Source organism: Lactuca serriola, chromosome 1, assembly GCF_051521515.1.
Source record: "Lactuca serriola cultivar US96UC23 chromosome 1, Lser_US96UC23_V15, whole genome shotgun sequence".
Classification (NCBI taxonomy): Eukaryota; Viridiplantae; Streptophyta; class Magnoliopsida; order Asterales; family Asteraceae; genus Lactuca; species Lactuca serriola.
The window spans coordinates 133,400,161-133,472,249 of NC_136408.1; the positions used below are offsets into that span (position 1 = coordinate 133,400,161).

Sequence of the window (72,089 nt, forward strand, 5' to 3'; positions counted from 1 at the left end):
GGACTATAAGTGTCCCAAATCCTTTTCAAAGGTTTAAAATGCTTTTTAAATTTAAAAAGGACCAAAGTTGCAAAAATTTTCCAATTTGGGCCAAAATTGTCAAAATTGCGAAAAGAAGGGCTAAAACCGAGAAAAACTGCATTTTCAGGGACTTAAACTGTTTTCTATGAAAAATATGCTGGAAAATATTAATTTCAATAATTTTTGGTGTTAAAATGTCAAGAAAAATAGTTTAAGGACCAAACCGGGAAATATTACATAAAAAGGGTTGAAAATGTAAATTTTACAAATAATGAGGGGCTGAAAACAGAAATATTTCAAGGCTAATTCAATATGTACAATTTGATCAAATAATGACACCGCGACTATCGACGAAATACAACTCATTACAATACCAAAAGTCGTTGTTAAACGAATTGGCTCGGTCTCGAGCCAATGGAAATCTACAACTACTAACTCTTCGATACTACGATTCATACAAATAACGTTTGGTAATACATATACATACGAGTGTGCACAGACGTCTACGCACCATCTTCGGGCCCCAAAAGTGTAAAATCTTGCTTGTTGGGCCTAGCTAGCCCAATGACCTGATCTTAAGGCCCGAAGACACATATTTTCTACGAAGTGTTGAGTTTCACCGACTTGGCACAACGTAGAGTGACTTTCAATGGCTTGTACCACTGGTCCCCAAGGGTCCTTGGTATTGCTAGAAGAGTCTGCATATTTTACGAGGCGGGCCGGGGACCCCTCGCACGCATATTTTCCCCAACCGGTTAATGGAGTCACCGGGGTCTTCGTGACCTCTTTCTCTTCGGATGTGGGACTACACCTTGTCCGGGCGATTGGATAACGCGATTAGTACTGACGACGCCTTCGGGAATCGTTAGTATATCTACAAACTGGGCGTTTGCGTAACGCGGGTTTGTAGTAAATAATCCTGCTCGAGAACCTTCCAACGTCGCCTGGGACTGACACTGCTATCTTCGTAATGGTTTCAACGCAACTTAATGGATTCCAAAGGAACTAGGGGAACATCGGGTTTTCCTAGGGTTTTCAATACATACAGATTTAAAATGCATACATCTTCAATGAACATTTTTTTTTTACAAGTATAGAAACAAACAAGCATACCTATGGATCTTCACAAACGTTTTCAAAAGCTTTTCTTTTCAGAAAATATCGGATTTTCTGGTGGTTTTTCAAGCAATACAAACATTCGATTTCAAACACTACTTATGAACTCACCAACATTTCATATGTTGACGTTTTTCAAAATACTTGTATTCTCAGGGAACCAGTGAATCAAGGGAAATCATATTCAGTGACGGTTGCAGTTTATTTTTGAATGAATGGAACAAATTAATTTTTGGGAATGTAATGTTTTAAACAATGTATGACATGTAAACACTACTGGTTGTACTATGTAATGAATGGTGACGAATGTTGTTATGTTTCATATATATTCAATGTTATGGTATGCAATTGAGTCACGACAGCCCCCGGACGTTTCCGCCGTCTGGTTCGGGGGTGTGACAGGTTGGTATCAGAGCTTTGTTTATAGTGAACTAGCATGTCGAGCCATACATTGATATGCAACTATAAACCAAAAAGAAGGACTAACATAACTCTGAACAAAACAAATAAATAAAATACACTTGCTTGCATTAGGAGTAAGGACCTAACGCTGAATCAAACACCATAATGCTGGTATCTCGGTTAACTCGGGACTGTTCTTAGTGATACCAAGGAGTGAATGTAGCCTGATCAACTACATTCTCTCCAAGGTAAAACTAACACACGTCTTGATGAGATCGGAATAGCCAGGGAACCTAAAACTATACCCTTTATCACCCAAAAAGAGAATGTTTGCTTAGTCTGTACAATAGTCATAGTACCCTAGGAATAATGTAGCATAATTACGTACTCGCGCAGACAGCATGGCTGGTTTTCATCACCCTGGAGACCCCTACTTCCCTAATCAGGGAAACAACGGGTGGCTAGAGGAGGAGGAGGAGCCTGAGGAGGAGCAGCCGGGTATCCAGTTTCATCAGGCCTTAGTAGCTCACGGGATGCTTGTGGATGAGCCGGGAGAGAATCCAGGAGAAGCACACGACGTCGAACCCGACGAATATATAGACACCGACTACGAATTTGGAGAGGTCGACGATGACGACGAGGAGGGTCAGGTCGGGGGCCAGGACCCCATCCCGCCATGCGAGGACGAGGCACAACCAGATCACCCCGCTCCACCAGTGAACCCCCCAAGGGAGAACCGTTCCCTCGAAGCTGAGATCGCCGCACTGCGACAACAGCTGTATGCTATGGAGGCTCGGGCAGTGAGAGCAGAGCACGAGAGGGATGAAGTTATAGGAGACATGGCAGAGATGGCGCAGCTACTGGCGCAACATTTCGGCATATGACCTCGGCACCACCTCCTGACGCAGCTCATCGCAGTTAGGGATAGACCTATCGTAGTAGGATATTAGTAACTATGTTATGTACTCCGGCTCTATGTTTAAGTGACTACACTACTCATGGAGCCGTTATGCTGTCGGATTAGTGTTACTTATGTATGCTCTTGCGAGCAAATTTTCTTGTACTAAACACGGATAATATTAATAAACTTTTGTGTGTTTTGCTATGATATTCTCAGTTGTTATATGTTGAGGCGTTATGATTGTATGCTTGATGATAGTAATGTTTAGGTTCGTACCCTACACCTAGTTAGTAGGATCATAACCTCACCGAAACCACGTACACTCAACATCTTTCCGTTTCATGACAGAAAGATGCCTCGCCCAGCTACTCGCGGAAATCCCGAACCAACCCCGCCCGAAGTTGACTCCACTGCTTTCCAGGCAGCCGTGTCTGCTGCGGTCACGGCAGCTATGGCACAACTTCACCGAGGAAACAATGGAGGAGGCAATGGTCAAGGCTCCGGAAGTTCGAACAACGGGACGAACCAAGGGCTCACTAAAACGTGCACCTACAAGGATTTTGCGAACGCTAAACCCCGAACTTTCAACGGCACTGGGGGAGTGATCGCTCTAAAGCGATGGATCGAGAAGGTAGAGTCGGTGTTCGAGATATGCGAGTGCCCCGAGCAGATGAAGGTGAAGTTCGCGGCCTGCACTTTTGTGGACCAAGCACTCACTTGGTGGAATGGTCACGTAGAAGCTATGACACTCCCTGTTGCCAACTCTATACCCTGGACAGAAATGAAAGAGATGTTGACGGCTGAGTACTGCCCCCGAGGTGAAATACAGAAGATGGAGCAGGAGCTTTGGAATCTCACGGTGCAGAATGGGAACATCGATGCTTACATATCGAGATTCAGCGAACTATCCCTGTTGTGCCCGGGTATGATCACATCAGAGGGAAAGAAGATTGAACGATTCATCTGGGGACTGACATCCCCCATTCAAGGGAATGTGATAGCTGCTAACCCTGAAACGTTTGACAGCGCGAAGAGATTGGCAAAGAGGCTATATGATCATAACCACAAAAAGGGCGAAAAACCAGTGGAGACCGAGAAGAAGAAGGAGGGGGATGGTAAGAAGGGATGGAACCACAAAAGAAAGGGGCGTCAGGGCCCCGAGACCTCAAAAAGGCAACAAACAGTGGCAGTTAACGCTGTTACTGCGCCGGTTCCAGTCACCTCACATGCTCCAGCCTCAGCTGCTTCAAATGCTTCAAGGCCCTATTCCGGTAGCGCTCCCAAGTGCAATAAGTGCAGTTTCCATCACCATGGAGAATGTAAGGAGTTCCATTGCACCAGTTGCAACCGAAGGGGACACACTGCAAGGTTCTGCAGGACTTATCCTTCTCAGAACCAGAGTCAGGGAAACAACCAGAACAACAACAACAACCACCGCAACATCAACAACACCAATGCCGGCGGCAACAACGCAGGGCCTAGCCACACCTGTTTCGGGTGTGGAAGGACGGGGCATTTCCGCCGAGATTGCCCTAACAACAACAACTCAGGAAACAGAGGAGCAGGAAGAATGCTGACTATGGGTCAGAGTGATGCAGTTCAAGATCCCGCAGTTGTGACCGGTACGTTTCTCCTAAACCACACTTATGCATGCATCTTATTTGATACCGGAGCGGAGCGAAGTTTCGTAAGCGAGAAGTTTAAACATTTACTAAAACAACAACCCCAGAAGCTAAATGAAACCTATACGGTGGAAATGGCCAATGGGAAAACCGAATCCACTAGGGAGATCTACATCGGATGTACCCTAACCCTTAACCAGCACGTCTTTCGAATAGACCTAATGCCAGTATCAATTAGGAGTTTCGATGTGATTATCGGCATGGATTGGTTAAGCCCCCACCATGCTGAGATTATGTGCCACGAGAAGGCCGTTCGCCTTCGTCTCCCAAATCACGAAACCCTAGTAATTTACGGAGACAAACCCAGTACGAATCTCCGCCTCATCTCGTGCATCAAAGCGCAAAAACACTTGCGAAAGAACAATTTGGCGTTCTTGGCCCACATAGTGGACAAGACCAAAGAAGAACTAACATCCAAGACATTCCGGTAGCGTGTGAATTTCCGGACGTGTTTCCCGAAGATCTTCCAGGAGTACCCCCAGAGAGACAGGTTGAGTTCCGAATCGACCTCGTTCCAGGAGCAACTCCCCTCGCTAAATCACCATATCGGTTGGCACCTGCTGAAATGCAGGAATTATCCAGCCAACTCAGTGAGCTTCTGGACAAGGGATTTATCCGACCTAGCTACTCGCCATGGGGAGCTCCGGTGCTCTTTGTCAAAAAGAAGGACGGATCTTTCAGAATGTGCATCGATTACAGAGAGTTAAACAAACTCACTGTTAAAAACCGCTACCCACTCCCACGAATCGATGATCTATTCGACCAGCTCCAAGGAGCTAGCTATTTTTCTAAAATAGACTTACGGTCCGGATACCACCAACTCAAAGTCCGAGAAGAGGATATTCCAAAAACCGCTTTTCGAACCCGCTATGGACATTATGAATTCGTTGTAATGCCCTTCGGTCTAACAAATGCACCTGCCGCATTTATGGACCTAATGAATCGAATCTGTCGACCGTTTCTGGACAACTTCGTCATTGTGTTTATCGATGACATCCTCGTCTATTCTCGAAGCAAAGAGGAGCATGGCCGACATCTCCGACAAATTTTAGAGACTCTGCGCACGGAAAAGCTTTACGCCAAACTCTCCAAGTGCGAGTTCTGGCTTCGGAGTGTGAATTTCTTAGGCCACGTAGTTAGCCAAGACGGAATTCATGTGGATCCCTCTAAGGTCAAAGCTGTGGAAGGATGGGCAATTCCGACTACGCCCACAGAAATTCGTCAGTTCTTAGGCCTAGCAGGGTACTATAGGAGATTCATCCAAAACTTCTCTAAGATCGCCAAGCCGCTTACCTTGCTTACGCAAAAGGGCGTGCCATTCAAGTGGACAGACCGACAAGAGATTGCGTTTCGAACCTTGAAGCAAGCTCTTTGCAGCGCTCCTGTACTATCTCTACCTGAAGGAACGGAAGATTTTGTAGTTTACTGTGACGCGTCAAATCAAGGCTTAGGTTGCATTCTCATGCAACGTGGAAGAGTGATAGCATATGCGTCCCGTCAACTAAAGACGCACGAAGTAAATTACACGACCCATGACCTAGAACTGGGAGCCGTGGTCTTCGCCCTAAAAATTTGGAGGCACTACCTGTACGGTACCAAGTGCACCATCTTCACAGACCACAAGAGCCTCCAGCACATCTTGAATCAGAAGGAGCTGAACATGAGACAACGAAGATGGGTGGAATTGTTAAACGACTATGAATGCGAGATCAAGTACCATCCAGGCAAGGCCAACGTGGTAGCTGACGCATTAAGTCGGAAGGAATACACAAATCGCCGCACGAAAACGCACTCGATAACCATTCAGTCTCATCTGGCCACTCAAATTGCATCAGTCCAGGCAGAGGCTATGAAAGCGGAAAATAGAACTAGCGAGGCATTGCGCGGAATGGAGAAGAACCTAGAAGTCAAAGAGGATGGGGTATACTACTTCATGAACCGTATTTGGGTTCCAAAAATCGGAGGATTCAGGGAGACCGTTATGAAGGAAGCCCACAAGACACGATACTCCATTCATCCTGGTTCGGACAAGATGTATTTGGACATTAAGCAGCACTATTGGTGGCCTAACATGAAGGCGGAAATCGCGACTTATGTTAGTAAGTGCCTTACGTGTGCCAAAGTGAAAGTGGAGTACCAGAAACCTTCCGGGTTGTTGCAACAACCGGCAATCCCTGAGTGGAAATGGGAGGGGATTTCTATGGACTTCGTGACCAAGCTACCCAAGACGTCGGACGGATTGGACACCATATGGGTAATAATCGACCGACTGACGAAATCTGCCCACTTCCTGCCAATCAAAGAGTCCTACAAGATGGAGAGGCTGACGCGTTTGTACCTACGAGAGATTGTAAGACTTCATGGAGTGCCAAAATCTATCATCTCGGATAGGGACAGTAGGTTCACGTCACGCTTTTGGCAGTCGCTCCACAAGGCCATGGGAACTCATCTTGATATGAGCACCGCGTATCACCCACAAACGGACGGTCAAAGCGAACGAACCATTCAGACGCTTGAAGACATGCTTCGTGCATGCGTGATAGACTTCGGAAAGTCTTGGGATACCCACCTACCGTTGATCGAGTTTTCATATAACAATAGTTATCATTCGAGCATTAAGGTGGCCCCTTTCGAAGCACTGTACGGGCGTAAATGTAGATCACCGTTATGTTGGGCTGAAGTAGGTGACACCCAGCTAGCAAGAACACATACGTCGGATAGGGCAATGACAGGACCGGAAATCATTCGCGAGACCACAGAAAAGATTGTCCAGATCAAAGCTCGATTACAGGCATCGCGTGACCGGCAAAAGAGCTACGCTGATAAACGGCGAAAGCCCTTAGAATTCCAGGTCGGTGATCGAGTATTGCTGAAAGTCTCACCCTGGAAAGGAGTTATACGTTTCGGAAAACGGGGAAAGCTAAACCCACGTACATTGGACCTTTCGAAATCGTCGCCCGAATAGGTCCGGTAGCCTACAGACTACAACTACCCGCGGAGCTAAACGGTGTACACCCCGTGTTTCACGTCTCTAATCTGAAAAAGTGCCTATCAGATGAAACCCTTGTCATTCCTCTTGACGAAATCGAAATCAATGAGAATCTCCTGTTCGTCGAAGAACCAATTGAAATCATGGACAGGGAGGTGAAGCGTACTAAGCAAAGTCGCATCCCGATCGTGAAGGTACGGTGGAACGCTAAGCGTGGGCCAGAATTCACGTGGGAACGCGAAGATCAAATGAAACAGAAGTACCCTCACCTATTCTAGCATTCTTAAATCTAGCTTTCAAACAGAATTTCGGGACGAAATTCCCTCTAACGGGGGGATGATGTCACAACTGTAAATTTTGAGCCATGTAATCTATACATTCAAGTAATGTGAATCAAAAACTTCAATCAAACACAACATGCTAGTACTACAAATAGTCATCAAACAATTGGAGACCCTAGAAGTTCTTGTTAAGTCTATTTTAGACTAGAACTTCCTTATTGGATCCAAATGGGCCAATAAGCTTCCAATTAGACTATCATGGGCTTAGAACCCTAATTGGGCTCTAATTGGACCCACACTTATTTATTTTAACATTTAGGTCATGTTGGGCCTAGAATGAAATGGATTAAGAGCCTTGATACATGAATAACCTAAAACTAGTTCAAGAAAAACATAAAAATCCTACTACATTCTCTTAAGCATAAAACACACTCTAACTAACTCTAATTTTGGGCTTAGGGGAAAAAGCCCAAATTTTTCTTTTCCCTTTCAAAAACCTCGGCCCAAAGGCCCAAACTCAAGAGGATAAGAAGAGAAGTTGACTTTGGTTGCCACCTCACTATTACCCATAGGACTTCCATGCATTACTTCCCATGCTTCCATGCATATCACTTCAAGATCACATCTCTTCTTCTCTCCTCTCTCACTCTCGGCCATACACACCCACACACCAAAAATCTCTCACAAATTCTCTCTAGATCACTCAAGAACAACTTTCCCTCTCCACTCAAAAATCTCGAGTTCTAGGAAGCATTCAAGAGGAAATCTCCACAATATTCTTCATCTAAGGTAAGATTATGCATAGATCTATGGTTTAAATTCTTTTGTTATCAAAATCCTTTCCTAATCTATACAAAAATCGTGATCTTGCATCCTAGAACCATCTCAAAACTCGAGATCTTCATCAAAGGGAGCTAAGGCCAAAAACACTTCATTTTTTCTTCCATCTTTTCTTCCAAAAACCGAAACTACACCCAAGGTGAGCTTCATACCCCCTATTTTCTGTTTTTATGAGTTTTGTGGGGGGGGAATACAAGTGAAAGTGTAGATCTATATGTGTTTTGTATGCCTTGTATGATTTCCATGCTTATATGTATGCTTTTATGTGTTTTAATGTTGGATCTAGCCATTAAGCCCCTCAAAACCGAGAAATAACTTATGTTTTATGGTTTTAGCTTCAAATATATTTCTACATATAAAGTGATACAAGAAAAATAGCTAAGTGGTTAGCAACAATTTTCTTTAAGCTAAAAACACACATTTTGGGCCAAAAATGTGAAAAATACAAAATCAAGGGCCCAAATTGACATTTCACAGATTCTGATGGACGAAATGTGCCAAAACAGTTTCCATAAAACTATTTCTGGAATTATATTTAATTAGAGGATTAAAAACATAAATTTCAAGCTTATTGGGCTAAAAATGAAAATTTCGGCCCAAGGAGGCCCATTATGCGAATTTTTCTGTTTTGGAGGGCCAAAACTGTGAATTTCTGTAAAACAGTGGACTATAAGTGTCCCAAATCCTTTTCAAAGGTTTAAAATGCTTTTTAAATTTAAAAAGGACCAAAGTTGCAAAAATTTTCCAATTTGGGCCAAAATTGTCAAAATTGCGAAAAGAAGGGCTAAAACCGAGAAAAACTGCATTTTCAGGGACTTAAACTGTTTTCTATGAAAAATATGCTGGAAAATATTAATTTCAATAATTTTTGGTGTTAAAATGTCAAGAAAAATAGTTTAAGGACCAAACCGGGAAATATTACATAAAAAGGGTTGAAAATGTAAATTTTACAAATAATGAGGGGCTGAAAACAGAAATATTTCAAGGCTAATTCAATATGTACAATTTGATCAAATAATGACACCGCGACTATCGACGAAATACAACTCATTACAATACCAAAAGTCGTTGTTAAACGAATTGGCTCGGTCTCGAGCCAATGGAAATCTACAACTACTAACTCTTCGATACTACGATTCATACAAATAACGTTTGGTAATACATATACATACGAGTGTGCACAGACGTCTACGCACCATCTTCGGGCCCCAAAAGTGTAAAATCTTGCTTGTTGGGCCTAGCTAGCCCAATGACCTGATCTTAAGGCCCGAAGACACATATTTTCTACGAAGTGTTGAGTTTCACCGACTTGGCACAACGTAGAGTGACTTTCAATGGCTTGTACCACTGGTCCCCAAGGGTCCTTGGTATTGCTAGAAGAGTCTGCATATTTTACGAGGCGGGCCGGGGACCCCTCGCACGCATATTTTCCCCAACCGGTTAATGGAGTCACCGGGGTCTTCGTGACCTCTTTCTCTTCGGATGTGGGACTACACCTTGTCCGGGCGATTGGATAACGCGATTAGTACTGACGACGCCTTCGGGAATCGTTAGTATATCTACAAACTGGGTGTTTGCGTAACGCGGGTTTGTAGTAAATAATCCTGCTCGAGAACCTTCCAACGTCGCCTGGGACTGACACTGCTATCTTCTTAATGGTTTCAACGCAACTTAATGGATTCCAAAGGAACTAGGGGAACATCGGGTTTTCCTAGGGTTTTCAATACATACAGATTTAAAATGCATACATCTTCAATGAACATTTTTTTTTACAAGTATAGAAACAAACAAGCATACCTATGGATCTTCACAAACGTTTTCAAAAGCTTTTCTTTTCAGAAAATATCGGATTTTCTGGTGGTTTTTCAAGCAATACAAACATTCGATTTCAAACACTACTTATGAACTCACCAACATTTCATATGTTGACGTTTTTCAAAATACTTGTATTCTCAGGGAACCAGTGAATCAAGGGAAATCATATTCAGTGACGGTTGCAGTTTATTTTTGAATGAATGGAACAAATTAATTTTTGGGAATGTAATGTTTTAAACAATGTATGACATGTAAACACTACTGGTTGTACTATGTAATGAATGGTGACGAATGTTGTTATGTTTCATATATATTCAATGTTATGGTATGCAATTGAGTCACGACAGCCCCCGGACGTTTCCGCCGTCTGGTTCGGGGGTGTGACATCAACATTTGAAATGTTGGTGAGTTCATAAGTAATGTTTGAAATATAATGGTTTGTATTGTTTTGAAAACGATATTTTCTGAAAAGAGCATAGTATAAAAAGTGTGAAGATCCGTAAGTATGCTTGTTTGTTTCTATAAATGTAAAAGTACACTTTGTTAAACTCGATATGCATTTCGTAGGTGTATTAATTGAAAACCCTAGGAAACCCCAATGTTTTCGTAATACTTTGAGTCAAGCGTTTTATATTTTGTTATTTCGTTGCGACGTGTGTATTCGTTGAGTCCCGGTGACATTGGATTAATTATGGATTGTGAATTGTCATAAACACACATTAATGAGAATGACTAGTTTACAACTATACAAACGATCCCTTAGGTGTCGTTCTCACTATTCACTAAATCCAATCACCCTGACTTCTCATAGCCCCACAACCGAGGAGGAAAACAGGGTGTGAAGCCCCCGATATTTCCATAAGTTGCTCAAGGCTATCGTGAATGCGAAGGGCCCTTAGCCCGACTCGCATTGGTGAATTCTCGACTTCACTAGCAGTACCAAAGGACCCTTGGGGCCCAACAGCACAAAAGCCATTGAAAGTCCTTTTACACGGAATTAGGTCATATAAGACCCAACTACATGTAAGCGAGTTTCCTTCGGGCCTAAAGATTATGTCATTGGGCTAGCTAGGCCCAACAAGCATGATTTGAAACTTTGTGTATCGACGTCTAGTGTATTCCCACGTGTGTATTGACTTCCCCAAATTTCCGCGTGTGTATTGAATTCCCGAAATTTCCGCGTGTGTATTGAAGTATCATCGTGTTATTAATTTCGGATTCGTTATTGATTCGAGACAGAATCAGTTCGTTTGATAACGATTTTGGTGTTGAAGGTGTATTATATTTCGCCGATAGTCATGGTACTAGTATTTCATCATAGAGATTTATTGTTTAAAAACACTAGAATTTTTCTTTTTGCAGCCCCTTTCTTTTGGATAAATTACAATTCTGACCCTTTGTATAAGAGAATTTACATTTTAGTCCTTAAACCATTTTTCTTGACACTTTAGTATAAAAACTTGTTGAAAAGGTATTTTTCAGCTCAAATTTATTTGAAAAACAGTTTTAGTCCCTCAAAATGAAGTTTTCTCGGCTGAAACCTCTATTTTCGCAATTTTTACACTTTTGGCCCAAAATAGAAATTTTTTGCATCTTTGGTCCCTTTTAAATATGAAAAGTACTTTTAACCCTTGAAATGGACTTGGAGCACTAGTAGTCCCCTGTTTTACAGAAAAATACAGTTTCAGCCCCTCTAATTTGAAAATCTCGCAATTTGGGCTTTATTGGGCCGAAAAGTTCATTTTTGGCCCATTATGCTTAAAATTTCACATTTTAATCCTTCAAAAGAGAATATTTCCAGAAAATACATTGTTGAAATTGTTTTGACTCATTTCAACCATCAGAATTTTTATTTTGTCATTTTGGGCCCTTTAACTTTATATTTTTAACATTTTGAGTCCAAAAATGGGATTTTAGCCCAAAGAGTTCATATTAACCAACTTGGTTATTTTTCTAGAGTTGATTTGTATGAAATAATATGATTTATACTTATTTCATTCAACATAATGTAGATCTCGGTTTTGAGTTCTTTTGGACTAGATCCAACACCATAATCACATAAGAACATGTAAATAAACATAGAAATCACACAAAGCATACATATACTCATAGATCTACACATTTGCTTGTATTCCCCCCCCCCCCCCCCCCCCCACAAAACTTATAAAAACCGAAAAATAGGGGGTATGAAGCTCACCTTGAGTTGTAGTTTCGGTTTTGAAGAGAGAAAAGAAGAAAATTTCGATCCTAGCAAGTCTCCTTGGTAGATCTCGAGTTTAGTGACTTCTAAGGTGCATGATCACAAGTTGGAATAGATTTAGAAGAGATTTTTTGATGAAATGAAGTAGTAGATCATGGATTAGTCATCAACTTACCTTAGATGATGTGTTTGTGGGAAAAACCTCCTTGAAAAGCTCTTGATTCTCGAAATTTTTGAAGAAGGAGGGAGGAGATGTTCTTCAAGATTTAGAGAGAATGGCATAAATTTTTGTGAGTGTGTGTGTGTGTTGTGTTCGGCCGAGAGCAAGAAGAGAGAGAGGAGAGAAGTGAGGCTCTTGAATTGATTTGCATGAAAACATGAGATGGTGCATGGGAATCCTATGGACAAATATGAGGTGGCATAGGAAAGTCAACTCTTCTTCTTGGGCTTGCCTTGGGCCGAGAATGGAGAGAAAAAGATGAGGATTGGGCCTTGTATGCTTAAGCCCATTCCATGGTTATGTTAAGTGATGTTTGGCCCCAATTAATTATAAATGTGATTTTTATGCCCTATTAAGGCTAAATTAGGTTAATTATGGCCCAATATAATTCATTTAAATAATTTATTTCATTCTAGGCCCAATATGGCCCAAAATGTTGAAATAAATGAAAGTGGGTCCAATTAGAGCCCATTTAAAGGTTCTAAGCTCATGATAGTCAAATTGGAAGCTTATTGGTCCATTGAGTCCAATAAGGAAGTCCTAGTCCAAAATGGACCTAAACAAGAACTTCTAGGGTTTCCAATTGCTTGTTGACTATTTGTAGTGCTTTTATGAAGTGTTTGATTGAAAATTTGTTGCCATGAAGTAAGCATCATACATGCTCTTAAGTTTTTGATTCAACATTTTACTTGAATGTTGTGATTACAAGACACCAAATTTCTAGTTGTGACATCATCCCGCCGTTAGAGGGAATTTCGTCCCGAAATTCTGTTTGAAAGCTAGATTGAGAATGCTAGAATAGGTGAGGGTACTTTTACTTCATTTGGTCTTCGCGTTCCCACGTGAATTCTAGCCCACGCTTTGCGATCCACCGTACTTTCACGAGTGGGATACGACTCTACTTAGTACGCTTCACCTCCCTGTCCATGATTTCGACCGGTTCTTCAACGAACAGGAGATTCTCGTTGATTTCGATTTCATCAAGGGGAATGACGAGTGTTTCATCCGACAGGAACTTCTTTAAATTGGAGACATGGAACACAGGGTGTACATTGTTTAGCTCTGCGGGTAGCTGCAGTTTGTATGCCACTGGACCTATTCGGGCGACGACTTCGAAAGGTCCAATGTACCGTGGGTTCAGTTTTCCTCGTTTCCCAAAACGAATAACTCCTTTCCAGGGTGAGACTTTCAACAGGTACTCAATCCCCGACCTGAAATTCTAAGGGCTTTCGCCGTTTATCGGTGTAGCTCTTTTGTCGGTTGCGCGATGCTTGTAATCGAGCTCTGATTTGAATGATCTTTTCTGTGGTTTCACGAATGATCTTCGGCCCTGTTAGAGCCTTGTCCGTTGCGAGTGTTTTTGCTAGCTGGGTATCACCCACCTCAGCCCAACATAACGGTGATCTACACTTACGCCCATATAGTGCTTCGAAAGGAGTGACCTTAATGCCCGAATGGTAACTGTTGTTATACGAAAATTCGACTAAAGGTAAATGGGTATCCCAAGACTTCCCAAAGTCTATCACACATGCGCGAAGCATGTCTTCGAGCGTTTGAATGGTTTGTTCACTTTGACCATCCGTTTGTGGATGATAAGCGGTGCTCATGTCGAGATGAGTTCCTAGTGCTTTTTGAAGTGATTGCCAAAAACGTGAAGTGAACCTACTGTCTCTATCCGAGATAATAGACACTGGTACTCTGTGGAGTCTCACGATTTCTCGAATGTATAAGCGTGTCAATCTCTCCATCTTGTAGGATTCTTTTATTGGTAGGAAATGGGCAGATTTCGTCAGTCGTTCGACTATTACCCATACGGTGTCTAGTCCATCCGACGTTTTAGGTAGTTTGGTCATGAAATCCATAGAAATTCCTTCCCGTTTCCACTCAGAGATTACCGGTTGCTGAAATAACCCTGAGGGCTTCTGGTACTCCACCTTTACCTTGGCACACGTAAGGCACTTACTAACATAGGTGGCGATTCCCGCCTTCATGTTAGGCCACCAATAGTGTTGTTTGATATCCGAATACATCTTGTCTGAGCCAGGATGGATGGAGTATCGCGTCTTGTGAGCTTCCTTCTTGACTACCTCCCTAAATCCTCCGAGTTTAGGGACCCAAATACGGTTCATGAAATAGTATACTCCATTCTCCTTTGCCTCTAGGTTCTTCTCCATTCCGCGCAATGCTTCGCTTGCTCTATTTTCCGTCTTCATGGCCTCTGACTGGGCTACTACAATTTGAGTGGTTAGGTGAGATTGAATGGTTATTGAGAGAGTTTTCGTACGACGATTAGAGTACTCCTTCCGGCTCAATGCGTCAGCTACCACGTTGGCCTTGCTTGGGTGGTACTTGATTTCACACTCGTAATCGTTTAATAATTCAACCCATCTTCGTTGCCTCATGTTCAACTCTTTCTGGTTCAAGATGTGCTAGAGACTCTTGTGGTCCGTGAAGTTGGTGCACTTCGTACCGTAAAGGTAATGCCTCCAAATTTTCAGGGCAAAGACCACGACTCCCAATTGTAGGTCATGGGTCGTATAATTCACTTCGTGCGTCTTTAGTTGGCGGGATGCATAAGCTATCACCCTTCCACGCTGCATGAGAACGCAACCTAAGCCCTGATTTGATGCGTCACAGTAGACCACGAAATCTTCCGTTCCCTCCGGTAGCGATAGTACCGGGGCACTACAGAGAGCTTGTTTCAGGGTTGAGAATGCGACTTCTTGTTTGTCCGTCCATTTGAATGGTACGCCCTTTTGTGTAAGCGAGGTAAGTGGCTTGGCGATCTTAGAGAAGTTTTGAATGAATCTCCTATAGTAGCCTGCTAGACCCAAGAATTGACGGATTTACGTGGGTGTTGTCGGGACTGCCCATCCTTCAACAGCCTTGAATTTAGAGGGATCCACATGAATTCCATCTTGGCTAACAACATGACCTAGGAAGTTCACACTACGGAGCCAGAACTCACACTTGGAGAGTTTTGCATAAAGCTTTTCTGATCGCAGAGTTTATAGGATTTGTCGGAGATGTTGGCCATGCTCTTCTTCGCTTCGAGAATAGACGAGAATGTCGTCGATGAAGACAATGACAAAGTTGTCGAGGAATGGTCGACAGATCCGGTTCATCAGATCCATAAATGCGGCAGGGGCATTTGTTAGACCGAAAGGCATTACGACAAATTCATAATGTCCGTAACGAGTTCGGAAAGCGGTTTTTGGAATATCCTCTTCCCGGACTTTGAGTTGATGGTATCCGGACCGTAGATCTATCTTAGAAAAATAACTAGCTCCTTGGAGCTGGTCAAATAGATCGTCGATTCGTGGGAGTGGGTAGCGATTTTTAACAGTGAGTTTATTTAACTCTCTGTAATCGATGCACATTCTAAAAGATCCGTCCTTCTTTTTGACAAAGAGGACTGGAGCTCCCCATGGCGAGTAACTAGGTCGGATGAATCCCTTGTCCAAGAGTTCACTGAGTTGGCTGGACAATTCCTGCATTTCAGCAGGAGCTAGACGATAGGGATATTTAGCGAGAGGAGTTGCTCCTGGAACGAGGTCAATTCGGAACTCCACTTGTCTCTCTGGGGGTACTCCAGGAAGATCTTCAGGAAACACGTCTGGGAACTCACATGCTATGGGAATGTCTTGAACGTTAACCTCTTCCTTGGTTTTATCCACTATGTGAGCCAGGAACGCCAAATTGTTCTTTCGTAGATGTTTCCGTGCCTGGATGAATGAGATGAGGCGAAGGTTCATGCTAGGTTTGTCTCCGTAAATTACTAGGGTTTCGTGATTGGGAAGGTGAAGGCGAACGGCCTTCTCGTGGCACATAATTTCAGCATGGTGGGGGCTTAACCAGTCCATGCCGATAATCACGTCGAAACTCCTAATGGAAACCGGCAGTAAATCTATTCGAAAGACGTGCTGATCTAAGGTTAGGGTACATCCGGTGTAGATTTCCCCGGTGGATTCGGTTTTCCCATTGGCCATTTCCACCGTAAAGGTTTCATTGAGCTTCTGGGGTTGTTGTTTTAATAAATGCTTAAATCTATTGCTCACGAAACTTCGCTCTGCTCCGGTGTCAAATAGGATGCATGCATAAGTGTGGTTTAGGAGAAAAGTACCGGTAACAACAGCGGGGTCCTGAATCGCCTCTCCCTGACCCATGGTCAGCATCCTTCCTGTTCCTCCATTTCCGGGATTGTGGTTGTTAGGGCAATCTCGGCGGAAATGCCCAGTCCTCCCACACCCATAGCAGGTGTGGCTAGGCCCTGCATTGTTGCCGCCGGTGGTGATGTTGTTGTTGTTGAGATTGTTGTTGTTGTTGTTGTTTCCTTGTTGTTGGTTCTGGGGAGGGTAAGTCCTGCAGTACCTCGCCGTGTGTCCCCTTTGATGGCAACTGGTGCACTGCAACTCCTTGCATTCTACATTGTGATGGAAACCGCACTTGTTGCAATTGGGAAGATTACCGGAATAAGGTCTGGGAGCATTTGAAGCAGCTGAGGCTGGAGCATGTGGTGTGGCTGGAATTGGTGCGGTGGCAGCATTAACTGCCACTGTCTTCTGCTTCTTAGAGGTCTCGGGGCCCTGACGCCCCTTCCTCTTGTTGTTCTTCCCTTTCTTGCCATCACCTTCCTTCTTGCCTTCAGCCTCCGCTGACTTCTCACCCTTTTTGTTGTTATGGTCATACAACTTCTTCGCCAATCTTTTTGCACTATCAAATGTTTCGGGGTTTGCAGCTATCACATTTCCTTGGATTGGTGATGTTAGACCCCAGATGAACAATCAATCTTCTTTCCTTCCGAGGTGATCATACCCGGACATAACAGAGATAGTTCACTAAATCTCAATATGTAGGCATCGATATTCGCATTCTGCACAGTGAGGTTCCACAGCTCTTGCTCCATTTTCTGAATCTCACCTCGTGGGCAGTATTCAGCCATCAGCATTTCTTTCATTTCCGACCACGGCATGGAGTTGGCTACAGGGAGTGTCATGGTTTCCACGTGTCCGTTCCACCAAGTGAGCGCTTGATCGACAAAAGTGCAGGCTGCAAACTTCACCTTCATCTCCTCAGGACAATCGCATATCTCGAATACCGATTCCACCTTCTCGATCCATCGCTTCAGAGTGATCACCCCTCCAGTGTTGTTAAAAGTTCGTGGTTTGGCGTTTGTGCAGTCCTTGTAGGTACATGTTTTGGTGGGTCCTTGATTCATCCCGTTGTTCAAACTCCCGGCCCCTTGCCCGTTGACTCCTCCATTGTTTCCCCTGATGAATTTGTGCCATCGCTGCAGAGACCGCTGCCTGGAATGCGGCTGAGTCAACTTTGGGTGGGGTTGGTCCAGGGTCTCCGCGAGTAGGTCGGTGAGGCATCTTTCTGTCATGAAACGGAAAGATGTTGAGTGTACGTGGCTTCCGTGTGGTTGTGATCCTACTGACTAGGTGTATGGCACGAACTTAAGTACTTCTATCATGTGGCATACAATCATAGATTCGCAACACATAGCAATTTGTAATATCATAACAAAGCATGTAAAAGATTACTAATATTATCCGCATTTGATACATGAAAATTTTGCCCGTAAGAGCATACATGAGTGGCACTAGTTAGACAGCATAACGGCTCTATGAGTAGTGTAGTCACTTAAACATAGAGTTGGGGTACATAGCATAGTTCCTAATGACCTAGTAAGATAAGTCTATCCCTAACCGCGATGAGCTGTGTCCTACGTAGTGGCGGGGTCATATGCCGAAATGTTGTGCCAGCAACTGAGCCATCTCCGTCATGTCTCCAATAACCTCATCCCTCTCATGCTCAGCTCGCACTGCCCGGGCCTCCATAGCGTACAACTATTGTCGCAGTGCGGCGATCTCAGCTTCGGGAGAACGGTTCTCCCTTGGGGGGTTCATTGGTGGAGCGGGGTGGTCTGGTTGCGCCTCGTCCACACACGACATGACGTGATCCTTGTCCCGGTCATGCCCTTCCTCGACGTCATCGTCAGTCTCTCCAAACTCGTAGTCGGTGTCTATGTATTCGTCAGGTCCGACGTCGTGTGCTTCCTCTGGATTCCCTTCTGGTTCATCTTCAAGCATCCTGTGAGCCACTAGGACTTGATGAAACTGGATACCCGGCTGATCTCCCTTTATGACGACTGGGGGAAATTATAAACTATCGTCACTCCCATGACTATGATATATACTAAACAGACGTTCTCTTTTTGGTGATAAAGGGGTATAGTTTTAGGTTCCCTAGCTATCACGATCTCATCAGAACGTGTGTTAGTTATACTTTGGAGAGAATGTAGTTGATCAGGCTACATCCACTCCTTGGTACCACTAAGAACAGTCCTGAATTAACCGAGATACTAGCATTATCTTGTTTGGTTCGGCGTTATGTTTCTTATTCCTAATGCAAGCAAGGGTGTTTTATTGTTGTGTTTTACTTGTTTTGTTCAGAGTTGTGTTAGTCCCTCTTTTGGTTTATAGTTGCATATCAATGTATGGTTAGATATGCTAGTTCACTATAAACAGAGCTCTGATACCAACCTGTCACACCCCCGAACCAGACGGTGGAAACGTCTGAGGGCTATTGTGACTCAATTGAATACCATCACAATGAATATATATGAAACATAACATTATACATCACCAAGCATTGAAACATTACAACTGGTAGCGTTTACATTCAGTACATTGATCCATAATATTACATGCCCAAAAGTAAATTGTTCGATACTAATTAAACAAACAGCAAGACGTTACTGAGTACATTTTTCCTTTTCGATTTACCTGTTACCTGAGAATACAAGTATTTTGAAAAACGTCAACATATGAAATGTTGGTGAGTTCATAAGTAATGTTTGAAATATAATGGTTTGTATTGTTTTGAAAATCACCAGAAAATCCGATATTTTTTGAAAAGAGCATAGTATAAAAAGTGTGAAGATCCGTAAGTATGCTTGTTTGTTTCTATAAATGTAAAAGTACACTTTGTTAAACTCGGTATGCATTTTATAGGTGTATTAATTGAAAATCCTAGGAAAACCCGATGTTTTCCTAATACTTTGAATCAAGCGTTTTATATTTTGTTATTTCGTTGCGACGTGTGTATTCGTTGAGTCCCGGTGACATTGGATTAATTATGGATTGTGAATTGTCATAAACACACATTAATGAGAATGACTAGTTTACAAATATACAAACGATCCCTTAGGCGTCGTTCGCACTATTCACTTAATCCAATCATCCTGACTTCTCATAGCCCCACAACCGAGGAGGAAAAGAGGGTGCGAAGCCCCCGATATTTCCATAAGTCGTTCAAGGCAGTACCAAAGGACCCTTGGGGCCCAACAGCACAAAAGCCATTGAAAGTCCTTTTACACGGAATTAGGTCATATAAGACCCAACTACATGTAAGCGAGTTTCCTTCGGGCCTAAAGATCATGTCATTGGGCTAGCTAGGCCCAACAAGCACAATTTGAAACTTTCAGGCCCAAAGATGGTGTATCGACATCTGGTGTATTCCCACGTGTGTATTGACTTCCTGAAATTTCCGCGTGTGTATTGAATTCCCGAAATTTCTGCGTGTGTATTGAAGTATCGTCGTGTTATTAATTTCGGATTCGTTATTGATTCGAGACCGAATCAGTTCGTTTGATAACGATTTTGGTGTTGAAGGTGTATTATATTTCACCGATAGTCGTGGTACTAGTATTTCATCATAGAGATTTATTGTTTAAAAACACTAGAATTTTTCTTTTTGCAGCCCCTTTCTTTTGGATAAATTACAATTCTGGCCCTTTGTATAAGAGAATTTACATTTTAGTCCTTAAACCATTGTTCTTGACACTTTAGTATAAAAACTTGTTGAAAAGGTATTTTTCAGCTCAAATTTATTTGAAAAACAGTTTTAGTCCCTCAAAATGAAGTTTTCTCGCCTGAAACCTCTATTTTCGCATTTTTTACACTTTTGGCCCAAAATAGAAATTTTTTGCATCTTTGGTCCCTTTTAAATATGAAAAGTATTTTTAACCCTTGAAATGGACTTGGAGCACTAGTAGTCCCCTGTTTTACAGAAAAATACAGTTTCAGCCCCTCTAATTTGAAAATCTCGCAATTTGGGCTTTATTGGGCCGAAAAGTTCATTTTTGGCCCATTATGCTTAAAATTTCACATTTTAATCCTTCAAAAGAGAATATTTCCAGAAAATACATTGTTGAAACTGTTTTGACTCATTTCAACCATCAGAATTTGTATTTTTTTCATTTTGGGCCCTTTAACTTTATATTTTTAATATTTTGAGTCCAAAAATGGGATTTTAGCCCAAAGAGTTCATATTAACCAACTTGGTTATTTTTCTAGAGTTGATTTGTATGAAATAATATGATTTATACTTATTTCATTCAACATAATGTAGATCTCGGTTTTGAGTTCTTTTGGACTAGATCCAACACCATAATCACATAAGAACATGTAAATAAACATAGAAATCACACAAAGCATACATATACTCATAGATCTACACATTTCCTTGTATTCCCCCCCCCCACAAAACTTATAAAAACCGAAAAATAGGGGGTATGAAGCTCACCTTGAGTTGTAGTTTCGGTTTTGAAGAGAGAAAAGAAGAAAATTTTTTCGATCCTAGCAAGTCTCCTTGGTAGATCTCGAGTTTAGTGACTTCTAAGGTGCATGATCACAAGTTGGAATAGATTTAGAAGAGATTTTTTGATGAAATGAAGTAGCTAGATCATGGATTAGTCATCAACTTACCTTAGATGATGTGTTTGTGGGAAAAACCTCCTTGAAAAGCTCTTGATTCTCGAAATTTTTGAAGAAGGAGGGAGGAGATGTTCTTCAAGATTTAGAAAGAGTGGAATAAATTTTTGTGAGTGTGTTTGTGTGTTGTGTTCGGCCGAGAGTAAGAAGAGAGAGGAGAGAAGTGAGGCTCTTGAATTGATTTGCATGAAAACATGAGATGGTGCATGGGAATCCTATAGACAAATATGAGGTGGCATAGGAAAGTCAACTCTTCTTCTTGGGCTTGCCTTGGGCCGAGAATGGAGAGAAAAAGATGAGGATTGGGCCTTGTATGCTTAAGCCCATTCCATGGTTATGTTAAGTGATGTTTGGCCCCAATTAATTATAAATGTGATTTTTATGCCCTATTAAGGCTAAATTAGGTTAATTATGGCCCAGTATAGTTCATTTAAATGATATTTTTCATTCTAGGCCCAATATGGCCCAAAATGTTGAAATAAATGAAAGTGGGTCCAATTAGAGCCCATTTAAAGGTTCTAAGCTCATGATAGTCAAATTGGAAGCTTATTGGTCCATTGAGTCCAATAAGGAAGTCCTAGTCCAAAATGGACCTAAACAAGAACTTCTAGGGTTTCCAGTTGCTTGTTGACTATTTGTAGTTTGATTGAAAATTTGTTGCCATGAAGTAAGCATCATACATGCTCTTAAGTTTTTGATTCAACATTTTACTTGAATGTTGTGATTACAAGACACCAAATTTCTAGTTGTGACAGCTAGACCGGCAGGTCTGAGGTGACAAATGTCATAACAATTCCAACGCCTGAAGAACGTCGTTTTCAGGCCAACTAGGTCATGGTATGGTTATAATAACTCACAGAAAGCATTAACGAACATAAGAATTTACGGGAAACTCATTGACATCATACGCGTTTATGTTGAATTAAACTCATATTATTTTCTGTAAATAAGGAAAGTTATTTATACGTTTCGGTCTTTGGATATAAGACTACGTTACACATTTTTTTAAGGAAAATATCGGAATTTTCTGGAACAACCGTACCTTTGCTAGACAAGATTTTTCATAATTGTATACCAAAGCTTATGAACTCACCAACCTTTGTGTTGACACTCTTTCAAACAACTTGTATTCTCAGGAAATCACTAAACAGGAATATCAAGTGCATTTTGAGGATGGGACGTTAAGGCGTCAAACATTTCATATTTTGTCAACATATAATAATTGATTTTGAAACATGTAATGCATACAATGATGTAACTCTTTCAATTATATATATGTTGGTTGTGTTTACTTTCATCACTATTGCCATTGTTGTTATGATACTATACATGAAGTCCTCCACCCCCGGACGTTTCCGCCATCCTTGGTTTGGGGGTGTGACACTTTCAATGACATAACAACTCCTCAACATCATTTATACCATTTAAATGAATTATATTTATCCTATTTTCTGCAAAATCAATTAATTAAATTATATATCGATTGAATATATTGTTAATTAAATTAGGTACTAATTTTTATTTAATTCTATTCCCTCAGAATTAAAATAAATTTACAACAATTAATTTTCAAGGAACAAAAAGGTAATGTCGTTAATAGAAGGCTTTTTGGGTCGCTACAATTCTCTTATCCTTAAAATAACTCATCCTTGAAATTGTATACCGATACAAACAACTTTGGTAAAAAAAGCTTCATGTGTTTTTCAACGACCCAAGACAATTATGACCCTTACTCGTCCTTCCATTGGAATTTAAGGAGCTTGACTTGTTTCATTCACGTTGCTTGGTCTATATAACAAAATATGTATCAAATCTTCCATAATGTGCACCAATTTTTGACTCAAAACTTATCTTTCAACATGACACGCGACTCTTAATCTGCTTCGGTTTCCAAAATAAATAAGTCTATCCCAAGGAGTCTTCCAACATCATTTTGACCCACCCCAAAGGCCGACAGTTGAGAGTTCCTTGACACTAAACCCTACCTAAAATGGTGATGGCGCACCCAAAAACTCATTAAGGAACACATCACTAAGCTCATTGACCACCTCCACATAAGAGAGGCTCACTTACTTCCTTGACTCCTCCACCGCCTGAGCTAAGAAGACCTCGTACCTTCTCACTAGACACGCCTGTAACCTCATGAAAATAATGATAGAAAAGAACCCTAGAATTTTATCTTCCCGACATTAAACATTCGTTCACATTAAACATGGAATCTGTACATGCTTTTCGGGCAGAGAATATTAGTCAGACTAGTGGATAGTCAAAACATGTTCACAACAACATCACACGACTTAAACCAGTCAAAGTCCATATTAGAGGTAGAAAGTGTGTCCAACCATTATAATATAACACTCATCAAACATTTCTCTAATAGGAAAACAAGATTCCATACTATTATAACTATGAATAATGTAAAATTAAGGGGATCCTAAAGTAACACAAAACAAACACAGAAAGCAAAACGAAGTGTCTGGAATTCGATTGGAGATGGGAGAGGACCATTGGAGATGTAAAATTTCGTCTGATGGCATGTATTCTGTTAGTTCTATTAGACAACATATTGATAAAACGAAGGTCAGTATCCCCGTTGCTCTCGTGATTGCTTGGAATAAGGTGGTTCGGATTAAGGTGTTATGCTTTATATGGAGAGCTGTGCAAAATCGAATTCCATCAGCTATTGCTTTGGATCGGAGGGGTATTGTGGTCAACTCATTATTGTGTAGTTTGTGCATTGGAAGGCCTGAATGTGCGGATCACGCCCTAGTTGAGTGTCCATTCGCAACCCAGATTAGAAACTGCATTTAGAGCTGGTGTGGTGTTCTAAATGAGCAGTCCCCAATCAAAACTATTGGTGATCTAATTAATTTTGCTAGCACCTGGGGGAATTGTCAAGCCAAAAGAAAAAGGTTTGTGGTCATTTGTTATGGCTTGCTATGGAACTTATGGAGATTTAGGAACAAAAGATTATTTCAATAGGAGGGTACTTCAGCTCATAATGGAACTGGAATTATTAAATATATGGTATTTTATTGGTTAAAACATAAGGGTAAAAAAGGTATTTGTAACTAGGATGAGTGGTTGATTTCTCCATTTTCTGGATTGTAATTTCTGAACATTAATTGTATCTTTGTTTTCTCATCCCTCCTCTAGTTCCTTGCTAGGGGTGGGTACCCTCTTATAATATATTTGTCGTTTAAAAAAAACTAATAAATAAGAACAATATATTTTACTAAACTAGTTTCTAAACCGTGGGAACCACTGATTATAGAATTAATTAAACTTTCATAAAAAAATTTATAATTATTAATCAATTATTTTAAATGAATTATTAATTAAGAGATATATCAAAATTTTAAAGTTATTATAACTTCAAATTTAACATATAATTAGAAAATGTACATTTGAATTTTGAAATGACTCTAATATATCTACATGACATATTGCATAATATTAAATAAAGAGTTGTATTATAGTGACACTTATCAAAATAAGATTAAAACTCTTTATTTATTAGAATAATGATTATATTAATATAGTAAAATATATATGTATAAAGTATAATATAATAAACAAAATGATGTATCTTTAATTGGAAATGAGATTAATAAGTTGAAAGAATATATATTAAATCATGTTGTTACGGCTTTAATTCGTAAATTATTATAACTGTTATCAATTTATTTAATTAAATGGATTAGACTGATTAATTAATTGAATTTAAGAGATTCAAAATCTCAATACAACCCATTATTTATTGGGTTGAGTTTGGATTCGGTTGCTAAGTTTGGATTGGGATTGTCACCCGTGATATATAATTTTTTTATTGATCTATATTACCTTAATAAAATAATTAATTTATAAAATATTGAAGGGTAAAATCATGTATAAAGGTAATTAAAAGGACTGTAAGTGAAATTTATGAAATATATTCTGGTTTAATTTATGAAAAGATATCAGCTGAAATCATGGCTGTTAAGTTCCCGATCTCGATCTTGATCTTAATATCTTGCAAAACAATAGCGATCCAAATCTCACAAGTATATATCTGAAGCAAAATCTAAAATAAGATCTTAGGATCCTGACTAGGATCTTAAGATCTTAATACAGTCTGATCTCACCTCTATAGTTTTATTATATAATCGAATCTATTTTTTTTTTCAATTGCAAGTTGTAATCTTAAGCCTATAATTATATATCATAATGATCTTGTTTTCTTTTGTAATTAATATTTTTTTTTTCATAATTTTTACGGTTTGCAGCAATAAAAATTATAATTCAAATTAAAGTTAGTCAATATTGATGTCTTAATCAATATCAAGTTATAATGTATATTGTAAACCTAAAAGTTTACAAACAAATTTAAATATAAATTTGTTCTGATAGGATCTTTCGATCATGATCCAATCGGATGATTGCGATCTTGCAAACTAAAAAATTAAATCAGGTAAAATCTCAATCTTAAAGCTTTGACTGAAACTATGTTAAAATTATATTTTTTGTAATTTTTGGTTGACTCACATTTCACGTGCTACTTAGATTATAGGCGATAATTTGAATTGTAGGCTGGATTTAAAAGTTCAAAGAAAGTTAGGTGTGGCAATAAATACTCCTATACTATATATTCACACACGATGATGATGGTGATTGTTGAATGCATTCGAGATAGCACTCTTACAAACCCAAAACTCTATTTCCCATTTTTCTAGCTCTCCGCACTCTCCCGTTATTCCATTAAAGCAATGAAGGAAGCTGAAGAACAAGCAACAAATAACATCGGTAAGCACACTCTTAAGTTTGAACACTTTATAATTGTAACCGTTGCCTCTTTTCTCTAGCAAAATTTATGCAATAGTGACTTGTACCTTATTTAGGAACAGTTGTACATAATATTTGACCTCATGTGCACCTGTTTTATTATCTTTTTAGCATGGTAGTAAATAAACTAGGAGAGTTTAATAAATTAGGAGAGTTTGTAAAGGGAAAATCAATGACTGTCAAATTCATAGCAATCATGCAATATGCCTAGCACAAGTGTAAAACTTGCATATTAACGAAAAGTGACTATCAAGAAACTCTAGTGATTAGCTTTTACTTAATGAATTTTTTTCTTTTTTATTAAGATTTTCATATTTACATCCGTTTATTTTAAGATATACCCCATCTAAATCATATCATTATTCCATCAGTTGACTTTGGCTTCTCAAAGAAACAACCAACCAACCTGATCGCCAACCTTTTAATATTGCTTTGGTACAATTGAATTTAAAAAATAAGGGTTATTCTATATACACTATAAAAGTTCCAAATACACGATGTAGTGATTAGTTATGTTTATTTAGTCAAATCTTATTTTAAGATTTCAACAAACCTTTTACATAATATGTATTTTCATCTGTCACCCTTCTATTTGAGAATGCATTTCAGAATTTTTGTTTCTTCTTATACAAAGCTATTTCCCACATCCATTATTTTGAATGATATTAACATAATATAGTATAATATTATAGTGTGTACAATAATTTACGAGAATAACCGATTGTTATTATTATATTATATATTAGTTTCAAAGTGTTTATGAATAGAATCTTTTCGTGTTTTTGGGTTTTAGCACAAAAGTTTTGTATTTTGTAAAATTTGGTAGCTATAATTTAATATTGTACAGAAAAAGTCCCTATAAAGTTATGAGAAATTGTTAGAAAAATCTCAATATTTTCGGAAAAGTTTCACTTTAATCCAAAAAAAAATGAACATAAAAATTCTGATTATTTCATTTTGGCTCAAATTAACAAAAAAATCATTTTTTTTCTTTTAACAGGAAATAACATATTATCGTGTAAAACCAAATAATCATGATTTTTCAGTAAAAAAAATAGTGACTGAAGTGAAACTTTTCCGAAAATATTGGGATTTTTTTAAAATTTTCCCTAAAGTTATTTATTTATTTTTGTTTTACAAAAATAGTCCATATATTTAAGATTTTCATATGTTCACATGTGTCACCCTTAAGTAGAAAATAAATTACAAAAAAATTATAGAAAATGTCATTGAGCAGTTTTTTTTACAGAAATACTCAATGTGTTTAAAAAATTATAAAAATGGTTCCTACCTAATAGAAAATTTACAGATTATATTCACTACACACCCATTTATGTGTCTTCCCCGAAACGGTTTGTGGGCATTTTATATATATATATATATATATATATATATATATATATATATATATATATGGTCTTTTTTTGTACAATGTTACCTATAAAATTGTTATTCTATATTCCAATTATGTCCTTACTTGTAGTAAGTTAACATCTAATATATATATATATATATATATATATATATATATATATATATATATATATATATATATATATATATATATATATATATATGCTTTCTACGTGGTATTGGGAAAATAACTTAAGAAGGTGACAGAAATACTCAATGTGTTTAAAAAATTATAAAAATGGTTCCTACCTGATAGAAAATTTACAGATTATATCCACTACGCACCCATTTATGTGTCTTCCCTGAAACGGTTTATGGGCATTTTGTGTGTATATATATATATATATATATATATATATATATATATATATATATATATATATATATATATATATATATGGTCTTTTTTTGTACAATGTTACCTATAAAATTCTTATTTTATATTCCAATTATGTCCTTACGTGTAGTAAGTTAACATCTGATTGGTATATATATATGCTTTCTACGTGGTATTGGAAAAATAATTTAAGAAGGTGGTAACCAACTATCAGCTTTCTTAAGATTTAATCTATGTTTTTTTTTTGCATAATATTGACGATTAAACTCTCATGTTATACCCTTATGAGCAGAAAGAACCTATATCATCATTTTTATCTCTTCAAATCGATGAATACAATTGTTATAGTCAAACCTACTTTAAATACAACATCCCTCAAACGTGATAATTATAAGTATTTATATAATTAGGTAGTTGTGTCATGTTTTTAATTGACACAACAATTTTTATAGAGCATGAACCTGACACAACACGATGTTATATATTGTTTTACTAACAGGAAAACTATCCAATTAAAACAGATAAATAAACACGACAATCATGATAAAGATAAAATAAATCAAACATTTAATTTGTTTAATTCATAATTAATATTGTAAAACACGACAAACATATTTGATTATCGTGTCAATTTCATGTCAAAGTTTGAACTCTAACACAACACGACATGACCTCGTGTTTTTTATACATGACAGGAACACGACACATGTATAACTTCAAATTTCAATTACATCCAAATTACGTTTCGTATTGTATATTTTTATCGTGTCATGTTATCGATTAACACCCCACTTTTAAGAAACAAACTCTATTTCCATAAGCTAATCAAACAATTTTAATGTTGTGTAATTTGAACATAAATTGAGAGTTTATGATTAATGGTGTATATAAAAAAGGATCAAATTTAAACAAAAGTGAGAGATAGGTATCCTCTTAAGTCATTTGGTGCTTAACCTACTACAATTATGACCGATCCTAGGGTATAATATGAATATATCTTTACTGTTTTGATAAATATGTATCGAGAAATTTCCAAAAAAGTTCTAAAATTTTAGTCTAATTTATGAAAAAATCCCAAACTAAATTTTGTTTATAGAAAAACACAGAATACCAGTTAAAACTTCGAAAAAACTCTTTTCCACCGGTTTCGCAGATTTTGTCGGTATTCTGTCTTTTTTCGTTAGTTTGCTTAAAATTTTAAGACTTTTCCAAAAGTTACTTAATAACCAAAATATTAAGACTTTTTTAAAAATTACCATGAAATTAATGGATATTTTTATGAACTTATTATTTATGAACATAAAAAATATTTTTATTATAAAGAAAGAAAATACATTTATTGCTAATTTCTAAGAATAAATTACTAGTCTAAGTATTCCTCTATTGCTTCTTGACCACTCACAATTTACTTTTCACTCTCGATAGATGTGTGTAATTTTATGGTTATTATCGGGTAATGTTTGGATGTTAGGTGATGGTTTGGTTAAAGACATAATAAAAGATCTATATGTTTGTGTAACGATATTTTCTAATAAAATGTGAGCATATAGCAACATGCCTAATAGCAATTAGACACTTATTGATTGTGTATTAATAAATATTGTTAACTCTTGTATTGGTCATGTCTAACATAATACTTTTCACTATGACACCCACAACGATACATAGGAAGAACATAGAGACTTTGAAGTGGTCAACAAACAATAGGGAAGTACATAGTCGACCATTCTATTCCTAGAAATTAGCAACAAATGGATTTCATTTGTTTATAATAAAAATATTTTTTATGTTTATAAATGATTTGTTAATAATAATATCCATTAATTCCATAGTAATTTTCAAAAAAAAAAAATTACAATATTTCGGTTATCGGGTAATTTTCAGAAAAGTAATAATATTTTGAGCAAACTAACGAAAAAGGACAGAATACCGGCTAAATCAACAAAACCGATCAAATAGGGTTTTTTTCGAAATTTTAGCCAGTATTCTGTGTTTTTCTGTAAACAAAAATTAGTTCGAGACTTTTTCATAAATTATAATAAAATTTTAGGACTTTTCTGCAAATTTCCTAATATGTATCAACCACATTTTCTTTTCAATATTACTATATTCTCTTAATCGATTAAAACGTATTATCTATATTCTAGTTTTTCGAGATATTATAGGGATACGAATAGAAGAAACCAATATAGTTATTTTTTAAAAGTATTTTATAATAAATATTGATAAGCATCTTTTTTATTTCAAAAAAATAGTTTCATCCATTTGTTAAATATCAAACAAACACCTATAATATCCGATTTTGGTATCAATTTGGATAAGTACATGATTTTTCTAATAGTATTGATTTTCTATTTGTTAATATTCTTATATTCTTATAAATATAAATAAGAGTTTAAAAATATAAATTACAAAAGATAAGGCCTTTTTTGAACCTTTTAATCAAGTTAAGGGGCCAAACTTGAATAAAAACAAACAGTATGTCAAATCAAGAAACTCACCTAGATCATTAAATGATTAATTGATGCTGGTCCAAAATTTTGTTGATTTTTTTATTTCAATGCACGATTTGTTTAATACTCTAAGATAGGAGGCCCATAGTTCTTACTAGTTTTGTTTTATTTGAGTCGAATATAATTAACTTTCTGTAGTTCAAAAAAATAAAGTAATTTGTTAATCGGACAACATGCTGTTTATTTTATTTTATTAAAATCTAATATATTTTAATAAAATAAAAGTCATTTAGTTTTGTTAATTTATAATCTTAGGTAAAAAAATGTTTATTTTATCTAGCTTATATTTCTCATAAAACATTTTTAAAATTATAATTTTATGTAGATCTAATATGGTTTTATCTTCTTTGATTTCTTAATATCATTAATAAAACTTTCCTTAATCATAATTAAATAATAGATAAAACATAATTAAATCCATACATTTTGTATGTTCATGTTTTATTTTATGGAAGGAATCTCACGATGATTTATGTTAGCGTTTGGTGTGTGGTTGGGATTTACCTTAATCCTAAGAATAAAAAATGGATAAGAACAAAATATCATAAAATATTTGATTTCTTGTTTTATTAAATGTATGAGACCAATGGACAACCAATACAATAATGAATTGTATTTGGTATTGAAAGTTTTACATAAAAGATGTTTTTTATAATGAAATATTAACTCATTAGTTTTTCAAAAACAAATAAACTAAAAGATGTTTGGTCAAGACTAACTTTTTAAGAAAAAAATTGTCGATCTTTCGAAATGTAAGGAATAACTGACTTTTTGAAAGAAAAAAAAAATGATTAAAATTTTCAAAAACACTACCGAAGACCCTTAGAGTAATTTAAAAAAATATAAGACCTATGATCTTGGACATGCAATAAAAGGTTATACGTTCACCTGGACTTGATTAGTTTTTCTGTGGAAATCTCAAGAAACGGCCAAAAACACATGAAATCATATAATAGCTTGTATCTTGACATTTGTTTCGTGAAAATATGAGAATCTCAACAAAATCATGAAATTTTTTCACATGAATGGAACAAGGTAGCGATACAAATAAACTTGTATAATATGCATATATAATTCGACCTTGACATAGGTTTCGTTAATATAGCTCTAATTACCACTGAATAGTTTTTTTGAAACACATCTACTTTTGGTTTAATTAGTTTATTTTTTCTAAATCTTTAACTAGTGCTAAGAAATATGCTTTATCATTGTTCACAAAAAAAAATAGACAATTTAAAAGAACTTTAAGGGAGGTTATCAATCACAATATCAAAATATAGTTTAAGTAACCACACAATAATATGATTTTCTAAAAGTCCAATCTTCATCAAAGTATTGTCGCTATTATAACATGAACACATGTCAAAATATAAATTAGACATTATGAATACCTACCGAGTAATACCAAAATTTCAAAATTTTGAATTTGAATCGATACAATCATTTGACTAATGAGAAATCTCCAAATTATGTGTAATATCATTAATAAAAGTTGAGTCTTTAACCATATATGGTTAGAAAGTCTTTAACTCATTGAAAACTCTTAAACTTTTAATAGTTATTCTCGAAGAAAGTCATAATCATTGTTCATTTAATGGAAATAAAAATATTGAAATATTAGCCAATAAAAATAGAAGATGCAATGCAATATCCTATTACCTATTCGTAAGTGAATCTCATAACCTAACAAGTCAATGAGTCAAAGTAAGAAGTGTCTTACATCATCATCATATGAGAGTATCCAAGTAAAGGCACCCTTACTGCCTAACATTTTTAAGAACCCCAAACTTAAAGCTAGGATATGTGACCATTCACATATCCCTATACACAGTACCTAGCCTTGCATACAAGTGAGGCAATTTCTAAAGTACCATAACTAAGTTAATTTGAAGCTTTTGGTTATACATCCTTAATATAGTCAACCATCAACAAACTCAAGTCATTCTCATCCTAGCATGAATACACAAACTCGTGAGGAAAAGTCATCTAAAATCATCATAGTGATGTAATCTATAAAACATAGTCTTAGAAAATATAACTTCATGTATGTATACATTGATATATGTTATATTTCACATAGAAAGCAAGTTGGGAAAACATTTAATCATTCTTCATTTCATAAAATCATAATTTTTTTTAAGGACATGTATTCAGTAGTTAGTCACTATAGATGTTCTGTTAGTTAATCCTTATTGCTTCTTAAACTTCAATACCTCTTAATCTTCACCTATAGACATGAGCCAAGATTACATATTGACCAAAGTACCCCTAATTAGGATACATAACTATTCATATACTCCTAGTTCTCATAATAATTGAAGTTACTGAATGCAAAGTAAGTCATGAAAAAGTTAGAAAGTTTTTTGAAAAATCATATAGTTCACTACATAGTCGTGTAATGTTTGTGAAAGGAATTACAAGAATGTGTAATTTTGGTTATATAGCCTAAAATGCAATTTTTCACAACTGGTTTCACAAGTACACCCATTTTTTTATGATTTTATATATATATATATATATATATATATATATATATATATATATATATATATATATATATATATATATATATAAGGTTTTAAGTATTTTATACCTTCTACCTTAATTAATAATTTTAATCTATCATTTCCTAATTATTTCTTGATTATTAATTCATTTAGACATAACAAGAGCTTTAGGGGAGCTCATGTAGATATTATGCAATGATGACCAATAAGCTCTTAATGACTTTCACCATCAACAAAAATTATTCTAATTATTTAATATGATCATATTTAAGTCCTAAACATCTTAATGAGTTCAAAAACATCTTATTGGTTCATGGAACGCTTGATTCCAAGACATTCATAGGTTGGAAATGGTGATTCCCTAGTTTGCTATATCTGAAGTTTAAATATTCTTCCCATTTGATTTTCAGGAAAACCAACCATCAATTCTAGTATCAACTTGATCTCGTGTTTTTGTTTATAGTGATTCACATAAAGGTTGATTTAGAACATTAGTCCGATCTCCAAAATCTCATAGTTTTCAATGGAAGCTCTAGTTGACGCTTATGCCCATTATTAAACCCAAGTGATAAAATTTAGGGTGCTCTGATCATTGATAAAAATTCAATTAATTAACCAAAATCAATCAATTAAAACTCACATGATTCCATCATGGATGAATATTATGTAACCCCTAGTATTGACCAAACACCACCACAACCAATTAGGGTTAGATTCTAAGTGGGTTAGGAGTTGAAATGCAAGAAATAATATTAGATTTGACTATTGATATCATATGAAGGCCTATTTTTGGATTTAGAGTCAAATCTAAACCTTAGATTAAGATTTAGCTAGAAAGAGTATGAATTCTACCTTCTAATCTTTATCATGGACTCTTATATTCAAACCCCGCCTTATTCTTTAAAAAGTCCACTTTTGGATCTCCATTGAAGCATGATAATTCATCTATGGGAGATTTCCATACACCATGTTCTGTTTCTCTTCCTAAATGGACATATTATCCTTAACTAGGTTAACTACTATCAATATATTTCACAATGGAGCCTTATGTTTTGTATATTCTAAAATGGACACTTTTTGACCAATTAGTTTTAATGGAACTTATTATTCTAAAACATATGTACCATAACTTCATATTCATAACACTATGATCAAGACTAAGTCAAAGTAACCCTTTAATATGAATAGTTGATAGTTTTGGTTCCTTCATCTACATTTTTATTCAAAGCTCATATTGTTATATTCTTTTTGCTATTTATCAATAATATAATTAAAACTATTAGAATTTTTATTTAATTACTTTTATTAATTATTTATATCTACTTAAATAAAGTTTAAACTAACCCCTAAAACATGATGTCACAATTAACCCCCCCCCCTTACCAAGGAGATTTCAATCATCGAAATCGTATGATAAAAGAGAGGTGCAACTATCCTTTCTTCATCTCCACTTCAGGCTCCCATGTGAGGTTCAATCCTAATGAGTTTATCTATTTAACTATATTAAGTAAATCATCTTTATTCTTAGCTTCTTTACTATTCTATCCACAATCTCTTAATATTCCTCAATTATGCATTTATTCTTGATTTGAATTTCATTTAATGTTAATAAACCCACCTCATCACCTAACCATTTCCTCAAATAGCACACATGAAATGCATTATGAACCATATTTAGCTCTTGAGATAACTCTAAACAATAATCTTGCTTCCTAACTCTCTCTCTCTCTCTCTCTCTAACACATTTAACAATCTGATTTATAGTATATTCAACTTCCATCTCTTCTAAAATGGATAAATCAACTCCATGGTGATACTTTGAATAACAGTTGACCAACTACTTCAAATTTCATCAGGCGACTTTTAATGCTTATGTAAATCTTTTGTTTACTCCGAACTGCTATCATTCTTTTTTTAGTTATTTCCACCTTCTTACTGGTCTTATGAATCAAATATGCCCTAGGAATACTTTTTCACCAACTTGTAACAAAGAAGATGGTGATATACACTTACGTCCATACAATGCTTCACATGATGTCATGTTAATCATTGGTTTCTACCTGTTTTTGTAAGGGAATCCAATCAATGAGATGCAATTAGTCCAACTTCCTAAAACTCTGAAAAACAAGATCTTAATGTATTCTTTAAACTCTGAATTTTCCTTTAATTTGACTTCTAGTTTGAGGATGGTAAGCAGTACTCAAACACAAATATTTCACTAATTCCTCTTGCATACTACTCCAAAAATATAAAGTGAAATCACAATCCAACACAATCGATAGAGGTACACCATGTCTCTACGCTACTTATTTTACATATAATTTTACAAGCTTTTCTATTGGACATGCTTCTCTCACTGCAAGGGGAAGCATATTCTTGGTTAACCTATCCATAATCACCCAAATCATTTCATATCTCTTTTTGGTTTATGTAATTTCTATCAAAAAATCCCTTAGCCATGCTTCTCACACTGTAAGGGGAAGCACATTCTTGGTTAACCTATCAATAATCACCCAAATCACTTCATATCTCTTCTTAGCTTTTATAATTTGTTCCAGAAAATCAATGTGATTTTTCCCCATTTCTATTCCATTACTTCAAGTGGTTCTTTATTACCATAAAGTAGTTGATGCTTGGTTTTGAAAAGGAAGAAAGTCAAACAAGAACTATTTACAAGAAAAAAGGCCTTTTACGACGCTCATTGCGCGTCGTAAATGGCTCAGACGACGCGCAAATGCGTGTCAAGGAAGGCCATGTCATAAAGATAGACGACGCGCATTTGCGCGTCGTCTAGAGACGATGCGCATTTACGACGCGCATTTACGACACGCATTTACGACGCGCGGTTACGACACGCAATGCGTATCAAGGAAGGCCCTGTCATAAAGGAAGACGACACGCATTCGCGTGTCGTAACCTTACGACGCGCGTGTTAATGACACGCAATGCGTATCAAGAAAGCTCGTGTCAAGAAAGGCCATGTCATAAATGAAGATGACACATATTTTTGCGTATCATAAATTTAAATATTTAAAAAAAAGTATATATTTATTAATTTTTATATTAAATTTGCATTTAATTTCTCGTAATAGAAATAAAATACTTTTTTGATAGATTTACTAATTTTCAAATTAAATAACACATTAAAAGTCTGATAATACAAAATAAAATACCATAAACAATAAAGATAATTCATTGCACTAAGGACCATTTTAACAAAAGAATATAACATTATATACCATAAGTACCCTCAAGTAATCAATCTCTTACAATGTTACTAAAAATACCCTCAAGTAATCAATGTCTTACAAAGTTAAGAGACTTAGATACTCAGTTGGTATGTAATATGGCACTAAGAAGCCCAAAAATTGTTTGTGTTTTTCCTGTTCCTGGTGGATCCTACATGGACAAAAGGTAAAGAAGCTGTTGCATCAAACCAATCAAGAAACAAAATATAGACCTTTTAGTTTATGTTTCTTGTTTACTTAACAAAAACAAGACTTAATCAAGAAAAAAAATATAGACCTGTCCCTAACCTTCTGTGCTGTGGAAAAAGCTAATCCAACCAAACCTCTTATCCTACCAACCTCTTTCTCAACTGCATCCTTCAACTTAGCATCAACCTGAAACCAAACTCATTTTATACATTAACCAATTATAAAACACTTCATATTAATATCTGAAAATTTTAACTAATGACAAAAATAAGAGGTTATTGGAATCGGAATAGGTGATTCCATCTTTGTACTACTTTTGGAATTCACTTCATATTGCTTTAAGATTCCTGATGTCTGAAACAAATTATAACCACACAATGCAAAAATATAAAAGTCAAAAGTCAAAAAAAGACGAACTTCACATAAAAAAATACCCATAGACTATCATTGCAAAAAAGACGAGCTTCACATAAAAAAATACCCATAGACTACCTTGATTTAAGAGGAAACAGAAATAAGTGGTTAATAATGTGTGGCCCAACAGAAGCTTCACGGTTTCTATCAGCAAAAAAGTACAGAAAATTATACAATACTTATTAAACCAAAAAAAGAATACATACATGCTCATTGAAAACACCTCCAACTCCAGATAAACCAAGAAGAACATGAGGTTTGACCTTTTTGACCTGCAAAACACCATAAAATTGGCATCCCCATTTGCAAAGTATATAACTTTTTTTTTTCTTTTCAAAAAAGTTTTTCATATAATTAACTAAAAAAAGCACAATTATTCCAAAAATAGATGTAACGTACCACTTCAAGAAGATCAGATCCCTCATGGAGACCTAAACTTTCAACCTCTCCAATATCTTTGGCAAATGGTGCAGCTGCTGAGTCAATACAACCTCTCTCCTTTGTGATCAAACCTTGCATCCAAAAAAAATTTAAAACTTTATATTCATAATAGCAACGCACTTACGTTTCCCCTTTTTATTTTCTATTCAAACTATTAGTTCACTAAAAAATAATAGAAACAGAATAAGATGGTAAGTTGGACGAGGGCATTTTCGTAAAATCATACGTCTTTACCAAGAATCTCTTCATTCAGTTTCATCAAGTGGCTTACATATACTTTTTAGCAATTGCAACTCTCAATCAGCTTCCTCCTCTTGTAGTCTTTGGAAGAACAGTCTCTCTCTTCCTTCTCCTTTTTATTCTCACAGTAACTGCTATAAAAGATAGATACGAGGATTAGAGAAGACACAGATCAGACAAAAATGAGAACAACAAAGAATCTCTTGTGACAATCCCTTGTGACATGGTGCTGATGTGGACAAGTGATCCTAGTGGCATTGCTTACATACAAACCATGAATTTAGATGGAGAGTCAAATTTAAAGACACGTTATGCTAGACAAGAAACATCCTTACTGCCATTAGGGTCAATATCAGGGGTAATTAGATGTGAACAACCTAATAGAAACATATATGAGTTCACAGCTAATAGAGTTAAATGGTCATAAAGTTTCCCTTAGTCAATCAAACATTATCTTACGTGGGTGTCAGGTGAAAAACACAAATGGGTTATAGGTGTTGTTGTGTATGCAGGACAAGAGACAAAAGCTATGCTAAATAGTGCAATTTCCCCTTCAAAAAGAAGCAGACTTGAACAAGCAATGAACTCAGAAACTATCTGGTTATCTGTTTTTCTATTCATATTGTGTCTTGTTGTTGCTATTGGGATGTGTTTATGGCTGATGAGTCATCAGGATGCAATTGATACGATTCCTTATTACAGAAAGAGTTATCTTATAAAGGGAAAGTTTCCAGGAAAACCGTATAAATACTATGGGATTCCAATGGAGACGTTTTTTTTTGCTTTTTTGAGTTCTGTTATTGTGTTTCAGATCATGATTCCGATATCTTTATACATCGTCATGGAATTGGTTCGATTAGGTCAATCTTATTTCATGATAGAAGACAAACACATGTATGATAGTAGTACAAACTCAAGGTTTCAATGCAGATCCTTAAGTATAAATGAAGATTTAGGTCAAATTTGCTATGTGTTTTCTGATAAAACTGGAACACTTACTGAAAACAAAATGGAATTCAGAAAAGCTTCTATTTTGACACGTGTATATATACTGTGTGTTTACTTGATTTCTTCAATTTTACCCCAGACCATGACTATTGACTAGCCTCTAAAAATCAGGTGTGCATGCTGAAATGGTGTTGACACGTGTATATATACTGTGTGTGTGTGTTGAAGAATAGTTGAAATGAAAAACTTACATGCCAACTAGAAATGGCTCTACATAAGAAAACAAGTGAACTTAAATCCACTGATGTGTTCACTTTCACCTACAAACCAAAAAAACATAAGTAAGTTTCTGCTTCAAATCAAATCAAAAGTCAAAACCAAACAAAAGCAGATGCATACCATTGCATAGAGACCTCGAAAAGCATCCTCCTTTTAAATATCATCCCGAATTTTGTTGACATTAAGAAATTTAAGTATTGTCAAATGATGTTTTAAGTAAAAATTCTAAGAAAAAGAAAATGAGGTTGAAGTTGTAAAAATTTTGGGATTACATGGCTAAAGCAATATGTCATGCTTGCATGAAATGCTCCGTGTGAGGTGATACAAGCTGAGGACAAACTCATGCAAGTCTACACAGGGTGATTGCACTATTTTAAGTGACTTATTAATCCCTTCACAAATAACATCAAAAAATACTAGATGATGATACGACCCATGTTGGTAGAAGCTCCACCTGGTCGACTAGACCCGCTGTTGTTGGACCGAATTACCCCTCCACTAGTCTTGGGTGTGCCGATACTGAACTTGTTCGACCCCCACCCTTGTTCTTATCGTCCTTGGGTCCCTTTTTGAAGGATCCAAACTCGAGCTCAAATTCAGGATCTTCCTTGTCCTTCTCCTCCTCTTGAATGAGTTTCCCCTTGACAGTTTTCGTCAAGTTATTGATAGCTTGCAGGACTTCTGTGAATTGTGCAACATTCTCCTTCTTGGCGAGGTCAGCTTCCTCTCGAAGCTTGGTAAGATCCTGCTCCAAGGCTGCAACACCTGCCTCTAATCCAGCTATCTTCTCAGAATTTGTTTTTGACATGTTGACACCAGAACCGTAGCAGCTCTGATACCAATTAATAGGTTCAAGATCCTAACCCGCAGGTAAGAACCTTAACCAGGCCTCCTGTAGTTCGAGAAACAGGGAATTCTCCAGCAAATCGTCTAAGACTTTTATTCCAGCATAAAACGTGATTTATCCCTAGAACATTAATTATATAGTCATATTAACCTAATCATAATCCAAAACCAGATCCTAAAAAATAGGAATTCTAAACTAAATAAAAAACTATTATTCTAATTAAAAGGAAAGCTAAATAAAAGGAAAACATTTAAAAATTCTTTCTTGAATCTTAATGCTTATCCCTTCGTCAATATACTTGACCAAAACGACCAACATGGGTCGTATCAGATGATTCAGATGATAAACAAAAAAACAAATAAATAAATAAAGGACATTTGACACTTATAAAAAAGATAACTGATACTTGTCGCCATACCAGTTACTTAGCAGCAACCTCAAGAAACTTAGCTAGGCGTGGGTGCAAATGAGTTGGACAAACCTACTAAACAAAAAACACCAAAAAGAGTTAATATATAGTTAACATAAACCATTGTTAACAACTAGGCGTAATGAAATTGGATGACTATATTCCCAAATTACCCTTGCCAGGTCTCCAAGCAATGCAAATTGATATCTCGTACAATAGTTTTGAGTCCAACTCCATCAGCGTGTGCTTTTGAGTGAATTCCTTGGGATAAACCTTCCATATACGCTCTGTTATCCCTTTCCTTTTTGAACAAAACACCATAGCGAGACTCCAAATATGTAATAATAATCGATCGATAGAGTTTCTACATAAGTTGCAGGTGATCAAAAATGGCGGAAATCAGGAAATGTAAATTGTACCTTTAGCGAGATTAGGGTAAAGCCATCACGAATTAGAGCCATCATTACCTGTGGGAGACCTAGGGGAAGTTGATCGCCTCTATCCACCTGCCAAAAAAGTGAATCGTCTTCCCGTAAGTTTTCGGCGCTTTCTCCCGATCTTGCCGCTCAACCGGACCAGGGACGCCGGGAAGGAAAAGGACGTCGCTCTTCACCTCATACTCGTGGATGTGCCACATCGGCTTTTCTGAGTCCGGCAAGGTTAAGAACAATTTTTATGTTATGATGTTTTGAACTCCTATTAACCGGGCATCGGCGACTGGACGATCGTAGATCAAGCACTGTCTCATATCCTCGTTTTGATGGCGATGGAGACGGCGGCATAAATGGAAGGGGGATATCAGAGCACAAAATAGAGAGACAGGGGAGGCGGGAGAGAAAAGAGTCGAATGAGTGTTTAAAAAAGCCCTAGAAATTATCCCAATGATTTTCTGATATATGAATTGTTGAGGTATACAACAGAGATGGTATCGTGATTAGGGTTTGCAGAGAAAAGGGAAGAATAGAACGAAGGGGATCTTGAAGCGGGGTATTAAAAATTTTAAGAATTTTGAGGGGATTTCATTTCCCCCTTTCAAGAACGCGCGTTTTAGTAAAAATCATAAAGCGACAATCACAGAGGACGCACGTTTTAGATAAAGTGCCCTCCGTGTTTTTTTTATTTTTTACATTAGACACTAATTTAAGGGCACGCAATAATGCGTGACCTAAATCCTCAAATTTTTTGAACAGACGACACGTTTTTATTGTCACTCTCTTTTGCGTAACATAAATCAGTGAGCGTCGTGATTTGCGCGTCGTGAAAGGGTCTTTTTCTTGTAATATTGTACTTTGCAATGTCAACTTTTATTGTTGGTCAATAGTAATATGGTTTCAAATCCGTCTACATTTGTATGGTCCGGGTGTATTTAGTATCCGAATTCATGAGCCTCATCAAGTATTATATTTCTTCTGTTCCTAATAATAGCAATCTTTTGTCCGGCCTTGAAATGTTTTCCCCTAGTTTTTCTTTCCTCGAGTTTTTCTCTTTGCTTGCATTTTCTTGTGTCCCTTTCAAAACATAAACAGCAGATGATATTACTTCATTTCTTAGGGCCTTAACATGCCTATATTCTTTCATTTATTTCTACTCAAATCATCCACCACTATGTTATCCTTGTCGTGATGATATGTAATTTCACAATCATCATATTTATGTAGTTACATCCACCATCTCTGCCTTATATTAAAAAAAATTTATGGGTAAGTAGATATTGTAAAAATTTGTGAGCAATGTATTGTTGACATTTTATCTCTTACTAATTATGCCTACATATCTTTAAGGATTGAATAAGGGCTGCTAACTATAAATCATGGGTTTCATAGCTCAACTCAAGATATCACTTTACCCCATTGTTGCTTAGTTAAAATAGATCCAAGTCATTAAATGGATGGAAATAGTGAGCTTCTTATGCAAGATATATATATATATATATATATATATATATATATATATATATATATATAGGGTTAGGTTATTTTGTTTTTACTAACTATTGTGTGCCAGAATGCACTGATCTGGACCATCGGATGGAATATAATCAAATGTCATGATTTGAGGGTCTATGGTAGTAGAATAGGATAGCATGTACCATATAATCACACAAATTTCAGCATAAGGGCATTTTAGTCAATTAACCTATATTAAAAAAGGAAATTTTCGGATTTTTAGGGATGATTAATTCCTTTATTTTTTAAAAATCTGAATATTTTAAATTAATTCAAATTTAAAAATCTGATTTTATTCTGTCAGAATGATAGAATGTCAACCATAAACTAGTAAATGCATTTTTCGATTTTATTCTGTCAGAATGGCAGAATGTCAAACATAAACTAGTAAATACATTTTGAAAGAATACACAAAATCGATTCTTGAACTAATAATATATCAAAAAATTACATTGTATGATTGTGATTCATTGAATAATAACAAACATTCTGAAAGAATAAACAAGTATAATTCTTAAAAAATAACAGCATTTTTAAAAAATGAGTGCGATCATTCTTTAATTCATTCTTCAACCCTTTCCCATCAGGTCTTCAAGCCATTCTTGAAGCCTTTTCTACCAGAAATTCATTGCCAAGTAATTTGTAGTGATACACTTGTAAAACCTGCACATTAAACATACAAATAATTAACTATAATTCTATCAGAATACAACAAATAATATTCTTACAAAATAAACTATTCTGCAAGAATATTATTTAAGAATTTGTATTATCAAGAATATATCCAACAAACAAAATAAGGAACTAACATCAACCTATTCTGACAAAATAAGGAACTAACATTCTTCGGGTTCCATGTGTTTCTTCTCGATATGTTCAATGTATTTAACTGCAAATTCTGACAGAATAAGGAACTAGCATCAACCTATTGTTATGAAAATGGCATCCAACCCAATCTAAATTGAGTTATATAGTTTTGAAAAGAATAAGGAACAAAGTGAAGTAAAAACATTAATAATTTTTAACTATTTTTTCATTGAGGCATTTTATCGAACACATGGAGGCCATGACAGAATGTTGTTTCAAGAAATTACATGTGATTAGATTAAGCATATCAGAACCATCAACATCAAATGAGTTACACAGGAGGGTATACCTCCTGTGTTCGGTTTCCATACGATCGAACAAAAAAAAACATAAATGGTTATGTGGCTTTGGTTTTGATTGAACTGATAATATTTGAGAAATATAATTACATACCTATGACTGGTGAGTATAAATCACTGTATTTTAGGATCGGTCCATGGATTTGGAACGAGAGAGATAAAGATAACGGCTGTAAAATAAGATCGAATAAAGCCTGAATCTTGTTGAAGGTCCTTGCAGGCGGTGGTGCAAATAGGTACATGGAAGAAGGAGGGTGCGAGACGAGAGGATACATCAATTGTAGAAGAAGAAGCAGAATCGGCGATGGTGAGCCGATGATGAATGTGTTCGGTCCCAAATAACTAGGTCAGATATATTAACTTTATTTCCTTAATTGAATGAATTCAATTAAATCATTTCCTTAATTAAAAGTATCAAAAGTCCAAAATACCCTTTAATGATTTATTTAATTCTTTATTATTTCTTGAATTCTCATTAGTGCATTTAGGCACACAATAGTTGTTAAAAACATTTGAATCTAACTCAATATATATATATATATATATATATATATATATATATATATATATATATATATATATATATGAGAGAGACAATTGTGAGAGTGTCAGGGTGTTGGTGAGAAGTGGTTGGATCTACAAAAGTAGTATATATGTTGACTAAAGAAATTGTTAGTGGCTAAAAACATAGATAAATTATAGGGTGAAGAAGAGAGATAGAGAAAGAGACATGTCTAGTGACTATGGAGAATAGATGGAACAAATAAGGTGGATGTATATATATATATATATATATATATATATATATATATATATATATATATATATATATATATATATATATATATATAGAAGAAGAGAGATAGAGAAAGAGACATGTCTAGTGACTATGGAGAATAGATGGAACAAATAAGGTGGATGTATTTATATATATATATATATATATATATATATATATATATATATATATATATATATATATATATATATATATAAAACATAGATCCAAATTGTAACAAACAAAAAAAATACTATAAGGAGCTTATGTGTGAAAAAAAGTTAAGAACTAACCACATCTATTATCCAATGACCATTTGCATAAAAATAAAATTAAAGTGAAAAAAAGTTGAAGAAATAACCATACATATTATCCTAAACTACAATGACGATTTGTATAATTTACTCTATCTATGTTATCAATAACAATAATTATGTGTGATAACTTAAATATATTAAAGATGATAAAATTACAACAAATATAATTATGCATAAAAATAAAATTATTATTATCAAAATCTTACCACTTTATTATTTAATTTCGAATATTATAATTAGAAAATATAATACAATGTTGTTGAAAGAAACAGCATTAATAATAAGAATTTTAAATGATTTATAAAACTAATCAATTTTTTATTAGTAAACAATATTTTAATAAAATTTCCCTCATACAGTAACATGATAATTGATAAAGAAAAACATCTAAAAACCGTATATTCTAGACGTCCAAATCTACTCCATGACTATCATGTAGGAATATTAATGTTTACCTTGAACCTCGTTTACGAAATTCAAGTATGACTCAATCTAGTGTTTTCCATTGTTGGGTGTAGTACATATCTACAAAACAATTAGAAATAATTAAAAATGGCCTTGTAGATCTTGCATTAACGGTTAATTTAACATGGACGTACATGTTTCATTTGGTGATTCTAAGTCTAAACAAACTCTTTTTGCTTAATCGTTATAGCCTATAGATCACAAGAAAATCAATTAGACGGCGGAAGAGGTTCGTCACTGTTTCTACAGTACAAGTGGTGGATACAGATAATAGTGTTCACTGTGTTTGTACTCTCCGGTCAATCAACCGCAACAATGTTGGGAAGACTTTACTTCATCAATGGTGGAAACAGTAAATGGATGGCAACACTTGTTCAAACTGTTGGATTTCCACTTATGTTCCCATTTATCTTCCTATTTTCACCTTCAAAAACACCACTGGAGCATCACCACCAAGTCACTGGAAAATCTTCTTGGACTACCCTTGTGATTCTGTATACAACTCTCGGTATATTCTTGGCTGGAAATTGTATGTTGTATTCTTTTGGACTCAATTTTTTGCCAGTTTCCACGTATTCGTTGATATGTACGAGTCAACTCGCTTTCAATGCCTTGTTTTCATACTTCCTTAATGGACAGAAGTTCACTCCGTTCATAGCTAATTCGCTTGTTCTTCTTAGTTTTTCGTCTATGCTACTTGTGTTTCAGAGTGATTCTAAAGAGACCGGGAAAATATCAAGAAGCAAGTATATCATTGGTTTTGTATGCACAATCGCTGCCTCTGCAGGTAACGTCTTCCTTAAACCATTAATAAGAGATGTTAATTGAACAATAGACATATTTTAGAAAAATTTTAACGTATCAAATTATATTCTTGTGGAGTTTTATATAATATATGGTTACTTTTTTATGAATTATCATATTTTTGTTTCCTGTAGTAATGGTGTAGTAATGACGTTTATTCAACTTATTTATTTTGGTCATATGTCGTGAAAAACTTACTGAAACAATTTTATAAAATAGTAGCTACTTGAAGACGATAGACTTTTAAGGGAAAATATCACCAACATCACTAGAAACATTTCACAACATTTTAAGCATCAGAATAACTTATGAATCTCAAAAAGATGAAAATTATGAAATAAAAGTTTTTCATTAGTCTTGCACATTATATAGCAACAACTTAAGCCATATCATCACCATAAAAAATATGAATCTTCATTAACATATAAACAAAAAGATACACAATTTCACATAAGTTAAAACATGGTTACTATATATTTAATAAATTTTGCATATATAATCATGCATTTAACCATTAATTAAGGTGGTATAGTGACTTGTGGTGATGACTTGGGAATTAAGTATCCAAAATGGAGTTGACCCATGTTCGAATCTCACATGCTTCAACCTTGATTGTGGTGACATGCAGTTCAATATAAAAATTATGTTTTGGTTGTGTAGGGTGGGGTTTGATGCTTTCAATAACACAACTTGCACTTCAAAAGATATTGAAATCTACAAGCTACAAGGTGGTATTTGATATAACCGTGTATCAAAGCTTGATAGCAACTGTCGTAATTCTCATGGGACTATTTGCTAGTGGTGAATGGAAGGATATAAAGGAGGAAATGTGGGATTTTGAGTCTGGACAGGCTTCGTATATAATAAATCTTGTAGGAACAGCTGTCTCATGGCAAGTTTTCACGGTTGGTTATATTGGCTTGATCTTTGAGGTTTCATCTCTTTTTTCAAATGTTATTAGTACTTTAGGTATCCCAATTGTGCCCATTTTGGCAGTGGTGTTTTTTGATGAAAAGATGAATGGGGTGAAGGTGGTCTCCATGTTGTTAGCTATTTGGGGGTTTGTCTCTTATATCTATCAACATTATCTTGATGACTTGAAGGAAAAAGAAAATGCTAGATTTGTAAATCTTGATCGTGAAGTTAATCTTACAGAAACAAGAATGACTAGTCAATAAATGTAATGGTTAGAGACTTCGTATTCTTTGAATTGCCATCAAATGACAATATGTATACAGAAAGTTGTAAGTCGATTTTTGTTTTATAAGTGAAGATATGAGGTCTATTATGTGTATTGTATTGATACTACCATTTGTTATGTATTTATATTTTTGACGATATTATGATTTTGACGCTACATTTTCATTGATGCTACATTCTCAAATTTGACAATTGATTACTTTGTTGGATTTTCATGCAACTTAACATAATTATGAGATCTACGTGTAACGTAACAATATATATCATAGACATTAACATAAAAAGGTTGGTTTTCCTTAAGCACAAGCTCAAATGAACCTACCCCATAGACTCTAGTGTTTCAATATTTACTAGTTCTAGTTGGAAGGTGACCTAAAAAGGTTGAAAGGTGAAAGATAAATATGACACCCAACCTAAGAAATTTTTTTCAATATGTTTTTTGTGCTATATAAGCATCGAATCAAGAAAACAAGAATATATAAATATTTCCTATATAATGAAGTCGTTTCCACAAAACTTATCTGATAGTAAAAAACACATGTAAATGAACAAAATATTGCACAAAAACTTTTATAACGAAGCTTTTAAATTTATAATTAAATTGAAAAATCTTTGGGTTGAAATAAAAACTCTCATAATAATTTTTTTGGATAATCATAAAATAACAATATTATTATGGTGCTTATAGGTAAATCTCCAAATTTTATCAATTTACAAAAATATCATTAATCAGATATGGGCATCTTGGATTAGGATGATAAATAATATAGATTTTTCTGCCATTTGCACCGCACACTTCTTTATTTTCTTTTAACCCTTAACTTTAAAATGTTTGTTAATGGGTCCCCACATAGTGTGCCTGGAATCTATATACCCTTCACCTAGATAATTAGATAACCAGAAAACCATAGATGACATAGCAAGATACTATCGAGAAAGCACACAAAATCATAGTTCTCGAATAAAGGCCAATATTAACTACTCGAAGACACATTCCCAGAAAAAGTGGCTCAACATTTGTTAAGGACAAATATCTCAAATAAATCATATAAAAGTAAAAAGGATCATGAAATCTACCTAGTAAAATATGGCTAGTTGATAATCACTGTACTTCCCGATCACATACTCTACAAGGACAACCCATCCTAGAAAGCACTCTGAATATATACCTAATAATGACGAGGCAATATCATCTCACAACTCACATAATAATTCAAACATTTAACCTAACTTCTGCATCAGAAAGTATTACCGATAACGCTCTTTATAATGGGGTATGGTACTAACTCACTTACATATTCAAGGTCGCCAGAAAGGACATTGCAATTTACATGACCGATAAAGTACACTCTTGACCACAAGTTTCTTGACGTTCATGTTGATGTCTCCTCAATTATACAAATTTTAAAGGACATTTCATATACTTTTATGAATGTTTTTAAGGTTAAAAATAGACAACATATAGTTAATTGCTATATATTTATGTATTGTAGCAAAAAATGACCATGTGATGAAGTAGATGCTAAAAAGGGAAAGATTAGAGCATATTTTCTTGGATTAAGAGCTAAGGAAAACAATTTGAAATTTGTATGAAGAATATTATAAAGAAATCGAAGATTCTAAGGAAACTACTAAAAATTGAAGTTTCACTACGATTTATGTATCGCATGACAAAATAAGTCAGATATGGAAGGCTATATATAGGATCGTAATTTTGCCCGTAGGATATATCCTATAGAACATGCATATAATTTCTAGAAGAAAAACTAGAAATGGCCAATATGGGGAAAGAGGTTATTAGAAACCCTAGTTTATAGAACAAATTAACATCTGAAGCAGAAAGACTGATTGGAGTATTGTGTAAGGCTTTTAGTTTAGATTATGGGCTAAGTCCCAATAGCTTTGTTTAGATGTAGATGATTTGATTATGATTATGTTTTGATTCATTAAAAGAATTCTAGTAGATGTTCAATTTACTATGATTACTTCATTAAGGATCCAAGTGTGTTCATATTAGTGTTATTATGTTTATTTAGCTGAGTATTTGATCTAAGATTAGGTTTGAATTTTGTTACTTGAATCAATAATTTCATTAACAAGTAGGAGATCAGAACTTTACTAATTGAGGTTGTAGACATATCCAACTAGTGGATACATCCCTAAGTTAAGCATAATAATATTGATTTAATCTTCATGATTATACTATTGAGTTATGAAAATTGAGAAGTTTCCATTAACCCTATGACTGATCATACCAATTGAGTCTTTCATAATACGATCTTAATAGAATGGATCTACGAAGCCTATACCTACTGGTAGATACTTAGAAACATATAATTAATGAATATGGATTGGAGTTAATTAATTATAATTCGGTGAATATCTATAAGTTTTTATTGCACTTCTTATGAATAAAACATAATCATTAGTGAATCGAAATCTATTAAAAAAATACTATTACTATTATCTATATATATATTTATTTATCTATCTAGTTAGTTATACTTGAGTTCTTATATTATTTAGTTTATAATAATTCATATTATCTTATTTATTTTATTATTATGTTGATTCTTATCCATTGGTACACTTTTGTTCTCATTGTGTTCAACACACGTACTTACTCTAGCTATACTATTAGTTATTAGGTACACTACCTAGTGAGGAAAGTATGTTTATATTTGTTAGGTTTATGTATTTAAAACTAGATTTGTACATTAAATAGGTTTATTTTATTAGATTTCATAGAGTATATCAAGTTTTTTGCATCGTTTCCGAGGAACATATTTCAAACAATAATAAGTTCCTACATCATATTTATGTAGGCTGTCACACCCACGCCGGCGGCGAAAATGTCGAGTTGTACGATGTTAGGACATTGGATCATGGAGGCAGGTATATTGAACAATAAGCAGAAATATCATGCAAACATTTCTTTTATTCATTACTAATAAAGGGTTATATTATATGATATCCAAGCAAACTTCCTAATCATAGACTAAATAATAGAGGAACAAATAAAACTTTCATCAACCACGTACATTATGACTTTCTTTAACACTCCACCGCCTCTCCTACTCATTTCCTTGAGAATACAAGGGTTTTGAAAAGTTCATTGTGAGTTCACATGTTCTTATGGTTTTATACTTTTACAATAATTTTATCGTTTCTTTTTAACATATTTCTATTCTTTATATCTTGTTTTCCTAGGATATATTACTCCTTTTGTACTTATCTTATAATCTTTCTTTTATAAATTATTATCCCTTTTTCTTATCTTTTCATAATATGTCTACTTTCAAGGCGTTTCCTCTAGGTAGTTTAATTAATTAAGGTTGATGGACAATTTGACGGTGAGTTCGTATAATCAAGATTTTGACTTGACATTTTCCCTACCCAAACTCTTCATTTGACATTGTGATGTAGTTTAGAAAGTTATGCCTGCTGTGACTTTACCGTCAAGGAGTGTAGCCAACAACTAGAGGTGGGGGTGTCAATTTTGTATAGATCTATACATACCTTTCTCGCCCACTAAAGATTTAACGACTATAGGCCAGGGGGAAGCAAAACTTAATCGGCTAAAGGATGAATATTGATACTCATTTAACAACAATTTTGTTTAACCTTAAAGTATGATTATTGATATTATTATTCTTCCATTTAATTTTCCTTTAATATGATTCTCTTACATAATTCTACTAATACATACATATATATATATATATATATATATATATATATATATATATATATATATATATATATCATCGTCTTGATATTCTTTGAAAGGATATTAGAGTAGAATAACACCTAAGTACAATAATTATTCTCAAGTTTGGTCAGCATAATGACTAGGTTCTATGTTATCCTAGGGTAGCCCAACATAGCAACTAGGTAATCTTTCAATGTTGTCACACCCTACCCGGCCGTCAGTGGAAACGCCAAGTAGTGTGACCTAAGGATGTTGGTTCTCAGTCCTTGAACATATATTGAACAATACAAAACAAAATATGTAACATAAACGTCTATTTTATTTATAGATAAAATGTTACATCGAATTTCTATGGTTTTTATTACAGAGAGGTGTCCTAACGAATAGACATTAACGTTAAACTAGAGGGGTTTTCTAGCTGCTTCCTCCATCAGTTGTTGCTTCTGGGAGTGTAGGCTTCCATCTCACAACCTTCTAGGAATACATGAGGTTTTGAAAATGTCAATGTAATGTTGGTGAGCTCAAAAGCTTTTAGAGTTTTTGATTTTGGGTAACTTTTAAGAATCCTTTTTCTTTGAGAAAAACTTTTCTTAAATATTTTATTAACCTAACTTTCTATTTTTTAAGGATATTTAACGATCATATTTTCTATCTTATTAGGAGATCATTTATTAATCCTAATTTATTATATTTTTAGGATATCTCACGATCCTAATGTATTTTAATTAGGATTATCTTTTGTTAATCCTAATTTACTATCGTTTAAGTATTTCTAACGATACTAACGTATTTTAATTACCATATTAGGTGTCTCTAATGGTAATCTAAGATCTAAGGTAATTTTTTAATTGTATTAACGTGATTCCCTGTAATTGATGCTTTCAGGCTCTCGCAAGATTAATGATTATAGGTATTGGGCAAATGTTGAAATCAAGGACTTTGGACGAATTATCAACTCACTAATGCATTGACTTAAGGTATTTATCTTTTATCTTTCCATTCTTACCCCTATATATATATATATATATATATATATATATATATATATATATATATATATATATATATATATATAGGGAATGGATCAAATAAAAACACGTAAAAGGTTGAGAACGCGAGAACAGTTGTAGACCAATCATTTTTAGAGGGCATAAATGGAATTTTACCATCTAATTAAATTATGATTTCCTAAATTTTAGTGATTATGATGACAATTACCCAAAATATCTCATTTTTTAGATCCTATTCATTTAACGAACCAATAATTAATAAAATCATGATTTAATTTTTATCTAAAAAAAAAAATTTTCATTTCATTTTTCATTTTTATGTTTGGTTTTTAGCAATCAAATATCAAGAGAATGAATAATTTATCGGTTTATCTCATTTATTTTTTTTTAAAAAAAATATCTTCATAAATAATGATTTATACATTTCATTTTAAAATGAATAAAATTGTAAATTATAAATGAATTAAATCAGATGTATTTATTAATACACTTGTAAAATCATAAATGAATAAAACCCGAAAAAAAGATTATAAAATCAGCTAAAATGATAATCATATATAAATAAATAAAACACATTTCTATTCATATAAGAATATAATTATAATAGTAAATGAATAAGTTACAATATATATTTTTTTATACGGAAACTAGTACTACAATTACAATCATAAATGAATAAAACATCTTCGCGCTCCTTCCGAAATCTATTGGTGTCGGTATTTCATTTGGTAAATCTCCCACCTCCCACTATATGCATGTTTATTCATTGGATCGGCAAAAATGTTAAAGAAACGATTATGTATAATTAAATAGTCATTCACACATGAATACACTAATATTCACAAATGAATACAGTCTATTCATAAATAAATACAAAATAAAAATTGTGTAAAAATTATCATTTCTTATTCTTCGTTCCCTGCCAAGAATAACCACCCGGATGGGGTTGTGTTTCCGGTGAAATCAAAAGAGGCAACCGCCTCTTGGCTTTTTCCCCTCACCTGCATTGTCGTGGCTGATTTCCTTGCTCCTCTCGAACCAGCCTCATGGATAATTCATTGATTATTAACTGCAAATGATATATCTGACATTGTATTCTTATAAGTAGCATGCCTTGTTATCAACTGTTATTAGATCTTCTCTGGTTCGTTAACTGAAATATAACCTATTCATTGCCATCAATGGATGCAAAGATCCCAATTGGAGAATGAACACAAAATTGAAGCTAAACCTATTTATTAAACTTCATTGATTTACAGTCAAAATAAAAAGAAAATAGAAGAGACTCATTATCGATCGAAGCAACTACCCCATCGAGACCCCTTCCCTCATTCCAGTCGAGACAGAAGAAGCGCCCTCCAGCCGCCAGGTTACCTTGGATACTTGTTTTGATACAAAAACAATCTTGATTATCTTTATTCGGGGTTTCAGGGAAATACCCACGTCGTGTAAGGGCGGCACACTCCAGCTTGAAATCATGAGAAGGGATAGGAATAACTTCAGAAAACTCATCTGATGTGGCGTTTTTTCGTCTCTTCCGCTTGATCTTCTTACCACCATCAGACAAAGATGATGGAAACTTGCAACAAATACAACCCATGACTCTGTCCCTATGGCGAAAACCGAATCAAACCGTGCACGCACACCACATGTTTGTGAAAAGTTCCAAGCGAAACAGAGAAACGATGACACCCAAAATGGGGACGAAAGAAACCCTAGAAGAAACAAACCCCTTCAAGGTATAAATTTCTTTGGTTGGGGATGATTGCGAATCTGCACCATCTTGATTTATCTTTTTGATTGTGGCCATCGGAGACTTGAGGTTGTTGTAGCTATCATCGGCGATCATGGTGGCGGAGGCAGAGGCGATGCTTTTTCGTTCTCCGACTGTGAAAGTGGTTCGTGGATGGCGGCGACGCAAGTGGAAAATAATGGAGTGAATGATAAAGTAGTAGGTTTAGGTATCCAGAGAGAGAGAGAGAGAGAGAGAGAGATTTTAGGAGTTGTTTAAAATAAGGGAATGATTAATTACCCTAATACCCTTTTCTTGATTTTAATTCAAATTAACTAATTTTAAACATTTTAATAATAACAAAATCTTTAATTAATTATAGCCTTAGATCTAATATAATAGATGGATGATATTTGTTCTCGCGTTCTCAACCTTTTAGGTGTTCTCATTTGATCCTACTCCTATATATATATATATATATATATATATATATATATATATATATATATATATATATATATATTTATATTTATATGTATATATAATCATACTAACTTTGTACATACCTCTTCCGAGTATATATCATCAAATGATTTTTTCTGTATATATATATATATATATATATATATATATATATATATATATATATATATATATATACCCTAATTGTAGTTATTTTAACAGGATATTTGGGCAGAGTAACAACTAAGTACGGTGCATATCCTAAATCTTGTCTAGCATAACTCCTAGGTACTAAGGTTTCCTGGGGATTTGCATTGTAACATTTAGGTAATACCTACTCTTAGATTATTGGGCATCATATCCTTTAGATACAGATCATAGCTTAAATATAGACATAGTATCTACAACTATATTATCTTAAGACATCTAGCTTATTATAAAATGACTTAATATTTATAAAATAAATACATTGATAATTAAAATCATTTGTTAAGAATGTATTCCCCTTAAAACATTTTAAAACAATAAAATAGGGGTCGTGAACTCACTTGCAAAGTGTAAAACCACTGAAGTAGGGTAGAATCGGGACTCAAGACTAGAAGATCGCCTCGGGGTCGACCAAGATTGAGAACTCAGTTACAAACAACTAGAATACCTAAATAATAACTTTTCTAAGATTTTGGAAGGAATTCTCAAAATAGAGAACAAGAGAAAGGAAACAAATTTGGGGTGAGAAACAAATGAGCAGCAGCAGGCTCTATAAAGACTAAGAATGTGCACCGTGCATGGGAAGTGTGCGTCGCGGCCTTTTGACGTAGCTTCATTGCTTGTTTGACACGTGTCTGTTTCCTATTGGTGTATTGTACCTTCTTCTAGAAGCATGTGCGCGCCGTGCGTACCTTTTGCGCCGAGCGCTCTTTATGAAACTTTAAAAATTCATATCTATTTCATACAAACTCTTTTTTCGACGTTCTTTCTATCCACATGTAGCTCTCAACGGGTACTACAACTTTCATTTAGGTTGTATTGGCTAATTCCGACTTTTAGTTTTAGCCCTTATTTTTAAATGATTCACTTATTTTATAAAAATCATAATACTCCAATTTTGGTGTTCCTCTTACCAAAATTCCTAACTTATAGAGTACCACGATTTTCCTTTTGGTGACTTTACCAAGAAGTCAACCATTCACTCCTTACCGTTTGACGTTAAGAGTTTTTAAATACGCAACTGATTTTATATCTTATAAAATTCATATATCTTTCATATGAATTCGAATTTTTATGAAATTTATATTTTTTGGATCGGGATCACGCATACTTTCAAAAGACAATATATATATATATATATATATATATATATGTGTGTGTGTGTGTGTGTGTGTGTGTATGTGTGTGTGTGTGTTTTGGCGCACTAACTTTAACGTTGTACGAATGATTTGGTTGATTTTTACTATTTATCTTAATACGAAACTATATATTTTTACATATGTTGATATATATATATATATATATATATATATATATATATATATATATATATATATATATATATAACATATTAAACCTATTAAACTCGACGTTGGCCACTTTTTGTTAATAACGGCCAGTGCCAAAATGCGAAGACACCACATGTCGTTACAACGTATATGTTTCGACGCAATTGTTACATTCTCCCCATTTAAGGAATTATGTCCCCGAAATTCAAATTACTCTTCTCTTTTATGTTTTTCATAATTTATGATCATTAAATCTCAAGATGTTCTTATTATTCTGTATCAACCAATCGTCAAAATGGGCTTCAATTGGTATCAGAGCCGTACCTTAAAGGTTCAAGCGACTAGTTCAAGGGAACGACTCTCGATCGGTGTTTATCTTTAATATTTGGTTGATTTTTGCAAGAATTTTCAGGTTCAAACCGGAAATTTTTATGATGAGGTTTTTTACTTTTGAGTGTTGATTCAAGCTTAGAAGAATAAAAATGCTGCTAATGTTCGTTCATAATTTCTATTGGAAAATCCAGGTTTGCAAAGCTCTTATGACGTTGTTGAAAAAAAAGGAGAAGAAGATTTTTGTCATCCAAAAATACTTGAAGAATTGTTCCAGGCATGTTATTTATGCTTTGGTAATGGATACAATTTCTTGGGTTTATTGAAGATAGTGGAGAAGAGTTTCTCTTTGAAGATTTTGTCCAGTAACTTCTTAAGTTCATCATCAAAAAGGTATGATGTTCATGCCTTTCAAATCTAATGTTGTTGTGAATCTTTAGTATAGAAGATATTGGACGTAATAAGGTGTTTGCAAAAGGCCTTTGTCCTCTTACTCTTTTTAGAAAGAGTATTCCAACTTTATTTTCCCTCCTAAAGCAAAACCATGTGACTTGGCCAATCCCATCACCTTTTGTCCCTTTAATTTCCCTGTACACTCCACCTTTTTCCCTTGACCCATGCCTTGTCCCCTCAACTTTTTACCTTCCTAACACTCCACCTCATCCCCATATGCATTAGGAAAGATTCCCTTTGATAAACTTGAAGATATAGGCTCTTCGGTATCAATTTTTCCTGAAAAATGGCATTTTTGTTGTCAAAATACTCCTCCTTGATTCCCATAACCGAAGACCAAAAACTAACAATGAAACTACCCTACCAAAGACTGCTGAGAAGCCCATGCGGTACCCCTCTCAGACTTGGTACCAAAGACCTGCTCAGCCTCCTTACCCGGAGACCTGCTGCTGACCGAGGACTGCTGAGCAACTTTTGCAGTCCACCGAAGACCTCCTTACACGTATCTGAGATATTACATACCTATACCGAAGACATGTCCTTTCCTTCCTTCTTTATCACGTTGCTTCCTCGCACCGCAGACACCCTCGCTTCCTCGCCTCTTCACACCGTAGACTCCTACTACCGCAGACCAATCTCAGCCTCCGCCTCTTCGCTCTTTAGCCCCTTCACTATCCCGCAAACCTCACTCTCTTTAGTACTACTCTTCAGTACTCCTCCTTACACTTTCACTGCAGCCTTTTCCCGAAGACCCACCACAGCCTTACCACCTCCTGCCCTCTTCAGTACCTACTCCCTCCTCATCTTTCTACTGCAGGCCACTCAACCCGAAGACCCCTCTTACCCTTACCCTTTTTAATCCGCAGACCCCCCTCCTCATTACCACTCCTCAGTACATCCTCCCTTCTCAGTACCTCCTTCCTCCTCCCCTCTCATTTCAGCCTTCCTCCTCCTTTACACCTCCCCTATACTATCAGCCCCCCCCCCTTTTATTCTTTATTGTTTTTGCCTTTTTATTATTAACACCAATTTTTTTACACCAAATTTTTTTTTCAGCCAATTTTTTTATTTAGCAAATTTTTTGCTGAAACCTAATAAAATACCTTGGCCTTTTTATTTTTTATTAAAACTATTTCTTTATTTTATTTTAAAACAAGTTATTTTTTCAATACCAATTTTTACCACAACCCAACCTATGATAGTCACATTGGTTTACTTCATGCTGATTATATTGGAAGAATTTTATTCTTTCCATGAGGATTACACAAAACCGCAGTGTGGACATCATATTTTTCTTCGTGAGGATTGTATCGTAGTTGCGTCTAATCAACAAAATTGTTTCGCAACCTTCGCTTTATGGGATTTTTATGACCTGTCACTCTTGGTCTTCGGTTTACGAACCATGTATCTTGATCATGTGGATTTTATTTTTTTGAAGACCACTTCAGGAGTTCTGACACTACAGTTTGAGTATATTGGTATTTTTCAGCACAATAAAGATTTTTCATGAAGAGTTATTATTGTTACTTTGGTATTTGTTCGAGCAATTTTCAGTGATAGAATTAGCCAACTACAAATGAACGGAGAGTATTTATTTTACTCTCATTCTCATGTTTTATTGAGACCCTTCATACATCTAGGGAGAGCTTATGTAGCTCTTTGTATCCGACACTCTCCATCTAGATGATTTATTTATTTTTGATATCCGATCATCGATTATCAAAAATAGGGAGAGAATATGTTATCATCTAGATATGTTTTGTGATTGTATGAGTTTGGATTGTTGAAGACTTCTGAAGACGATGATTTATGTAGTGATGCGATGTGGCACTGATTTTTGGTCATCTTGAGCAAATTTTTGGCTTCACTTGATGTTTTCCGGAGCTAAATTATTTATTATTTAGACTCTACCACAAGGTGATTCATTTGTGTTTGCATCCGGTTCAGATCTTATGATTTCTCGATTTTGGATTTGCGATATTTTGAATATGAAGACTATTTTGGCGATGTGATGTGGCACTTATTTTTGATTTTTTGATCAAAAATTTGCAATTGCTAGACCATGTCTTTGGACTCACATTATTTTTTATTCGGACTTCGCTTTTGGATGCTTCACATTTTTAGCAGGTTATTCTTTTGAAGAATTTTGGCTATATTATGATTCGAGAACTAGAGATGTTTTTCAGACTTCTTGAAGCCAAAGTGTTTTTCTAATTGGATCTTCTACTTGATCATGGGGCTTATGACAAGTTTGAAGAATTGGATCTTATTTTTCGGTCTCGAGAGTGGTGACCTTGAAGTTGAAGACCTTTATTGATTAGAGATTCATGGCCAATATCAAAGATCACAGACACTTCAGAATTTCAAAGACATTTCAGCATTTGGTTCTCATTATGCTTCATTACCACACTTGCTAGTCGGTTACTATATTTTAGCCTTTTATCACTTATTTGTATCCCTCATCATTTTCAGCATTTTGGGAGAGATTGTTGGAGCATGGAAATTCTCTACAAATTATGAGTGATAAGTTAGATTATTTATTCCCTTCATTGTATTGTTTGGTTTCTCTCTCCCTATAAATATGGAGAGTTGGTCATGTATTATTGAAAGAGTGCACAAATGTATTTCCTATTGAGAGAGAGAGTGCGGTGGGATCTCTCCCACTAAGGGAGAGTTGTCTCTCCCAACCCATTTTGTTCATGTAATATGTTATTTCTCTCTTTCTAGTAAATTATGGAATTACTTATCTCTTTTATGTTCTTCATATTTTATGATCGTTAAATCTTAAGATGTTCTTATTATTTCACATCAACCGATCATCAAAATGGGCTTCAACAAATTGTATTGATCAAACCACCTAGAAGAGAACCATTTATGATGTATGGGGACAAATGTATAGTAAATTCTGAAATCATCTCCTTGATGAAAGCCAGAAATACTTGGCATTCGTGATTGATGCCAAGAAAGAGAAGAAGGAGATGAAACGAATAATAGTTGTGTGTGACTTTCCGGATATCTTTCCTGAAGATCTTCCTAGATTTCCCCTGATAGACAAGCAGAGTTTAGGATAGAATTGTTACGATGAACTAATCCTATATAGAAAACACCTTACCAATTAGTACCTATGAAGATAAAGGAGCTTATAATGTAACTTTAGGAGTTGTTGGACAAGTGTTTCATTAGGTCTAGTTCTTCACCCAAGGGAGTTCTGGTGCTATTTGTAAAGAAGAAGGATGTGAGAATGAGGGTGTGCATAGATTATAAGGAGCTGAACAAGTAAACAATAAAGAACAAGTACCCATTGCCAAGGATTGATGACCTGTTTGAGCAGTTTTAGGGTGCGAGCTATTCTCGAAGATATATATTAGGCCAGGATATCATCATGTGAAGATGAGAGAGCAGGATATAGAAAAGACTGCATTCAGAATGAGGTATGGACACTATGAGCTTTTGGTTATGTCATTTGGACTAACTAATGCTCCAGCAACATTCATGGATTTGACGAATAGGGTCTGTAAACCTTTCCTAGACAGATATGTAATATTGTTCATAGTTGACATTCTCGTATACTCGAAGATCCAGCAGGAGCATGGAAAAGACTTGCACAAAGTGTTAGAAGCTTTGAAAAAGGAGAAGTTTTATGCATAATTTTCTAAATGTGAATATTGGATTCGGGATGTCTAATTCTCGGCTTACGTGGTTAATGAGGAATGAATAATGATTGAACCAGTAAAGATCAAAGTTATTATGAAGTGGGAATGACCAAAAAGTCCCACCGAGATTCGAAGCTTTCTAGGATTAGCTTGATAGTATAGAATGTTTATCCAAGGCTTTTCTTCGATAAATGCTCTATTGGCAGCTTTGACCCATAAAGGAGCTAGATATACATGGAGTGAGAGGCATGAAAAAGCTTTCGATAAATTAAAGAAGAATTTGTGTTAAGCACTAGTTCTTGCATTATCTAACGGAGTTGAAGACTTCATATTTTATAGTGATGCATCTGGATTTAGGTTAGGTTGTGTCCTGAACCAGAGAAATAAAGTGATAGCATATGCATATTGACAACTGAAAGAACACGAGAAGAAGGACCCCACTCATTATTTGGAGTTGGCACCGGTAGTATTTGCTTTAAAGATATGGATGCATTATCTTTATGGCACAAAGTGTTAGCTCTATGCTGATCATAAGAGTCTCCAGTATCTCTTGAATAAAAAGGAATTAAATATGAGACAACGACGTTGGTTGGAACTACTTAAGGACTATGACTGAGAGATAATTTACCACCCTGGTAAAGTGAACGTCATATCAGATGCTTTGAGTATAAAGATAAAACTGGAAAGGAAGATACAAAGGGTGTTGAGAAATGAGATTGTCTCAACAATTGTAGAGAGTATTAAGAAAGGTCGAGAAGAAGCTTTGGAAGGAGATAAACGAAAAAAATAGCATTTAAGCAAAATGTTGGAATTTCATACAAACGACCAAGGGTTGAAGGTATTCTAAAAAAGGATTTGGGTGCCTAAGATGGGAGGAATGAGAGATCTTCTCATGGAAGAAGCTCACAAAACCATGTACTTTACATCCAGGAAGCACCAAGATGTATAGGGATTGGAAACCTTATTACTAGTGGCCGACGATGAAGCTCGATATTGCCAAGTATGTGGCTGACTATGTAACATGCGCGAGAGTTAAAGCACAACATCAGAAACCGTATGGGAGTTTGGATCCCTTGTTGGGGCCCATGGGTAAGCGGGAAGACATCACCATGGATTTTGTGACTAATTTACCCAAGACAAAGAGTGGTCATGACATGATTTGGGTAACCGTGGATCGATTCACAAAGAGTGCACACTTCATAGCGGCCAATGAGAGATGGTCTATGGATAAGCTTGCAGATGTCTATGTGAAGGAGATAGTAAGACTTCACAGTGTTCCATTAGCGATTGTTTCGGATCTTGACAGTCGTTTCACCTCAAGATTTTGGAAGAGCCTATAGGAAGAGATGGGTACAAAGTTGTGTTCGAGAACAACCTACCATCCACATACTGATGAACAGATTGAAAGGACAATTCAAACACTAGAAGATATTTTGAGAGAATGTACCATAGAATTCCAAGGTAAATGGGATGAGAATCTACCCCTAGTAAAGTTTTCCTACAACAATATTTACCATTCGAGCATTAAGATGGCACGTTATAGAGCCTTGTAAGGACAGAAGTGTCATACACTATCTTGTCGGCTTGAGGCTGGAGAAAAGTAGCTTATGGGTTCTAAAATAGCCCATCAGACTGGTCAATATCATCAAAAGAGGTTAGCAGCTCAAGATCATCAAAAGAGTTGCGCTGACAAGAAGCGACGACCATGGACCTTTGAAGTTTGAGGAAGTCCATGTGTGCTGATTGAGGAAGTTCATGGGAGAAGTTCCTGGTATAAATCCACTTTCGGAGATAAGAATTGATGAAGACAATAGGTTAATTGAAGAACCTAAGGAGACTGTTGATCGTAAGACAAAGAAGTTGCGATGCAAGTTGGTCAAACTAGTGCGAGTACGATGGAAACATTCGAATGGGCCGACCCTCAGCTGGAAGATAGAGACCGACATGAAGAGTCACTGTCCACATCTGTTTGCTGATGAATGATTCCGAGGACGGAATCATCCTAAGGGGAAAAGAATCGTAACATCTGTGTTTCCTGCTAGGCATTAATAGGATGATGTAATAGTTAGGCTCAACAATTGTAACCTATAAGATGTAGTAGAGGAGAATTATGTGACTATTGTGTGTTCGTGTATATATTATGTGAATTATAATATAATAAAATAAGAATAAAATACGCATCCAAATAGAATAATAAATAGGACGAATATCCTTGACGAAAGTTGAAATAATCGTAACGAGGATTCCGGAGATATAAGCAACGCTTAAATTGGACACAGAACGAAGAAGTTATGCCTTGTTAAAGTTTTACTACCGACCCGATACAACAACGCGCGTCGTAAAAATTTATTTTTTGCTAGGTTACCTTTTAGCCTTAGTGACCTAAACAGAATTCGTAGTAGTCATTAAACCGAGAGCGTGCATATAGATAGACATTGTTAGAGAAAGTTATGATATTTCTAAGATTCAGCGTACCTATATACAACTGAAAAAGCGAATTTTAGATCGGTTGATTTTTAGCTGAAACGATCTGAATGAGAATTGAAAATCTCAGTTATAGGAGTTCAACGATATAAAGATAGTAGAAACTGGACGCCGGAGGAGAGAGTTATGTATTTTATACGGGCTTCAACAGTCTAAGCCTATGTAAAATAATTAAAGTTAAAATTAGTCGATGGAGTCTAAATGAAAGTTGTAGATCTCGTCAATAGATTTCTGTGGATATAGAGAACGTAAAAAAACGGAGCTCGTATAATGAAGTTATGCAATTTTGAAAATCTAAAAATCAGTATGAGCATGTGCGCGACACGCACTACATGTTCCCAAGGTCAGCCACGTAGCCCCACCCCTTCTTGGACACGTGTCAGCGTACCTGAGGCGCCACCTCGACCATGAGCGCAGTGCGCATGGCCCTTGTGCGGCATGTAGACCCGTGTTTCATCCTATAAATACTTGTTTTTGAGTTCAATCTTACCACACACATCTCCAAATCTCTCTCTCTCTCTCTCACTCTCTTTCTCTTTCTCTCTCTCTCTTTTTCTACTCTATTCCGAATTTTTCATAGATTTTAGGGTATTTTGGAAAGTTTTAAGGTCCTTAAGAGCCCGACATCTAGTAGCTATCAACCCGGAGTTACGCCTGTACAATTTCCAGATTGTTGTCTAAGGAATCCCTGTAAGTTAAATTACACTCTATTTTATTTACATGTAATTTATATTTAAATTCATAGTTGTTGTTATGAATTTATAAATAAGAACCATTAGTAATTCCTATTTATAATGTTGATCGATCTACTTATGGGAGAGGTGTCTAGAATGGTCACGTTGGCTTGGTTGTTGGATTTCAGAAAGGCTAGACACCAAAATGGTCATGCCTCCCAACTGTCCTACCTGACTGATCCTTATTTGATAAAAGTATCTGTATTCATTGGAATGATTGATAGGTCTAGACAATTTTCAGTCATGTAGAATATTAGACTAAGACTTAGTGATAATGATACTCGGTTACGTCAAAGGAAAAGTCAGTTACTAAAAGTGAACCATTGTCCAAGTTTTACGTCATCACTTTAACAAGTGAGTGCATAGTTACTTTCATCGTACACATATATATGATGTATTTAAGATAAGTATATGATATATGTGCCTATTATCTGTATTTCTGATATCTATGCGAGATGAACAATTTATACATGTTTTACTAGATTCAAACTGTATATGTATTTTTATACCTATAAATATATTAGGTAGAGATGGGTTAATAAAAGATTATATGGATGATGAAAGATGAAAGATGAAAGATAAAATAGATGATGAGAGGCCTTGACTTTAAAGATGATATAGTTGTCTAGTGGAGTATGGATGATGACCACAAACTATTTTAGATAGTCCAGTGGAACGCTAGCAGACTCGCAACCTTTAGATGATTTTGACCTAAGTTTTCACCAGGTGTACTCCATCCCCATATGGTTTCCTTATTGACATATATTTCTAAGGAATCCCCTGAGTGTTATTGTCTACCCCGACGATGATCCTTAGGATAGGTCCCTTGAATTAGATGCTCTAGGGACAAAAAGTAAGGATAATGGGAATGGGCAATCGGGTTGAATGATTTGAAGAATATATATATATATATATATATATATATATATATATATATATATATATATATATATATATATATATATATATATATGATTATAAGAATTTAATTATGGTGCGTTGAAAACTCTATGTGCTCACCAGGCTCCCAAGTCAGACCAACTCAGTTTCTTATATTATAAGTGGTGGCACAAGAGCACATCTATGATGATCAGATGAGATATTTATGGATTATAGGCCTGTAAAATAATAGATGTTTGTAAGAACTGTATTATTTCCGTTTATGCTTATATATAGTAGTGACGATGACATCCCAAGGTTTTTAATATAAATAAAATAAATTTCTTCGGAAATGATTTGATAATATCATTATCATGTTTTTGGGAACAATTTCTGCAATATTATTCTTTAAAAAGGATACTCTTATTTTAAATAAGCATAAACAAATTGGTGTTTTCTGGTCGTCAAAATTTGGGATGTCACACTTGGTATTAGAGCATTAGTTTAAGCGAACTAGGAATTTGTATGGTTTCTAGACTTAAACTTAGAATGCTAAGCTATGAATAGTGAAATGGAAGCATTGTATCAAAATAATACTTGGATTTTAACTTCTTAACCTCATAATAGAAAGGCTATAGGTTGTCATTGGATATATAAAATAAAACATAAAGCAAATGGCGAGGTATAGCGTTATAACTCCATATTAGTAGCTAAGGGTTATAATAAGAAAAAGAGTATTGATTATGAAGAATCTTTTTCACCTGTAGAAAAAATGGTTATTTTTGATGTTGTTATTACTCTAGATGTTAACAATAATTGGAGTTAATATCAACTGGATGTTAATAATGTTTTATATGGTAGCTTAAATAAATAAGTTTTTATGACTCTACCGTAGGGTTATCACACTCTTGGATATAATAGAGTTTATAACTTCTTAAATCTTTGTATGGGCTATAACAAGCCCCTTGAAAGTGGAATGAAAAGTTGTTTAGTGATTTGTTTGAATTTGGATTTGTTCAAAAGCATTGGTGATTACTCATTTTTTTTAGAATTAAGGATAATTCAATTGTTGTATTATTGGTTTATGTTGATGATATTGTTTTAACGGGTAATCCTTTAAAAGAAATTAATAATGTGAAAGGTTTTGTGAAATCCAAACTTCTTATAAAATATTTAGGAAAACTTAAGTTTTTTTTTTCTAGAAATTGAAGTAATTGAAAGGATTGATGGTTTATGCTTAACACAAACAAAGTAATGTCTGGAATTATTGCATGAATTTGAAATGTTGGGGTGTCAGCCTGTTAGGACTCCTTTGGATTTAAATTATGTTACTTATGGTATTTGTATTAATGAAAATGATGTTTTCTTGGAAAATATTAATGAGTATCAGAAGTTAATTGGTAAACTCATTTATTTTACTATTACCAGACCTAACATCTCTAATACTCTTCAAACTCTTAGCCGGTTCATGCATAGTCCCATAAAGTCTCACTTGAATGTGGTTTTTAGAGTTTTAAGATATTAAATTGAACCATGCTAAAGGTGTTAATTTTATTAAAGGAAACAATCTAGAATTGTGTGCTTATGTTAATGCAGATCGGGCTAAGTGTTTATCTAGTAGAAGAAGTGTAACAACCATAACCTCTGTTTCTTGTGAAGTTGTGTGGATTTTGAAATTCTATTTTGATCTGAATGTTGAAAATTTATTTCATGTTTAACTATATTGTAATAATGACTCTACTATTAAGTTAGCATTATTTCATGAAAAGACTAAGCATTTCAAAATTGATGTACATTTTGTTCGAGATAAAGTGTCTAAAGGCGTTTTAAAAATTGTTAAGATTTTTTCTAAAAATCAAAGAGCTGATATTTTTACCAAAGCCTTAACATTTAAACAAAATTCTTTTTTGTGTTCTGATTTGGAGTTGTCTGATCCATTTTAGTTGTAGGTTACTTTTTGTTTCCTTTCATAAACATCTTGAGAGGGGGTGTGAAAAGTAGGTTGTTATTCAAGATGTCATAAAAAGGGTATTTGTTGGTATGTTTGTTTCAATTTGGTATTATTTGTGCAAGTTACTAATTTTTAAGGGATGGAAAGTGTACTTATTGCAAATGTGAGGGTTGCGGCTCATTTCCTTTAATTCTACAAAGACACATAGGTTAAATTCGGGTCAGATAATGGATATGATATGGGTTTTACCCATGTTTGAGCATGTATTTGTGCTTGATGTACATGAAGTGTATTGCAGCTCATTTCTTCATAAGTTCAAACGTATTTGGCTGTGTATTTATCTCATTTCTCTCTCGTTGTTGTTCATGAGATATAATTAGGGTTTCGGTAAGTTTTTTTGTATTAATCTTGTGTCTGTTCTTCATCTTGTTTCTTTCATCTTTTCATGTAAATATTTGAGTGTTAGAGTGTGATTGTAGTGAGCTTTGCTTTGTAAATAATCGTGTAAACCAAGTGGTTCTAACTTCTAAGTAAATAAAGAGTTTTTGGTGTTGTATCCTTGTGTGTTTGATATTGTATATTTTGAGTGTTTTATACATAAGGAAAACCATTAATAAAATTATGAGATATATGGGTTTTTATAAACATCTATTTGTTGCTTTGTAGCGGAAAGCGTCCATTATTGAATATACTTTGCCTTAAAAGATCTTCTTGAAGGATTTATGTTGCATAAGTTATTGTCAATAAATTTTCCTTACAGTGACGGAGCTCAAAGTTTTGATTTGGGAGGGAGGGGGGGGGGGAGTATAATGTGTATAAAAACTGGAATACAGGAGAGAGGCAAAGTCAAATTTTATAGTTTTAGGCCTAATATGTAAAACTTTTAATAGTTGTAGATTAGTTTTAAGAGAAACACGTCAATGTTTCCTTAGAAGGTCTTCTCGAAGGCAGCCTCACAAGTATATCACCAATTAGATTGCTAGCTAATTGGTTTTGGTTGGAGGTCTCGCATTGTTCCAAGAATTCTTAAAAGCGTGACTTTCCACCTCCAGGTTTTTTTACTATCTTAGGCTATGGGGAGTGGTCACACCCAGACCATCGGAAAAATGCTGCCAACTCAACGTCACGTCAGCTCCACCACCAACCCACTAGACATTGAAAATGGTTACCACTTCACAATATTCATTTTTTTATTTTTTTATTTTTTTAATTTTTTAACATTAAATTAATTAAAAAACATAATTTATAACATAAATAAATACGTTAAAAACATAGAAAAATAAAAGTAAGGAGGATGTTTTCTAGGTCAGCCACTGTTTGGTGTTTTTCCCCACGATGAAGTCATCCATGGTCATGTTGCCCCTTTGAAGATTGTTGAACCTGATGCAATCAAGATTTCTTGCCATCTTAGACCATCTGCATCGGTTCTTGCAGATGGCTTTCAACTTGCCACATAGATATATTAATGTTCCATGTCAGCTCACTTCTTGCAATCTGCGAAAGGCTTGCAACATGATTTGTGGGCCCATCAACCACTAACTTCCTCTTCTTTTTATTGTTTAAAAATCAATTAAATATTATATCATTACTTTCTCTTTCTAAAACTGATCAATAAGCTAAGTGGTCCACCATTTGCAAGGAGTTACGCATTGCACCTGTGTAGATGCTCTCAGAAGCCCTTGATTTTATTTTTATTTTCATGATGTCTACAATCTATGACAATTTTACCCTTGCTGTCCACAAACTTACTTGCGACTATCGGCACCTTTTACAGTTTTAGTTATCATTAAACATGTTTAGATCGGTTATACAACATCCACTGCAAGTTTTGCAAAGTTTCATGATTTTCATTCTATATTATATACTGTCCGACTCACTGATGGTTTTTCTTTAATAAATTTCTTTTTCCATCGAAGAAAAGACCATACTTTTTTTTTCTTCTAAATCACTTTTGAGTTTAAATTTTAAAATGTTTAGAAAAAAGTTTAATTGTTTTATCCGGTGTCAGCTACACAAGAATCTTAATAGTATTACTTTTGTGTAATTATGAATTAAATGAAAAACCTTTGTTATTGTTATGCCGAATCTTGAAAGTATTATATTTGTTTAATTGTTTTAACTTTTAAACGAGATCGTCCATATTATCTACAAAAAAAAAAAAAAGCGCTTAACAGGTGTCGAACTCCGACCACTCATTCAAAAAAATCCAAGGCGTCTTTACATATTGTATAAAGATAAATTTGCTTATTTTTTAACATAATTAATTTTTGTATACTAATTATTGTGAGATCCATGATGGCCCTTTAAAATATTTCATTGCATAACATAATTAATTTTTGGACCCTAGTTATTATAAGGTCCAGGACATTTTTCTTCTTATTGGACCAGACGTGCTCTACAAACGTTATACATAATATTTGAACATTTTTATAAGAGAAAACAACAATAAATTCTTTGGTATTGCCTCAATCTAGGTTCTATATCTTTTATTTTCAATTAGATCCCAAAAATCGTTAATCATATTCAATTTAACTCTTTACCCGGTCAACAGATCATTCTACTTTCAAAAATTATATTTTTGGCCTAGATTTGAAAAATTATTGCAAATTTAGTCTAAAATATACACTTTTGTAGTAGATTTTAAATTTTATTACAAATTTGATCCAAATCTACCATTTTAGCCCAAATTTTAGATTCTTGTTATTAATTCATCCTAACTTTAGTTGTTTTTACAACTTTTTTCTCAAAATTTTGTTTGAAATACGTTTCTTTTTTATAAAATCATATTTATACAAAAGAAACTCATTTTCACATAAACAATCTTATATTTTGTATATAATTTTTTTTTTAAAAAAAAAACTTTTTGTATATGAAATACCTATTTAGAAAAATAGGTGTTTATTATGTACATAAATATATACAAATATGTTTTTATAGAAAAAATGTATACAAACATGTATTTTAAAAAAATATATACAAACACCGATTTTATCATAAATATGTTGGTATGCAAACACATATTTATAAAAATTAAATTCGTATCCAAACACATTTATATATAAAATATATACAAAAATGTATTATATAAAAATTTATTCAAACATGTTTTTATAAAACAAATGTATACAAATACCATAGCTTTCCTTCCCCCATAACGATCCACAGCCATCTCAAAACACCAACTTCAACCACTCATCTACCCTTTCACCACAATCTCTCAGTGCGTTTTTCTTTCCTATGAAATACCTAGCAACCAACATTACCCATCCATGTGATTTTCGTCACCTACTTTACTAACGTTGTTGGAAAACTATGCCTTAAAACCCACCAAAGGCGGTCTCCGACCACCAATCGCTACGTTACTGCTCCCAACATTACCCATCCATGTGGTTAAGCAGATTGTGGTATTCACTGGTGGTTTGGCGATGTTCTAAAACTTCGATGTTGGCTACGATGAAGCTAATAACTGAAGAGGATTGTGATGCAAATGTTTGGGTTAGAGTGATGAAGGTGGCTCAAGGTATTAGGGTTAAGATAGTGTGCTATACGACTGTGAAAAGATTTATCTAATTATAGGATTTTTAAATTAATAATATTTAATCGATTTAAGTTGTCTGAATTAGTGGAAAGTTTTAAAGAGAACTAAATGATTATTATGTTAATTTACCTATATATCTTTATCTATTGATTGGTTGAGAGTGAGTTATATAATAACATAATACTTGTTGGTTATATATATATATATATATATATATATATATATATATATATATATATATATATATATGTAGGCATAGTTTATTGTATGCATAACTATGAGCCAATCAATTTTACTTATTTTAAGAAAGTGACTAATATATAGTATTGAATTAAATGTAATTGAAAAATATAATCTAATTTAATTATAAGGGTATTTTAGTATATTAATATAGATTTAATAAAGGAAATTGCGTATTTTAAGGGATCATAGATTCTATTAATTTTAAAAATCCGATTTTACGAATTATAACTATTTTAATTCGGACATTCTGACAGAATATGTTTATTTATTTAATTATTTACACAAATAAAAATATTCTTGAACAATAAATAATAAAAATATTCTTGAAACTATTTCTTTATCATGACTTTAAGAACTACTTGTAGAATAACAAATTCTTGAACAATCAATTGAAGAATAAAAACAAAAAATACATTATTTCTTATAAAATACGGGTAACAATTGTTAAGAATTACATTTATTGCTAACGAATAAAACTAAAAAAACTTTCAAAACGGGAAAGAAAACATCAAAATCTAACATTGTCTAGTACATTCTAAACGAATAATGTGGTTCGTTTCAATTTTGTGGTCCGTTCTTCAAGCATCAACTTCTGTGATTCCAACAGAATTGGAATTCGTGATTCCATTCCAACAGAATTGGAATACGTGATTCCATTCCAATAGAATTGGAATGTCACCAATATCATCTATTGAATCATCTACATAAACATACTTGATACATTTTCAAATTCAACATTGTCAAGATCCTGAACTGTCCACATAAATGAAGTGTTAAATCAGAAAAAAAACATAAATTGAAATATGAATCAGACCATTTGAATCAGTCCCTTTGCTGCATCAATCAGACCATTTGAAAGAAACACAGATGATCTCCATATCACAACCCCCCCCCCCCCCCCATTCCACTTGAATTGGAATTATAAAGCCGAGTTATCGATTCCTGTAACAAACAAAAACAGAAGAAAAAAACCCTAAGTGAAAATTAACTCGAACAGAGCTTCATGTTACTTCATTATATCAAAAATCGAATCTAACTAAACATCGATTCACTCGAATACGAAGCTCGAAAGAAAAATAATTCAATCAAACAAGTAAAGCAATAAACCTTGTAACCAACAAAGAAACTTGAACTAGACAAACAGCCAACAAGAATCAAAATCTTAAACTGGAAAAAAATGAAAAATATAGATCGGATTAAAAAAAAAAATCAAACCACTTCTGTGTTTCTAGAAAGACCAGGGCAGTTTCCCATTCGTGTTCTTCTCCCATCCCTGTGAAAACAACAAACTCAATCACTTCTACAAACACCCATCGAATTTCTGTCAAACAGTCAAACCCAAACACCCGTATAAACCTGTTGATTCAACTTCATGGATTTACAGTCAAAATAAGAAGAATAAAAACCTGTTATAAACCTGTTGATTCAACTTCACCGGAAACACAACCTCGGCTTCCACCAATCGACAACACCCCCCAAGAATTCCTCCACCCAATTTCTTGAGTCTCCATGAAATTTATCAATAGCTAATTAGCTTCTCTTAGCTTGAGTTTACAGAACTATATATGTCAAGGCTCCAAGACGAAGAGAGTAAGACGCTGCTTAGCTTAAAGGCTCAGATGCAAGTCTACGTCACCAGAGTTGGCCCCTATCCCCATTGGAGGACCTAGTGAACGGAGGCCCGGCGTAACTATGCTCAACACCTGTCAAACTTGACATCCCTACACCACCAATTGCCGACGATTGAGCAGCCCGTGACTCGTATGCATGGGGAACGAAGAATTCAGGAGCGGCGTACGTGATGTATGCCCATGGAGGAGAATTGGTTGTCGTGGATGGAGGCATGGCTAGGCTAGTGCGAGGGAGGAGGCGGGGTGGAGGAGCCACGGCCGAGATCATAATTTTCCTGACGGCGTTCCGATTGGCTTGCAATTGAATTCATTTCAAGTGCTAACGTTCTCTCTTGTGGGCGCTCGTTGATCTGCCTTCGTCCATCTTTGCCAGATCAAAACGAACACGGGTTAAAAAAACCCTAATCATTTAAGTGGATCCATGATTTTAGGGATTATTTTTGGAAGTTACTAAACAAATTACTAAATTATCCTTATTTATTTATTTAATTATTTAATTTTCTATTTAATTTTGATTGGCCCACAATTATTAATACAATAACACAATAATTAGTTTAAACAAATGAACCTAGCTCTCTCTCTCTCTCTCTCTTTATATATATATATATATATATATATATATATATATATATATATATATATATATATATATATATTATTTCCTTGGAATCATAAAGATTTAACATTTATTAAATACTTAATAAATACCTATTTTGATAAATAGATATTTCGTATACAAAAACATTTTTTTAAAAAATGTTTTATATTGAAAATATAAAATATGTTTATGTGAAAGTTTGTTTTTTGGTACAAATATGATTTTATAAAGAAAAAAAAATATTTGAAATAAATTTTTAAGAAAAAAAAGTTGTAAAAAAAAGGCTAAAGTTGTAATGAATTCATTAAAAAAATTCTAAAATTTGGGTCCAAAGGGTAAATTTTAGACAAAATTTATAATAAAATTTAAAATCTAAGAAAAAAATATAAATTTTGGACTAAAGTTGTAAAGTATTTTAAAATCTTTGCAAAAAATATAATATTTGAAAGTTAAATGACCTATTGACATGGTAAAATGATTAAATTAAATATAATTATCAGTTTTTACGACTTAATTAAATAAAAAAAATATAAAAACTAAATCAATTATTATTAGATTAACATATAAAAAGTTTATTACATTTTAAATATGCCATTAAATAATATTATTACTTAGAAATTTTGTATGACCATTGCATCAAATTCATAGCAATCA

The 72,089-nt window shown here is 34.7% G+C and overlaps 1 protein-coding gene and 1 pseudogene across 1 annotated transcript; one reads left to right on the plus strand and one right to left on the minus strand.

Moving 5' to 3' along the window:
• Positions 1 to 25,895: 25,895 nt before the first annotated feature.
• On the plus strand, positions 25,896 to 46,676 carry LOC145098797 (putative purine permease 10). The gene is made up of 3 exons (XM_079036405.1): positions 25,896 to 26,029; positions 44,716 to 45,312; positions 45,990 to 46,676. Exons 1-3 carry the CDS (start codon positions 25,993 to 25,995, stop codon positions 46,505 to 46,507), a joined length of 1,152 nt encoding a protein of 383 aa, XP_078892531.1. The 5' UTR covers positions 25,896 to 25,992; the 3' UTR covers positions 46,508 to 46,676.
• LOC145095918 (oil body-associated protein 1A pseudogene) lies at positions 40,011 to 41,704 on the minus strand (annotated as a pseudogene).
• Positions 46,677 to 72,089: the final 25,413 nt, after the last annotated feature.

Excerpts from the sequence above, each read along its gene's own strand:
- LOC145098797 (XM_079036405.1), top strand. The coding sequence starts at position 25,993 with ATGAAGGAAGCTGAAGAACAAGCAACAAATAACATCG. Across the intron at positions 26,030-44,715 it reads ACAAGCAACAAATAACATCG|CCTATAGATCACAAGAAAAT; the intron begins GTAAGCACACTC and ends TAATCGTTATAG. Across the intron at positions 45,313-45,989 it reads CACAATCGCTGCCTCTGCAG|GGTGGGGTTTGATGCTTTCA; the intron begins GTAACGTCTTCC and ends TTGGTTGTGTAG.